General features: G+C 36.8%; 1 long non-coding RNA gene and 2 other non-coding genes across 3 annotated transcripts; 2 read left to right on the top strand and 1 right to left on the bottom strand.

Annotated features, from left to right (window-relative positions):
* Window positions 1–20,743: 20,743 nt before the first annotated feature.
* LOC128279815 (small nucleolar RNA R71) lies at window positions 20,744–20,850 on the top strand. Its single transcript, XR_008270010.1, has one exon. It is a non-coding gene; the product is annotated as a small nucleolar RNA R71 (small nucleolar RNA).
* A 6,549-nt stretch (window positions 20,851–27,399) lies between these two features.
* Window positions 27,400–27,506, bottom strand: LOC128280291 (small nucleolar RNA R71). Its single transcript, XR_008270471.1, has one exon. It is a non-coding gene; the product is annotated as a small nucleolar RNA R71 (small nucleolar RNA).
* Window positions 27,507–35,351: 7,845 nt separating this feature from the next.
* On the top strand, window positions 35,352–36,119 carry LOC128296433 (uncharacterized). Its single transcript, XR_008287051.1, has 2 exons — window positions 35,352–35,474; window positions 35,923–36,119. It is a non-coding gene; the product is annotated as an uncharacterized LOC128296433 (long non-coding RNA).
* The last annotated feature ends 22,893 nt before the right edge of the window (window positions 36,120–59,012 follow it).

Here is a 59,012-nt window from a genome sequence, read left to right as displayed (position 1 = left end):
CATGTGACATTGCCTGATCCGGCCATAACGTCTAGGCCGGGCTTAGGGTGTTACAGTGTGTCCCCTAGTGTTGAATTAAAAATCAAGTCAGTATGCTCCACACGGCTTAGCACACGGGCATGTGACTTGGTTGTGTGGCATAAGTCAATATACCCTACAAGTTCTGCACAGCTTGGCACACGGGGTCGAACACGGCTGTATGACCCTAGTCAGAGAGTTACATGGGGTCGAACACGAGCTGGGACACATCTATGTGATCTCATTTCAAATGTCCACATGGCCGGGCCACACGGGCGTTTGTCCCTTGTAGTTTGGAAAATTTTTCTAAGTTTTGTAAAAATTTCCTGAGTTATCAGTTTAGTCCCAGACCACCTCGAACGTATGTTTTGATCCCCGTAGGCTTGTATTAGGGACAATGTGAATAATGTTGAATGATGATTGTTTTAAATTAGAAAATATATGTGAAATGTATGTTATTTGCGTTATAAGTTTGGTAATGCTCAGTAACCCTATTCTGGCATTGAATACGGGTGAGGAGTGTTACAAAAGTGATCTTGATGTGCATATATAACAAAGGAAAAATTTGTGACCGTTTATAGCCCTTGGGATAGTTTCTAACAGTAGGAAGTATTGTAGATGGACTTGTATCAATATAACTCACAAGATGTTTGGGTAGAAGTGGACCTGAGTATCGGTAAAAGTCGAGAGGAATGCTTGGGGTACTCTCTGACTTGCTTCTATCTATATAACTTCCTCCAAGTATTGATACAACTTCCCAGACGTGTATAAAATGAGTTTAAAACACTTCAAGACATTTTAAATTTACTAAAAAATATTTAAATAAATTAAAATACATTTGGTATGAAATCCCAAGATTCTGGGTGGAAGAAACGCCTCCAGCAGTTGAGGCTATCATCGTAAGCGAGCAACGATCGTAAAATAGGGATTCTGGCTTTGAGTTTGGAGGGTATGGTATCTGCTTTTCAAGAGAAACTTCGAGGAGATCAATGAATTAGAGGAATGGGGAACTGAAGTAAGAACAGACTGAGAAGATTAAAGGTTATCCCTCCCTCAGAAGGCTTTTTCAGTGCATTGGAGTGGAAAAGATGAATGGGGAGGTTAAAGGACTTAAGAATTTTGGATTTTGTTTTTTAGGTTTTGTTTTCATTTCACTGTGATTTTGGCTTTTTTTTTTTGTTTTCCTTTTTTAATAATTTAGGTTAATGACATTATGGGTTCTCAAGGCACCACTCATTACAGCAACTGGTTTAATGACATCTGGTTGGTGTGGGTGAACGGTGCTGAACATGTTTTGTTTTTGTTGGTTTTTTTGTTTTAGCCTTTAATCTCCCATAATAAAAATTGCATTGGGATTTACTTTAAAAAAATTAAAATACATTTAAAACATGTTTTTGATTATTTTATAAGTCTTTGAAATGCTTTGAAAAGTTTGTTAATTATTTTACCAAACGACTTAGGAATTTAAATAAAATTTATTGTAAATGTTATTATATCAAAATTTTAAGACATCGAATTTATAAAAAGTATGAATATTCTGTTGTTCAAAATAAAAAGTAAAAAGTAAACTAAACCATAATAAAGAAATTCGTATATATCTTCGATACATTCTTAATTGCATGATTATGTATAAACATGAATGGTTCTTATTAATATAAAACTAATATATATATATATATATATATATTTATATATATATGTATAATGAATAAAAAACTACCAATGAAATCGCATGAATATGTATGCATTATATAAAATTTTGGTTTTAAGAAGTTAAGACACAACCATTTACATTTTAAAGATATATTTAATTATAATTATAATTATAAAAATTAAATGAACAAAATAAAAGAATGACCATAGTGGATACTTTTCTTCTCACCATATCTTTTTGGCCTTTCTTTTATTTGATTCCATTTCCTCTTGCATTAATTTCTTAAAGAAGATGGACTCTTCTTGTTCCTTGCTTGGTAAGCACCTTTTGCATGCTCATTTTCTCTGCTTACTCTTTTTTGTTCCTATGCATATAGAGCATTTATGAGCCCTGACAGAGAGATTGTTGTCAAGTCTCTCAAGTCTTCCAAGGATGAGATCTTGGACTCATACTTCTCTGGCAATGTTGTGATAACTTTTTCAACAACATTTTGATCGCTGAACCGATCACCAAGAAACTTTATGTTGTTGACAATGGATATGATCATGTCTGCATACTGCTTGATTGTTCATTCATTTTCAGGTTTTCAAAGTTTCTCCTCAAATTAAAAAAATGTTGATGTCTTGTCTTCTCAGCCCCTAGAGCTCTTCCTTTAACTTATCTCAGGCTTGTTTTAGAGTTTCACAAGCCATGATTCTTGTGAAAATAACATCAGACACACCATTTTGAATGTAAGACAAAGCCTTATACTTCTTAGTAGCCTTATTACTGTGCTGTCTAATTTGAGCTATAGTTTGATTAGCTCACAAAGGTGGTGGTTCTCTGTTTGAATCAAGAACTTCCCACAAGTCATATGCCTGTAGATATGTTTTCATCTTCACTATCCAAAAATGGTAATTCTCTCCAGCAAAGATAGAAGATAGAGGTGGTGTAAAACTTTTAGATGACATTGCAATACAAACAAGATACAATCAACACTCTTTTCAACAAGAAAAACACACACAACACCCTTAAAAACTTAGGCTCTGAAACCAATTATTGGTGTTTTAAGAAGATAAGAGAACAGAGCAATAAAAAATAGAGAGAAAATAAGGACAATACTTAGCAGTTATTGATGAATTGCTATCAAATTCTCATCATCCTTTCATTCCACATAAATTACAATATATACGTATAGTGGTTACAAATAATCAACAAATCCTATTAAGTCACCTTGAAAATGTAAAAATAAAACTTGCACACTAACTGATTAGGTAAATCAGTACCTAAAAAATCAAATTAATACTAACTCTGCTTGCTTTAACAAATAATCTAAAACAAGCAGGCTAAACAAAACATCAATATCAACATATTTGAACCCTTCTTGCATTTTAACTGAGGGTTCATCAAAAACCTTAATAGTTCACACTTTAATGTGCTCGCAACTTCAGTTGAGCTCACGTCTTTATGTGAGCTCACAACTTTAGATGAGCTCGTAGCTTCAAGTGAGCTCATGGCTCTACAAGTTAAGTTCGCCACAACATGAATGTCCATTTTGCAACACCAAAACCAGTCTCCAACTCTCACCTTTAAGTCCATCTTGATGCTAGTCTGATTATCAATTTTGAAAAAAGTTAGTAATGCCATTTAAGAACACTCTGCAAATAAGTACACATTCTTAGGTTGTTTCCAATCCAGTACAGCCTCAATCTTTCAAGGATCAACTTGAATCCCCTCAGCAAAAACTACGTACCTTAGAAAGATGACTTCACGAAGCTAGAACTCACATTTACTGAATTTAGCGTAGAGCTGTTTCTTATGCAGAATCTGAAGCACAACTCCAAGATGCTCATCATGCTCATCTTCAGTCTTAGAGTATACCAGAATGTCATCGATGAAGACTACGACGAACTGATCCAAATAAGGCTAAAATACTCGGTTCATCAGATCCATAAATGCGGCCAGTGCATTCATGAACCTAAAAGGAATAACTAGGACCTCGTAATGCCCATACCGAGTCCTAAATGTCGTCTTATGCACATCCATCTTCTTGACCCTCAACTGATGATACCTTGAATAGAGATCGATCTTAGAAAATACAGAAGCTCGTCAGAACTGATCGAATAAGTTATCGATCCTCGGAAAGGATACTTGTTCTTAATAGTCAGCTTATTCAACTGCCGACAATCTATGCACATCCATATGGTTCCATCCTTTTTCTTAACAAACAACACAGATGTTCCGCACGAAGACACACTGGGACGGATGAAACCACGGTCCAACAACTCTTGAAGTTGAGCCTTAAGCTCAGTAAACTCCTTCGGTGACATGCGATAGGAGGTGATAGACATCGGAGTTGTACTAGGAAGAAGCTCAATCCCAAATTCAACTTCTCGATTCGGAAGTAAACCTGGTAGCTCCTCAAGAAAGGCGTCCAGAAAATCCCTTACAGTTCTGATGTCCTTTACAATAGAGTCCCCAGAAACGGAAACACTAATATAGGCCAAGAACACCTCACATCCCTTACGAACCAGTTTCTCCGCTACCACTGCGGAGATTACATTAGCCAAATAATTTTGATGTTTTCCAATCATAACTACCTCATTATCCCTTTCATTTCTCAAGACGACCCTCTTAGTCGCACAGTCTAAATTAACACGGTGCTTCACCAACCAATCCATTCCCAGAATCAAGTTGAACTCCCGAAACGGAAGCTCCATCAGATTAGCTAGAAATACCAACCCTTGAACCTCTAGCGAAACATCTCTATACAGTTTGCTAAACCGAACCAATTGCCCCAGTGGACTCTATACTGTTACCTCACTAGAAGTACTCTCAACCAAAATCCCCAAGTTTCCAGACACAGCGCTAGCAACATAGGAATGTGTGGAACCTATGCATATAAAAGCAAAATATGGTACATTATAAATTAAGAATGTACTAGTAATAACATCTAGAACATCTCTGTCCTTTCGGCGACGAACAGGATAAACAATAGCAGGCTGTCTTGCCTTAGTCTGTCTAGCACCTCTGCCTGGTGCTCTTTGTCCACTACCCATACCGTTACCACCCTTGGCCTGACCACAGCCCTTCGGTAGCTGCTAAACTACCCTCTATGGTTGCAGAGTACCAGAACCCAGAACTTGCATCTGATCTGCTCTCAGCGGACCCTCCAGTACGTAGTGCTCTAATGACCCACACTTCAAACACGTCCTAATCCTTCTCCAACACTCGCCCTAATGGCATCTCCTACAGTCTCCACACAGCTGCAATCCAGTAGGAGCTATAGGGGACCCAACTCTAACCGACCCATCAGTCCTAGCCTTTTTCTTAGGCCTCGATACCAAACTCGAGGACTCTGAATCCCTCTTGTTCTTGCCCCTTTCACAATCTCTGTTTTGGTACTCAGCGTGCTTAACCTCCTCGGTGATCTTTGCCTTCTCTAACAGGACAGAGAACTCTCGCTCCCTCTGTGGAGTTATTATTACCCTCAAATTATCTCTAAAACCGTCTTCAAAACAGATGTATCTCTCATACTTGGACGCCACCATACCTCGTACATAACGGCTCAATCTTAAAAATTCGGCCTCATACTTGGCCACTGGTTGGTCTCCCTGGGTGAAGTTCAGAAACTCACGACTACGGGCATCAATATAACTTGCTCCTACATACTTCACTTGAAAGGCAGACTTAAAGAACTCCCAAGGTAGATGATCGGGCTGTATGCCCGCCTTAACAGTTAGCTAGCACTGATAGGCCTCATCGTGAAGCAACGAGACTGCACCCTTCAATTTTTGCTTAGGGGTACAGTCTAAATCATCCATTTTCCTCTCTGTAGCCTCCATCCAATACTCAGCCACCTTAGGGCGACTCTAGTGACACCCCTAAAAAGCTTAACTCCATTGGACCAAAGTCATTCCGTAATCAACCCTTAGCCCTCAGATTTAGTGTTAGGCCTAGCGACCCTCTCCAGTATCCTTAACATAGCCTGGGACAATGCGTTGTCCCCAGCCATGCGATCTTGAGACCCAGTCTCAGTAGTAGGTGACACCGGCGTCTCACTAGTGTCGAAGTTTAGAATGCTACCCAGAGAAAATAACTCAGCTCGAGCACTTCCACGGCCTTTACCTCGGCCTTTAGTATCACGTCCAAAGATACCTCGTGCACTCATGTCTATTCAGATTTATCTGTATTACGAATTTTATGAATCAGTTACAGTTTCTGTATTTATTAACAAATGCTTTATGTAAAGCAGTATCATAATTTCAGAGTTTATTTTTCGCAAGTCAGTCTCTATCAGTTTTAGTTTCAGTTTCAGTTTCACTTCAGTTTCAGTATACATTAACAATAGTGTTTTTCAAAACAAACTATCTATATTACAATAAAAATTTATCAGAATCCTTACAGGATCAGCACCAGAGACTTGGTGTACCACATTCTCAGTCAAATCATTTCAAATTATTTGAAAATCAATTCTTAAAATCTAAGTTTTAAAACCCAAAATCCACAGCCGAGTTTTGTAAGCTGGCTATGATGTCACTAAATGTAAAACCCTAAACCCGGCCTAGACGTTATGGCCGAATCTGGCAATGTCACATGGAATGGAATTTGAAAACGAACTTATCAAGTTAAAACTGTTTCCATTCATTAGCTTTTATTTATCTTTCATCAATTTCAAAATTATTTTCTCGTTAATTTGATTCGTTTAAAACCTATTCTGTAGTGAAAGCTTTTAAAAAAGTGATATTTAAAGAAAATCATTCGCGTTTAGGAAAAACATTTGTTTAATAAAATCGAGTTTTTGTTGTAGGGACCTCAAGTGCTACCTATTTATTGGTTATCTTTTGATTCATTCCTTCCTTCAGGCCTGGTTTTGAAGAAATCGAATAAGGGATAAGACTGTGAGGAAAAAAATCGGGGGAAAGGGGGTTCTCTTAAGAATGAATAAAGAAGAAAGAGTACAGAACCAAGACCGGAAAGTCACGCTTTGATCTCCTTTAGCAAGGAAAAAGCTTTCAAATGCGTATTCGCTGTTGCGAGCCGACTGATTTGATCTCTACTGCTTTCCTTTTATTATTCTTACTGCTACTCTTAGTCCTCCCATTAACTACAGCCAAGACTCCGCCTCTATCTCCTATGCCCCGTTCTTTTGTCATTTTGAATCGTTGATTGCTTGTGGTGATTGCGGTTCATTTGTTTGTGTTATACCGGTATCCTTTCCTTCAGGTGTGCTGGCAGGCAAGGGAGGACGAGGACTGGAGTCCAACCCGAAAGTACAACAAGGATTAAAGAACGTCTTAAAGCTCGCCTCTTTGCTTTCTAAAGTCTAAAGAGATTTCCCGCTGAGTACTCCCTCGTTAAGGAATGGTCGCTTATTGGTGCTGAGTAGGGTTACTGCAAAGTTTTCGTGTGATCGACTCCCTGGTTTCATATAATAGAAAGTCAAGGCTCCATCCTACTCGTTGCCCAGAGCCTTGACTTGAGCATTGTACAAGCGCTTAAGGCTCCTTCGGGCCATGGCCACAACTATTATATAAGGCAAGGCTTGGAAGCAAGCTACCAGCGCTTATCGGCGAGAACTAGGCTTGGCTTGGTTAGTAGTGCCCGCCCATTTTGTCTCGCCCGCCTTAGGCCTTAGCAATCAGATCAAGTTAATCTCAAGAGCAGACCCTCTCAAGTTTTTAATGAAAAGACCAATGTTATCAGGTCGATTGACCAAATGGTCTCTGTTATTCTCTTAATTGGAGAGAATATCTATTCAAGAAATCTGTGAAGGGAAGGGCTCTGGCAGATTTCCTAGAAGCTCATCCATACCAAAAAATCATAGGAAGCTTTTTTTCCCCACCATCGTCAATGTAAGCCAGTGTAGCAGTAGTTGCATTAGCACTTCTACTAGTTTCAATTCTTCCAGTATTCTAACCTCTTTGAGTAGATGTGGGTCACTTTTAGGGATTTCCTATTACCTTCGATCTATCTCCTTTTTCTTTTTATGTTATAGTTCCCGGTCTCCTTATGCTGTAACAAGTGTTGTTGCGGTGGATTACTCTTTAAAGCTTAGTAGGTAAGGCGCTGCTTATTGAAGGGGAAATCGCCTATGAATGGATCTTTCTTATAGTCATTCTATTAATAAGTTTCATTATTTTATATTGGGAAATAAATAAAAAAAAGAATTGGATTCTTTTGTTGCTAATCCATTTTTTGTTAGTGATTTTGGCTTTTATCTTACGCTCTGGTCAGTCTTGCCGTGAAAGAGGCATATTTGCCAATTTTACATCAGAGTGACTCTGGTTCACTATGCTCCGTTTATCGATGTCTGTTAGCCCTGCATTAGCATTAGGAATGACGCAGAAGCTTACATCGAAAGGATCAGCAGCCTTATTTATGGTCATCCATTACCAGATATCCTCGTGATGAATGGAATGATTGGCGCTCTTTACTAATAACATAGAAGGTAAGGCCCCCCTTAAACCAATCTTATTTATAAGAATATCAGCAAAAGTGGACCGTTACCATTAGACGGATAGAGTTTGACAATACAAGGTTCAGCTGAGTCTATTATTGAGATTGGATTTCCGTCTCTTAATTCAATAAGAAAAAACCAGCTCCAGCTGGACTAGGGTTGCCACTAACAGATCCATCAAGATGGATTTTTGGTCGATCTATCTACTCCAGCTTTAATCGTAGTTTTCTCTTATGGGGAAGGGCGGACGAAGCCACTTTGGCAAACAGGAACCAGCCAAGTCAAAAAGGTGATGGGAAATTTCCAATTAGATCGAGATTCTTCTTTCTTGTTATGGATAGAGGTGAAGACGAAGAATCAGGTAAGGTAGCAGCTAAGACTTCTCCAGGCTTTCTAGCCGAGGCTCGAAGACCAATTGCATTGTGGGATCTCCTTCTGCTCGTCCACTCGGGGATGACCCCTGACGTTGGCTACACTTCTTTGATTGCTTGATGGCTTGGCGGTAAGAGAAGAAGAAGAATCTGACGCCAAAAATTCCTATGTCTTTCTTGGTGTGATCGTATCAACTGTTTTGCTTTTAAATAGGTTGAAGTCAGTTAATCAGACTAGGTCTTCTTTGCAATCATAAGCTCTGGGACAGATGACTTGACTTTCTGGTGAGTTTAGATCGTCGAAAGTGAGAGATCGGATTTCGATCCCGGGGGAGCCGATTTCTCAAAACCTTCTTTTCTTGGTCGAGCTTCCATCTAGACTACTTGGATCTTGACATGTTGGTGGTTTTTAACCGTAGGCATCTTGCCAGGAAGTTGGTGGGCTTATCATGAATTAGGTCGGGGTGGCTGGTGGTTTCGGGATCCCGTAGAAAATGCTTCTTTTATGCCTCGGGTATTAGCCACAGCTCGTATTCATTCAGTAATTCTACCCCTTCTTCATTCTTGGACCTCGTTTCTTAATATTGTGACTTTTCCATGCTGTGTCTTAGGAACCTTTTCAATACGGTCCGGATTGCTAGCTCCCGTTCATAGTTTTGCTACAGATGATACACGAGGAATCTTTTTATGGCGGTTCTTCCTTCTAATGACCGGCATATCTATGATTCTTTTTCCCATTTCTCTTTAGGGGATTCCTCTCTATTCCTTGTGTGGGATGATCCCTTCTAGCCGCCCGTAGCCCTGCCTCCAACCTTGAGCAATTCTTGTGTGACTTATGAATTCCATTTCCTCCACTTAACAGTAGAGTAACTTCCTCATAAAACCGTTAAAAATCCCAAAATAAATGTAAACCGTCCAAAAGTCCCAAATTACATCCAAAATAACCCATAAAAATAGAGAGTAAAACCATTAATAAAGTTTAAGCAGTGCAATAAAAATGTGGTCACTGTTCAGTCCTCCGTCGTGGCGGTCCGTCTAAGTCTAGTGATTACCTGTACAGTTAAAACAGAAAGGGGTGAGTTTACTTAAACTCAGTGTGTAATCCCCACAAAAGACATGCATATAGTCGAGCAACTGTCATCAATTAAATGGAGTCTGAGCCTAAGCCTATTTCAGTTTCAGTGGCAGTTTTGGCATTAGCCCATTTCAGTTTCAGTATCAAATATGTATTAGGGCCTAAGCCCATCACAGTAACAGTACCAGATATACATTAATCAGTAAACAGAGTCCTACCCAACCAGCTTCTACACACTATCTCCATCCATCCCTACACTCCATGTGGGGTTTGAAACACTCACCCATCCCTACACTCCAAGTAGTACCGAGTGTGGCACATAATCAGTAAATTACAACTGAGCTGTCAAATAATATGCTTAAAAGCCTTTCAATACACTTACTCCAAATATCTACATCCTAACCCAATGCAATGCAACATACAGTATATGACATGCTAATACATGAATATCAGTTATACATACAGTTCAGTATTCTTTCATATAATCATCATGTTCGGTACATACATTATACTTACAATTCACACATTTAAGGGTCTAAGTAGTGCTTACCGACCCTATAGTTGGTTCACAGTTGACTTGGGCGACCTATGCAACCTTAGAACACATTTCAGTTAAATGGGCTCATACGCTCATGTGGGTTGCTTGTGTGGGCCCACACACTCGTGATGGATTTGATGCAAAAACAATATCGAGTCATACAGCACCTAAAGTAGAGTAATAAACCACTAAATTAGTTGCTTAAATTGACACAAACCCGAACTACCTCTGAATAACACCCTTTTAATCCAACCAAGTTCTTACCTTTGAACGAGTAAGAGAAATTTACACACCTAAAACGTCGATTGAAGTACTTCAATCCCTTGATTATCTCCTAAACACCAAACAAACCTCTTTAAATAACGATTCAACAACATAAAATAAAAATCACACTTACCCTACTTACCAGAACTCACAACGCACTAAAATATAAAAAGATAGCAATACGATAACAGACAAAAAAAAGGCAAAAACGCAAAAGGGGAGAGGGAAAAGAAAAAAATGGAAAAAAGACAGAGCACTCACGTCAGATTCTTTTGATGGGAGACAAAAATTTGAAAAATGAAAAATGAAAACCAAAAGATTACCCACATCCCTCATATCTCTCCCACTAACACAACTTCCACAGAATCTCAATTCAACTTAAACTCTCACCGTTAACAAAGAAAAAATAATCTCCCACGCTCGCGCAGGGATTCAAACACACGACCTCCAACACACCAACACATACTTTAACCACTAGACTAGTAGGCCCATTCTGTTATGGTTTTACAATTAATTTAATATAAGCCCTCTGAACAAGTCTAAAGCTTAAGTCAGAAAAATACCAAAATTTACCAAAGGTAAGGCTTGAACATGGGACCTCTCACACACACGCAGAACATTTAACCACTGAAACAGATGCATATTTGTGTCAAATTTTCACAAAATCTGAAACAAGAATTTTGGGGCGTTACACACTCGGTCGTGTAACATAACCATCTATCACACACGGCTGAGACACATGCCCGTGTCTCTGTCCATGTGGACAAAAATAGGCTATTTACCAAGCGATTTTTCCACCCAAATTTGTGTACACCTATACCAAACTAAATGGCACCAAAACAAGGCATAAATAGGTAATCAAACTAACTAAATCAAGACTAGTTCATGCTAGTTCTATACCATCATCCACAATACACATAAATAACAAAATAGACCATTCCATTTATACCAAATTCACATTCACATTTCAACTAAATGGACACTTTCAAATAGGCATCATTATGCCTAAACTCACAAGCATATAACTTCTCAAAAATCAACCATTCACCACAAGCATTAGCATAGCAATTATCAATACAAGGCAAAGGCCATTTATATATATATATATATATATATATATATATATATACACACACACACAACCAAATCAACCAAAATAAGCCAACTCTCATGGCTATGCACAAAACCAAACAATTAACATTTACAACCCATTTCAAATGACCAAATTCATTACCAAACTATATATCAAAATGACCATAATCCTATACATGCCATATATCCAAAAATATAGATTCAAAAGTACCAAAGTGATAGTTAGATAGTGTGATGAAGTCTCCGACGATTTTTGAATCCGAGCTAGCTTTGATATCACTATAAAACACAGAAAAATAAATAGTGTAAGCTATAAAGCTTAGTAAGCTTGTATGAAATAAACTCAATTAATCATAAATACACAATTCAAACAATTGAATATATCATCACATAATTCATATTAGCTAATAAACCTTCTACATAATCAATCACATGATTACTTGTGAAGTTCACAAGTTTTATCGATTCAATACTTATACGGCTCTTATACATACCTATATCATCTCTTAATAGTCCCATGCTTATCCATGTCTTTGACATACTAGTTGAACCATTTGGAATACTATTGGATACACGGGAAATTTGCACCCTAAGTGCCACATATATAGCTGAAGCTATCTCAATCTCGTATCACATATAATGCTTACTCTCGAGCTATCAATAGGTCTGCTCATACAAGCCGACAGTCATGACGAAGCTACACGGTACTGCTCACACAAGCTAACGAGTATCTGCAACACATTTCAAATAACCCAGCCACCGGTAGGACGTACGGACTAACACCCAAATCATATAACCCTTAATGACATGTCATTTGTATCCTAATCTATTCCTAAGGTTCAACCGGGATTTCAGACTTATCGAATCATCGTTGAACATGTCCGCATATTCATGGTTTATGCAATACCAAGGCATTTAAAACGATAGAACGGATCAACTAGTCTAAAACTTCATTTTTCCCCCGATCTAAATTCGAATTTCACTTTTCTTGATCTAAATGTAGTAAAAATTAACTTCTTTAATTATCATTCTATTCAATTTATCCCAAAATACACATTAAGATAACTTTACACTTTTGCCCCTAATATTTCAATTTCTTTACAACTTAGTCATTATCTTATAAAAATACAAATTCATGTAATTCAACTTATACCCATACTATCCAAACTTTAATTAAGTCCCTAGCAGCCCATATTTTTCATTTATTTCACAATTTAACCATGAATTTTACACATTTCACAATTTAATCCCTATTTAGACATTTTACTAAAAATTACTTAACAATTGTTGTTTATCTATCAACAAGCATGCATTTTCTACTGTTAAACATAAAAAAACATGCTCATTCATCAATGGAAAAACCCTAAACCTTTAACAATTTTGCAAATTAGTCATTGGGCTAGCTAGATTAAGCTACAACGATATCAAAAACATAGAAATCATTAAAAACGGGAAAAAAATCATACCTAATTGCAAGAATTGTTGATGGCCAAACGTGCTTTGAATACACAATTGGCGTTGTCTAATGATGGTTCGATAGTAGCCGAGTTGAAAGCGAGACTGTTATTTCTATAGTAAATTTGTGAGGCTCAAAAATTTGATAATGAACTGTAAGCAAAACGAGCTCAGTATGAGTCGACTTCTGATCGCGAGTTCAAACAGAGCCTGATGACTATTTGATGTTTCGTGATAGAATATGTGTACCAAGTAATTCTGAGCTTATTCAGAGTATTCTAAATGAAGCACATAGTAGTTGTTTATCAGTGCATCCGAAAAGCACGAAAAAATGTATAACGATTTGAAATAGTTTTATTGGTGGCATGGCATGAAACAAGATATCTCAAAAAAAATTTCAAAATGTTTGATTCGTCAGCAAGTCAAAGCTCAACATCAACTGCCGTCAGATTTATTATAGCCTATTATGGTTCCCGAGTGGAAGTGGGATAGAGTAACAATGGATTTTGTTTCGGGATTACCCTTATCTCTGAGAAAGAAATATGCAATTTAGGTTGTTGTTGACAGATTGATGAAATCGACTCATTTCATGCCTGTATGTATGGATTATTCACTTGTTAAATTGGCTGCGTTATATATTTCACATAGCGATTTTGAAAAAAATTGCAAGAAGCTTTGGGTACAAAGATGCATTTTAGCACGGCGTTTCACCCACAAACGGATGGTCTGTCCAAGCGAGTTATTCAAATACTTGAGGATATGTTACGTTGCTGCATTCCTGAGTTTAAAGGTAGCTGGGAGAAATATCTACCACTGATTGAATTTGCTTACAATAATAGCTTTCAATCGAGTATAAAGATGGTACCATACGAAGCTCTATACGATCGTAAATGTAGAACACCATTGTATTGGAGTGAGCTCAGGAAAAAAAAAATTCACGAGGTTGATCTGATCAGAGAGACTGTAGAAAAAGTGAAAGTAATTCGCGATAGACTGAAAGCAGCGTCAGATCGACAGAAATCATATACAAACTTAAAACGAAAAGATATTGATTTCCAGATCGAGGATAAAGTGTTTTTGAAAGTGTCATCTAGGAAAAAGATATTGCGGTTTGGTTGGAAAGGGAAATTGAGTCCACGATTCATCGAACCGTGTGAGATTATCGAGCAAATTAGACCAGTTGCTTATCGGCTATCTTTACCGTCTGAGATAGAGAAAATACATAATGTATTTTATGTGTTGGTGCTTCGATGATACTGATCCAACCCTTCACATGTCATTTCCCTAATAGACGTTGAAATTCAGTCTGATATGTCATATGCTGAAGAACCGATTCGAATTTTAGCTCGTGAGATCAAAGAGCTGAGAAACAAGAAAATTCATTTAGTGAAAGTATTATGGCATTGGCACGGGGTTGAAGATGTTACGTGGGAACCCAAAGATGCTATGAGAAAACAATACCTAAACCTATTCACTGGTAAGATTTTCAGGGACGAAAATCCCTAAAGGGGAGAGTTGTAACAGTCTGGTTTCAGCTAAATCGGAATAGTGATTTTGAAACCACAAATCCAATGTTAAAAAAATTATTTTACTATTATTTTTGGTGTTTACATCATAATAGCATGTATGTGTGAAAATTTCGTGAGCTAATTTTATTGTTTAATAGCTCAATTTGAGAAAAAAGGACTAAATCGCGTAAAATACAAAAAGTTGTATTCTATTTGTTAAAGGTGTCAATTAGCCTTGGCTTTTAAATATGATGGCCTTAAATGGAAATTATATCATTTTAGATGTTAATGGACATTAATGGACATCCATTATATGATTTTATATGTTTATTATTAAGGTTAATATAGTAATTCCTTAATAAAGGTTAATATAATAAAAACATAAGAAATTTTGTCCATATTTTCTTCCTATGACCGAATATTGAAGAATAAAAGAATCCATTGATGAACACTTAGGGTTTGGCACACATTAGGCTTGATTAAGGTATGATTTGAGCTCGATTTTTGATGATTTTTATGTTTTTGAGATCGTTGCTTTGTATTCTAGCTAGCCCATACCATAGATTTTGAAATTGTTAAAGGTTTAAAAAGTTTCATTGTTTATTTCTTGGGTAATTTGATGAATTATGATAGATTATGAAAGTTTGTTTATAGTTAAACTAGTTTTGTAAAGTAATTTTTTGACAAAAATGTCAAAAAGGGATTAAATTGTGAAAAGTGAAACTTGAGTGGTTGAAACGTGAAATAAATGAAATATGTGGGCTACTGGGGACACTAGTGAAATTTGGCTATGATGAAATTGGATTAAGTTGTTTGAATTTGTATTTTTGTGAAATAAGGACTAATTTGTAAAAGTTATGAAACATTAGGGGCAAATGTGTAAAAATGCCTAAATGTATATTTTTGGATTAAATTGAATGAGTAGATGAATAAATAAGTTAATTTTGAATTCATATAGATCAAGAAAGAAAGAATTCGAATTTAGATCAGGGGAAAAGTAAGGTTGTCGAATAGTCGATCCGATTCGTCGATTCTGAATACGAGGTAAGTTCGTATAATTGAACTTAAATGTGTATCTATCTATTTTGATGGATGAAATTGAATATTAATTATTCTATTGAATAAATGTTGAGATATTAAATGAAAAGTACGAATTGAGTAAGGCAAGTTACCGAATAAGACCATAGCCGAGCTATGGCAATCGAATAATAAGATTATAACCGGGTTATAGCATATGAATGAAAGACCACGGAAAGACCTTGGCAAAGTATATGTGTATGACCATAGTTGGACTATGGCATCGGAAAATTGATGAAGTTTTATTGTGAATTGGAATGGTTTTATAAGAGTATTAATGAAAAATAGAAATGTACCGGTAAAGGCATGCACGGACAACTATTCAAGTATTGAGTTGATAAAGTTGTGAACTTATGAATTGATATATGGATAAGTTTTATGTTAATTCATGAATTGATGCTTTAAATGTTAATGACATTGTCCAATTTGAGTTGTAAATGAATGTTGTAATTATTTCATGTTTATATACGAACTTACTAAGCTTATAGCTTACTTTGTTTAATTGTTCTTATGTTTTATGATTCTACGAAGCTAGCTCAGATCTAGGAATCGTTAGAGACTTCATCGCACCATCGAACATCTATTTTTTGTAGTTTTGAAGCTATGTATATATGGTATATGACATGTATGGGCTTGAGTCATTTTGGTATGTTTGATTTATATGTGTTTTGGACATTTGTGACGGCATAAGATGATAAACTTGATGATACTTTATGAATGTGCAAGGGTTTTACTTTTAATGTTTGGTAATAGACTTATAATGAATGAATAAGTGATTATGTATATTTGAATTAGTTTAGTTAGATGAATTATATATGTGAATTATGCTTAGTAAAGCAAGTTAAATTGTTTGGTATTTGATTGGGTAAATGGTATAGAGTTGGGTATTGAATTTAGTTGAAATGGATAATGTATGATTATGTGTTGGTTGGTGAACTTTGGCTGCATATTTGTGACTGAAAATGTTACCATATGAACTTGTGTATGTATGTGTAAAAGGGGTGGCAAATTGGCTTTGCAAATAGCCTATTTTTGTCCACATGGGTAGAGACACAGGCGTCTGTCTCAACTATGTGTGACACACAGTTAAGTTACACAGTCGTGTGTCCCCTGGTGTTGAAATCGAGTTGAAGTCAGTATGCTCCACACAGCCTCACACACGAGCGTGTGACTGGCCATGTGGCACAAGTCAGTATACCCCGTAATGGCACACAGCCTAGCACATGGGTGTGTGACTTGGCCGTGTTCCATATGTCAGTATACCCTACAAGATTGGCACGGCCTAGCAAACGGCCTGGCACACGGTCATGTGTGGCCACTTCAAAGGCCACACGAGTTAGACACACGAGCGTGTGGTCAGCCGTGTGACCCAATTCAATATGTATGCCCTGTTTCCACATGGCCTGTGACACAGGCATATCTACTAGCCGTGTGAGGCACACAGTCTGTTCACATAGGCGTGTGACCCTTGTATAGATGAAAAAATTTCTAAGTTTTTCATAAGTCTCGTATGATATCGGTTTAGTCCCGAACAACTCTTAAAGTATGTTTAAGACATTTTAGACCCTTATATGGGACAATGTGAATATGATTGAATGGCATTTGAGTATGAAAGCATAAATGTATGAATTATGTATGTTAAATTATGTGATTTATCGGTAATACCTCGTAACCCTATTCTAATCATGAATACGAGTGAGGGGTGTTATAGTGGAAGGAGGTAAGGTAAAAATTCAATATGCTCAAATATGCATACATCCTATTCACATATTTGATGCATGATATTCGTGACAGGTTTTAAAAATTTATAAATGAATCATTCTTGAGACTAACTTATTATCACGATTAAGGCAAGTGTACCTATCGAACAGTAGTATAGTTTAGCAAAACCGAATTGTCGAACCCAAAAGAACCATGAGTACTAGTATTTACTTCTTTTTTATTATCTAGCCTAAAAATCAAGAGGTTTGGTTATCTAAACTAATTACTAAACTAAGAATGCATAGAAAGAAAATTTGGAAAAATACTTTTTAGAAAATTCGACTGATTAAGACAATACCTAAGGAAAAATCCACCTAGACTTCACTTGTTATTTGACTCTGAATCAGACGATTTATTCATTTGACTTGATCCGTAGAAATCCCTAAGTTATATTATTATCTCTCTCTCGAGACTAATAACGTCTAACCCTAGGTTGAATAATTGAAATCTCTTTCTAATTAACACCCTAGAACTGTATTAACTCGATCTATAGATTCCCTTATTAGGTTTCACCCTAATATGGCAAAATCTTGTCACCCTATCTCTAGGCGCGCAATCAAATCCACTTAATTACGACAAATTTACTCTTAGACAGGGTCTATTCCTCCTCTGAATAAGAGCGTTAACTTGAATCAATATCCTGGAATATTAAACAAGAATTAAGAACACATAATTAAGAACAAATCAAATATTTATCATACAATTCAGATAATAATAACAAGATCCGTCTTAGGTTTCATTCCCCTTAGGTATTTAGGGGTTTTAGTTTATACTTATGAAGGAAAACATATTAAAAGCCTAAAGATACCAAAACATAAGAAAACCCAAAACTCCTGAAGGAACTTGAAGGGAGATCTCCAGTCTTGATGAGGAATCTGGCTTCTGAGATGGATCAATCGGCTTTCCTTGAGTAATTCCTTGCTTCCTACTCTGCGTCCCCCTCTTAAGTGCCTTCTCAGGTGTTTAAATAGGCTTTAGAATGCCTAAGATCCCCCAAAATTGGCCTTTTTCGAATAGAGTTATACTTGGGCTCGGCAAGGACACGACCATGTGCGATTACTCCAGCCCGTGGTCAAGACTATTGAACAGGTACGGGTGTGTAGTATACCCGTGTAACTCGTGTTTCAATTCTGCCAAAGGGGCACGCCCGTGTGCTCTTATCTCAGCCCGTGTGTTTCGTGGTTTTCGAAATTAGGCGCATTGGTGTACACGGCCATGTTGCATGGCCGTGTCGATCTTCATTTTCTTCTCCCACGCCCGTGTTATTTTGATAGGCTCGACCACGATCGGTGGGTACAGTCATGTCGATTGCCCGTGTTACTTTGGCAGGATTGCCCACAGCTACGTCGCACGGCTGTGGCAATTTTATCGGATCCCGTATTGAGGAAACGTTTTTGCTCTATTTTTACACGGCCGTATCGCACGGCCGTGTTGCATCCCGTGGTATGTGCACGGCCTACGGCACTCCCATGCTCCTGGTCGTGTGGTTCTGGAAATCATGTGTTCAGTGACTCGATTTGTGAATTAATTGTTAGAGTCTAAAATTTAAAGAAGTTAACATCGTTAGTGCTCGGGGGGCCTCCCATTATGCATTTTGAAACGATGTCCATTTACCTTAAAAGTACCTTGTGATGGATGGCTTACCTCTACTGTGCCATATGGGAAAATATTGATACCGTAAGAGGAATTTATTCATTAGGTTCAGGAGTGGTAATGGAGGATTTGCTGCATCTAGTAGTACTTTGTCTCCAACCTTAGGTTGATTTGGTGAGGTATTGAGCTTGTCCTGGCTCGGTTTTGGTTTATTAGGTGTTTTCAGTTTCTGTGTTCGCCATTCATCTAGATCCTCGATTTGTAGCCTTCGTTCTTCATAGATAGGTCCTTTGTTGTTGTTTAAACACGGCTCATATGTGTTCTTTGTAACTATTTCCTGCACAGAAGGTTTCACCACATGATCAGTACTAGTAGAATGATTTATACAACCACCTTCAATTTTTGATGTGTTACTCAAATTACGAGCTTGAAGGGTGATTGTTTCGTCTCCCACACGAAGTGAGTTCACCTGTACCAACATCAATAATGGTTTTAGCAGTCGCTAAAAAGGGTCATCCTAAAATTAAAAGTGCGTTACTATCCTCTTCCATGTCTAGAACAACAAAGTCTACTGGGTATATAAATTTATCGATCTTAACAAGAACATCTTCAATGATACACCTAGGAAATCTAATGGTTTTATCAGCCAATTGAATGCTCATCCTAGTTTGTTTAGGTTTCCCAAGACCTAGGTGTTTAAACATTTTATAGGGAATAACATTAATACTTGCCCTTAAGTCAGCCAATGCATTATGAACATCTAAATTACCAATTAAACAAGGAATCGTAAAAATCCCTGAATCTTTCAATTTGTTGGGTAGCTTATTCTGTAGAATGGCTGAGCAAACTGCATTCAACTCTACATGCGATGCCTTATCCAACTTTCGTTTATTTGTTAAAAGCTCATTTTAGAATTTGACTGTGTTTGGCATCTGCAAAAGAGCTTCAATAAACTGTAAGTTAATATGTAATTTTTTTAATAATTTAAGGAATTTACCGAATTATTCTTCTGTGCGATCTTTCCTTGTCGCGTTTGAGTATGGAAAAATGATGTTTGTATTCTTTACTTACCAGTTTTTGGTCATTTTGGTCCACCTCACCCTTACCTTTACTTACCCCAGTTTCTTGCCTCAGTTTTAGTTCAGGTGCAACTAACCCTTCCGCATCTTGAATGGTAATTACATTGATTTGCTCTCTTGGGTTAGATTCAGTGTTACTCGGCAGACTACCTTGTGGTCATTCAGAAATCAGTTTAGCGAGTTGGCCTATTTGAGTTTTGAGCCCTTAGATTTACGCTTGTTCATTCTTAAAAGCTGTCTTGGTATTCTAAAAACGAGTTTTTGACACCGAGATGAATTTTTTCAATATCTCCTCAAGGTTCAGCTTCTTTTCCTACTGGTAAGGTGGTTGTTGAAAACCTGGAGGATGTTGTGGCCTTTGATTTCCTTGACCGCCCCACCAGAAATTGGGATGGTTCCTCCAATACTGTACGGCTATTTTGGGGTCTAGATTTATTGTTACCCATATATGGGACTTGTTCCTCCTCGATGCTAGGGTTGAAGGGTTGATATTCTATGCATGCTCCTCCTTCATTTGAATCGCACCTCATCACTGGATGTACTTGAGTAGAACCACACAAACCGTTAATCTTTTTATTTAAGAGTTTTACTTGGTTGGATAGCATAGTAACCGCATCGAGGTTGAAAACACCGACTGCTTTCGTCGGCTTTGTCCTCATAACTTGCCACTAATAGTTATTCAGTGACATCTCCTCAATAAATTCGTAAGCCGCCTCAGGTGTCTTATTATTGATAGTTCCACCAGCGGCTGCGTCAATCATCTGCCGAGTCGAAGGGTTCAGGCCATTGTGAATTGTTTAGACCTGTAGCCAAAGTGGTAACCCATGGTGACGGCATCTTTGCAAAAGGTCCTTGTATCTCTCCCATGTATCGTAGAGTGTTTCTAACTCCATCTGCATAAAAGAAGAGATATCATTACGTAATTTGGCTGTTTTGGTCGGCGAAAAATATTTTAATAAAAATTTTCGGTCATCTGTTCCCAAGTAGTGATTGATCCTCGTGGCAAAGAGTTCAACCACTGTTTAGCCTTATTCCTCTGCGAAAAGGGAAACAACCGAAGGCGAATGGCGTCATCAGAAACGCCATTAATTTTAAAAGTGTCATAAAACTCTAAGAAATTTTCCAAGTGAGCGTTGTAATCCTTGTCCTGCAAACCATCAAACTGAACAAACTATTGGATCATTTGAATGGTGTTAGGTTTCAGTTCAAAATTATTTGCAGCAACAGTAGGCCTAACTATGCTCGATTCAATTCCTGTTAAATTAGTTTTAGCATAATCATACATAGTACGTGAAGCAGGATTCTGATTTACTAGTTCAGCAGCAATCACAGGAGGTAGAGGATTTTCTTGGTTTTTATCCATCTCCTCGGTTGTTGTTGAAGTGTCATCCCCTTGCTCGTCCTCTATGTATCTTAGGCTTCGCTTTCTTTCTCTTCAGTTTTTGCGTACTATGCGGTCGATCTCACCTTCAAAAAGTAGTGGTCCTAACGGGTTTCTTCTGGTCATAAACTAGAAAAACCTGTCAGAAGAAAATAAATGAAAAATTAGAAAAGAAAATAAAATTTAAATTGCAATAAAAGTAAAATGGCTAAAGTAATAAAAATCGAGTGCTCCTAATATCCTAGTTCCCTAGCAACGGCGCCAAAAACTTGATGCGTGATATTCGTGACAGGTTTTAAAAATTTATAAATGAATCGTTCTTGAGACTAACTTATTATCACGATTAAGGCAAGTGTACCTATCGGATAACTTAAAGTAAACCCCTAACATGTATAATTTCATGATTTATGAATGCATAATATTTGTAGTTATTGATGGTATGAAAATGTATGAAATGCATCTTTGATAATGAATTGTTGATAACCGTCTCGGTTGAGGTTAAAAAGGGAATTCGACGGATAAACCATGTTTTACATGTGAAATGAGATCCTGCATGTGTTGCAATAAAGATTTAGCCCGGACGGGTAATCCGTGATCTCAAGTAAACAGGAATCTAGCTTGGACGGGTGTTCCTTCAATGATCAAGCCTCCCAAAGAATATATGTGCATTGAAGATTTAGCCCGGACGGGTAATCCTATTAGGGTCTAAATTTAGCCTGGACTGTTAATTCAGATCCAATCTCATTAAGGGTGTTTGTCTCTATAAGAGATTTGGCCTGGACTGGTAATCCCGACATCACCTTATGAGTTTATGATATGGGGGATTTAGCCTGGACTGGTAATCCTACCATGAGATGTGAGGTTCGCGGGAGTGCATATATGGAATGATCATTCGTATGAATTGACGGATAATGGGTATTCCATCGAGATTTCCTAGAAACTCAACAAGATTAACATTGGATATATATATAAATATATGTGAATGAAATATTAAATGATGAGCTCATCTAGTTAAATTACATGATATATTAAAATGTAACTAACTCATTGATTGAGTGCATGTGATAGGAAATCATTTCATAATAGATGATTTCATGAATTAAGCATAGATGTATGCTAATTACTCGGTAAGTTTACTTTCCAGTTATTCGAGCTTACTAAGTATATAAATGCTTACCCCTCTCTTTTTCCCTGTTTCTCAGAGCTGGAGGACTAGAAAGGATTGGAGGACAACTAGAGAGTCAACACACTATCAACTAAATAAGCTTTGGTATCAAGACTTTGTTCTTTTTGTTATATGTGTCATTTGATTTGCCAAATGAAGGCATGTAGAAATATATTTATCTCTTTGTATATAGCCATGAAAATTGGTTTAATTTAAGTAGGCTATGACCTACGATTTTTATGCATGGTTTTATTCACAAACGATGGGTTGCTATAAATTGGCAATGAGTCTCTTGAACAAGCCAATTTCGGATGGATTAATGCAGCATGGGAACTATTAAGATTATTTACAAGTGTAAAATTGTGTTTTCTCTCAAACTTGGAAATTTCTAAGCATAAGAGGTAGAAAGGGGTGACTAAAGGATTGGAAAATAGCCTATTAAGGTCCACATGGTTAGACACACGGGCAAGTGTCTAAGCCGTGTGAGACACAAGGTCCATCCCCATGGGCGTGTGGTATGACCGTGTGTCCCCTGCACCTAAATATTTAAGCTAAATTAGTGCAGGGGTAGGGCACACAGGCGTGTGTCTTGGCCATGTTAATTTAACAGAATGCTCAAGTTTTAGACACGGGGTGAGCCCACAGGAGTGTGAGTCCACACGGCCCACCTACACGGGCGTGTGTCCCTTTATGTTAAGGAAAATTTTCTGAGTAGCCCAAGGTAAATCGAACGAGCCCGAATTTGTCCCACATTGCCTTCCGATATGTTATAGGTTTCGAAGGTCTATATAAGGGACGAGATGTTCATGATTGAAAGGTTTTCAATTTAAATGAAATTTTGTGACCTGAGTTCGTGTACCGAAAGTGTAAAGTCCCGGTAATGCCTCGAGCCCTGTCTGGAGTTGAATACGGGTTAGGGGTGTTACACCCTAAGTTATATTATTATCTCTCTTGAGACTAATAATGTCTAAACCTAAGTTGAATAATTGAAATCTCTTTCTAATTAACACCCTAGAACTGCATTAACTCGATCTATGGATTCCCTTATTAGGTTTCACCCTAATCTGACAAAATCTTGTCACCCTATCTCTAGGCGCGCAATCAAATTTGCTTAATTACGACAAATTTACTCTTAGACAGGGTCTATTCCTCCCCTGAATAAGAGCGTTAACTTGAATCAATATCCTGGAATATTAAAACAAGAATTAAGAACACATAATTAATAATAAATCAAATATTTATCATACAATTCAGATAATAATAACAAGATCCGTCTTAGGTTTCATTCCCCTTAGGTATTTAGGGGTTTTAGTTTATACTTATGAAGGAAAACATATTAAAAGCCTAAAGATACCAAAACATAAGAAAACCCAAAACTCCTGACTTGAAGGGAGATCTTCAGTCTTGATGATGAATCCGGCTTTTGAAATGGATCAATCAGCTTTTCTTGAGTAATTCCTTGCTTCCTACTCTGCGTCCCCCTCTTAAGTGCCTTCTCAGGTGTTTAAATAGGCTTTAGAATGCCTAAGAGTCCCCAAAATTGGCCTTTTTCGAATAAGGTTATACTTGGGCTCGGCAGGGACACATCCGTGTGCGATTACTCCAACCCGTGTCAAGGCTGTTGAACAGGCACGGACGTGTGGTATACCCGTGTAAGTCGTGCTTCAATCCTACCAAAGGAACACGCCCATGTGAGAAAGTCCAGGCCGTGTTGATTTCCCACGTGGGTCTATTTTTTTTGTTTTCGGCTCGTTTCTCGCTCTTTTTACTCTCCTATGCTCACCTAAGTATAAAACAAAAAATTAAAGGATTAGGAGCATCGAATTCACTAATTCTAAGGAGAAACCATCCATAAATGTGCTAAGCATGGGATAAAAATATGTATAAATTACGGTTTATCAATCTTCAAGCATGATCATATTGAAATCAATCAAACAATCCACAAATCATGCTTGAACATCCTAAGAATATGATCATGTTTAGAGATATTCTTAGGATTTTCAAGCATGGTTTGTGGATTGTTTGGTTGATTTCAATATTATCATGCTTGAATATGTGAATAGGATGTATGGACATTTGAGCATATTGAATTTTTACACATCCTAGAAGGAGCATACAAAGCTTAATATATTTGAGCAAGTGACTTTTGATAAAATGGTTTGAACATTTTGAGAACTTTCTTTGAGTTTGTTTAGATAAATAAATTTGGCGAACGTGCAATAATTTGAGTTTTAATGTTTTGAATGCAAGTTTATAGGATTCTTTGAGCTTAAATGGTCAACTTTTGATTTTAATGATTTATAGGCATGAAAACCATTTAGACACACTTTAAATGGGTTACAAAACTTCACTACAGAGCTTTGAAATGATATTTTAGCATAATTGTTCATTTTAAGTCCAATTTCAAGGAAATGTATACATTCAAGATTTGTTTTTCACAATTTTCTTGTTAATTAGGTTATTTGATTACTTGAACAAGTTTGTTTTATTGTTTGGAAGTTGTTGAAAAAGCTCAAGTTAATTAAAAATATGATTTTAAATTTTTGACAATTTGAATGGTCGTTTTCAAAGAAAAAATGAGTTCTAAAAATATTAAAGTTAAGTTATATATATTGAAAATATAATTTCTATATTTTTTTAGGGTAAATTACACTAACAGTCACTCAACTTTGGGGTGGTTGACAAAACAATCACTCAGGTTTCAATCCAATCACTTAATTTCTGAAAAATAACAAAACAATCACCACTAACCATTTATTGTTACAGAAGTAACGAAGCTACCATTTTCCATTACAGACTTAACAGAGTTGCCATTTTCCATCCCCCTATCATTGCTCTCCCATCCCTCACCCTCTTCCCCACCATCCCTCCCCCCACTCTGATTCCCTCTCTCCTCCCCCTCTTCCCCACCATCCCTCCTCCTACTCTGATTATTTCCCTCTCCCCCACCATCCCTCGCCCTACTCCAATTCTATCCTCCTCTTCCCTACTGATAAATGATAAAACTAACATATTTTAATCCCATTGTTAATACGTTTTTGGATGATTATTTATTAAAATTGGTGAATTTGATACTCTTAATTCTTTGAATTCATGTTATTATACTTAGGTGAGCATTTAGGAGCTGAAGGAACAAAAAACAATCAAAAATCGGAGAAAAAAAGCAGATTTCAAGAGCCACATGGGCTAGGCACATGCCCCTGTGCCAACCCGTGTCAATTTCGCACCTTGCTTCCCAAATGCGCTAAAAAATGTAACTTTTAGGCTTTCTAGGAATTCTAAAGTCTATAAATACCAATTAGAAGAAGAAAGGAGAGAGCGATAAAAAAAAGATCAAAGAAAAAACTCGAAGAACACCGTCGAAGCCAACTTGGAAGCAGATTTCCATCAAGATTGAAGACCTTCTTTTAATTTCTCCTGAATTTTTTATGAGTTTCTTTATATCTTGTGGTTATTCTGACTTTGAGATGTTTTATTTCATAATTATGTATTAATTCCCTAGATACCTAGGTAAGATGAAACCTATGACAAATTCTATTAATTGATTTCTATTTTACATTATAAATATTTGATTCTTGTTCTTAATTATGTGTGATAATTTTTTTGTTTTAATATTTCTGGGATATTAATTCACGTTTTATGTGCTTAATTCGGTGGAGAAAAAGTCCTTGTTTAAGAGTAGATCTAGCATAATTGAGTAGAGTTGCATGCAATCCTAGAAATAGGACGACATAAATTTACTAGATTAGAGTCAAATCTAATAGGGGAATCCATAGATCGAGTTAATGCGACGATAGGGGTTTTAACTACAAAGAGATTTCTATTAATTAACCTAGAGTTAGCTGTTCTTACTCTTGAAAGAGATATTAACATAATTTAGGAATTTCTACAGATCAAGACACCAAGTGAATATATCGTTTAATTCAGAGTCATAATAATAGATGAAGTCTAGGTGGATTCTTTCCTGGGTATTGTCTCTTTCATTGGTTACTATTCGATTATTTCCTTGACTCATTCACTATTGCATTATTAGTTAAATTAGTTTAGTAATTTTAGATTTATCACCTATCACTCTAAATTGTCGGTTAAATAATAAGAAAATGGTAACTAATAATACTTTTAGTCCTCGTGGATATGATATCTTTACTAACCGTAGCTATACTATTGTTCGATAGGTGCGCTTGCCTTTGTCTTAAATTTTAGTTAGCACGGAAAACACACATCAAGTTTTTGGCACCGTTGCCAGGGACTAAAATATTAGGAACACTTTATTGTTATTAATTTAGCCTTTTATTTTATTCTATTTTTTTAGTTTAATTTTTACATTCTAAATTTTATTTTATTTGCTTCTGGCAAGTTCTTTTAGTTTATGAAAAGAAGAAACCCGTTGGGACCATTACTGTTTGATAGCGAAATTGAAAGTACTGCTTAAAGAAACCATAAAGAAGTAAGGAAAAACCGATAAAGCATAGTAGACGAACAAGAGAAAATCATTATTATTGAGGAGATGGGTGATAATCAGAATATTCAACTACCTCCTGTAGCAGCTCCTGTTTCTGTTCCCCGTACTATGTACGATTATGCCAAGCCCACTCTAACTTGGCTGAATTAAGTATTGTGAGACCCACTATTGCTGCAAATAATTTTGAACTAAAGTCGAACACAATTCAGATGGTACAACAGTTTGTTCAATTTGATGGTTTGCAAGACGAAGATCCAAATACTCATCTAGCCAATTTCCTAGAAATTTGTAACACTTTCAAGATAAAGGGCACCATTGACGAAGCCATTTGCTTACGGTTATTCCCTTTCTTGTTGAGGAACAAAGCAAAACGGTGGTTAAACTTTTTACCATGAGGTTCCATCATTACATGGGCTCAAATGACTGAGAAATTTCTATTAAAGTACTTCTCACTGGCTAAGACAGCCGAGTTGAGGAATGATATCTCGTTCTTTCTTCAGATTGATTTAGAGACCTTATATGATGCATGAGAGAGATATAATGATTAATTGAGAATATGCCTTCACAATAGGTTGCCTCTATGGTTAGAAGTTCAAACCTTCTACAACAATTTGAATCCCTCAACTAGGCAATTAATCGACGTAGTAGCTGGTGGTGTAATAGGCCCATTTCGCCCGGGCTTATACCAGAACCAAAGCCAAAATAAAACAAAAAAAAACCCAAAAACAATAAAATGTTCACAGTCCGAAATACAAAACATTAACCGAGACCCAATTGAAACCCCAAAATAAAGCCTAAATTTATTGGCCTAGACCCTAACCCAAAATCCCATTACACCCAAAACCCCCCAACTTAATCCTAGCCCAATTTACAACAGCCCACTGCTAAAACAATCCCAAACGGCCCAAAGAGGCCCAACAGTTTGAAAGTATCAGAAACCCTAGAGGTTTCTGGAACATGCTAGCGGTGCAGCCAGCCAAGAGATCGTACTCCCACGAGTGGTTTCCCACGCACGACCTCCACGTCACCAGGGCTTCTTCCTCCGTACAACGCCCCCTGCGTCCATAGAACCTGCGAGAAGAATAAAATAATACAGCAAAACAATAACAGAAAAAGAAAATTAGTATTTACATTTTTTATTTTTATTAATTTTTTCCCTTTTCCCTTTTCTCTTGGTTCGGCTATAAAAAGGCCGATTGTATACTGTAAACGGGATTACGAACGCATATTGAATATAAAGAAAGCAGTCAAAATTTTTAGAAGGTGATTTCTAGTTCAAGTTTCTCTATATTTTTGAATTTCTTTCAGATTATTCCTTTCGCTATTGATTCTTGCATATAAAAAAAAAGAAAAAATGAAGGTCTTACCTTGCGAGTATGCCATGGATTTCCTTTTGCTTCGTTGAAATCGAAGCCAAAAGAGGATCTCAAGGCTGAAAAACCATCTTTCCAAGCTTGAATGCATCGATTGTTGTTTATGGAGGTAAATCGGTGGTTGAAGTAAAGGATTTAGGGTTTGCCAAATAAGAAAGAAGGAGGCTAGGGTTGATTCGGCCGAATTGATTTGTTTGGCTTGGATTTGAGCCTTTATAAAGGGGCAAAAATGGTGCCGTTTTAAGCCTATTTCAGTGTCTTCAGAACAGTACCTTATAGGCCATGCCCGATCCGCCCTGATCCAATCACCCAAAAGGATCCGCGCATTCTGCTTAAAGGGAACTGCGCAGTTGATCCCTCACTTTCACATGATCATTCAATTGAGTCATATTTGCTTTTCTTTGATTTTTTAAATTTGTCTCCATAATTTGGACATAAATCCAATTTGGTCCACGCCTAAACGCTGTGTTTTGAGATTTGGAATATTTCCAGTTTTGGTCCTTGTATATTCGCGCGAATTGCTCTTTGGTCATTATTTCGATCTCAATTATTTCATTTATTTATTATTCCTTTAATTTAATTTTATTTCAAATGTTTTTTCCTTTCCTTTCAATTTAGTTTAATTCATTTTTTAATTCACTTGACATTGATCTATTTAAATAGTTTTATATACATTTCAAATTATTTTGATAATTTACCTTTTTTATTTTTTTAAATTATAAAATTGTTATTTTAAAGTTACCTTGTATATCATATTGTTTTTAAAATTTTGTATAATATTAAATTTGAATTACTCTTAAATTAATATGTATATAGTTTATGTTAAAATTAGTTTATTCTATGTACATTATCAATTTCATGTTATTTTATGTGTATTATTTTAGAAAAAAATCATTTTAGGTATATATATACACGTATTTTAAAAAAAATCTATTATGTATATAGTTTATCCCTTAAGAACATATTTTAATATATATCTTTGTTATTTAGAAACCCTTCATATTTTATATGTTATTTAAATTATCTTTTATTGTATGTATATTGTCAACCTTAAATGGATATTTTATTTTTAAAATATTTTGTGCATTATTTACTCTAAATTTCTTCTTTCATAATATCTATTTTAAATCTCATTGATATATTGTTAGTTTTTTTATATATGTAAATTATTTCAATTTTTAGCATGCAGTATTCATTTGTAAATTTTTTTCCATATGGTTTTTAATTTGTTTTGTATTATATTGGCTCCTAGTTTCCATATTGTTTTGTATATGGTGTGTTTTTCATATGGCTTCATATATTACTGCTGCGTGTTGTTTATTCGTCCTTTGTATTATTATTTCAATTATCATTCATCTATGCTTGAAAATTGGTTATATTTTATTCTAATATGTTTCTTTGATTAGTTATATTTTAGTTTCCATTATTCGATTATTAATGTTTTTAAAATAGGATGTGTGCTCATGGCTCTTATATATTTGTTAATTTATTTTTTTCCTTTATACTATTTTCATTCACTAAGTATAGTACATTGTTCGTGTATATTGTTCCATGTTTATATTTTCGCCTTTTGTTCACAAGTGTTGCATTGTAATTCTCAACTTATTGTTCTAAAATTAATGATTCAATTTTATTTCAAGTCAAACTAATGCGTTTTGAGCTGGCTTTACAATGGTTTATTTGATAATTTCCCAAAACAAAGGCAATGTTTGACGTTTGGAAATTCGGAAAATCCTGCCCTAACGTGCTGGGTTTCGATTCTTTGTTTGTCCAAAATAATCAAATATCCCTTTAAAATTTCGTCCGTGTTTTCTACATTTTAAAATAAGGCAATGTTCTATGTTTGGAAATCCGAGAAATAGTGCCCTAACGTGTTGGGTTTCGGTTTTTCATTGGACCAAATAGTTGAATATCCTTTTACAATTTTCACATGTATGAGCTTTTGGAAATCAAAAATTGATCGTGGTTTCGAAGGTTTAAAGGATCGTATCCTAACGTGCTGGATGTGATACTATACTCCTTCGAAACAAGAGAAATTAACGTCTAATATGAGTCATTCAAATGTTTTAAAAGAAATCGTATTTCAAAATATTTGTTTTTAAATCTTAGACATAAGGATATTATTTAGTCAATTTGGTACCAATTTTGGGCGTAGCAAGGGTGCTAATCCTTACTCGTACGTAACCGGCTCCCGAACCCATTTTCTCAAATTTCGTAGGCCAAAATTGATTTAAATAAAACAAAATGTTTTATTAGGTGATCCAGTCACACCTAAACAGAAGGATTGGTGGCGACTCCACACTTTGTTTTAAAGTCGATCCCCATTTTTCAAAATAAAAAATGGTTTCGATAGGTGGCACATCGAACAAAACACCCGAAACGGCTTATGAATTTATAGAGGAGATGGCACTGAATAATTATCAATGGCAAGTCATGAGAAGAAAGTTGATGAAAGTAGCCGGTGTTTTTAATTTAGATGCAGTCACCATGTTATCAAACTAGGTACATTTGCTTAATAAGAAAATTAATGGTTTATATCTTTCTACGCAGGAATGATCAATCCAAAATGTTTGCCCTTCGGTCCTAGCACAGAGAACGAGCAATTCAATCATATGGGTAATAATTCTAGGCCTCAAAATAACCCTTATAGTAATAACTATAATGTAGGTTGGAGTCACCATCCCAATTTCTCTTGGGGTGGTCAAGGAAATCAAAAAGCACAACCCCCTCCAGGCTTTCAACAACCACCTTTTTAGCAAAAGAACAAGCCGAATTTTGAGGAGATGTTGACAAACTTTATCTCGGTGTCAAAAACTTGTTTCCAAAACACTAACGCAGCACTGAAAAATCAACAAGCATCGCTTCAAGGGCTCGAAAATCAAATTGATCAACTTGCTAAATTAATCTCGAAAAAACCACAGGTAGTTTGCCTAACAATACCAAAAATAACCCAAGAGAGCAACTTCATGAAATTACTGATCGAGATGCAGAAGGGTTAGTTGAATTTGAACAAGAACCGATACAAGAAATTGTGGTGAATAACAATAAGGTTGAGGTCAGCCAGAAAAATTAAAAGCCAGTTGCCAACAACTGTAAACCTCAAGTGACATATCCTAACTCGACGTAGAAAAACCACAAAAACAAACAATTTGGTAAATTTCTCAAGCTCTGAAAGAAATTACATGTTACCGTTTGTTAAAGCTCTTTCGTAGATGCCAAATTACATCAAATTTTTAAAAGAGCTTTTGGAAAACAAACAAAAGTTAGACTATTCGTCAACTCTGGAGCTCAATGTAATTTTCTCGACCATCTTACAAAGTAAACTACTCAACAAACAGAAAGATTCAGGGAGTTCTACTATTCCTTGTTTAATTGGTAGTTTAAATATTCATAATGCTTTGGCTGATTTAGGGGCTAGTACTCATGTCATGCCCTATAAAATGTTTAAACAATTAGGTTTTGGGAAACCCAAACAAATTAGGATGAGTAATCAATTAGTGGATAGAACCATTAGCTATCCTAGGGGTGTTATTGAGGATGTCCTTGTTAAAATCGATAAATTCATATTCCCCGTTGACTTTGTTGTATTGGACATGGATGAGTGTAGTGAGGTACCTTTAATTTTAGGAAAACCCTTTTTAGCAACTACTAGGACTATAATAGATGTTGGTACGAGTGAACTTGTACTTCGTGTAGGTGATGAGAAAATTATTCTCCAAGTACGTGATTCTGTAAGAACATCTAGTGATCAAGATGATTTTAAATATTCTATTCATGTGAGTAACCAAGTGGCTTAACCTTCTTTGCAGGAAATCCCTCGAGAAAACATAATGGAGCCATATTCTAATCAAAGTGACAAAAATCGAACAACATACGAAGAACGAATGCTATAAGTCGATGAACTAGATAATCATGTCAATGAGAAACTAAAAAAGCATGATAAAGAGTCAAGCCAATGCCATAATGAGCATCTGGATGGAATAAACCAATTTAAGGTTGGGACATGGACAAAACGAATCCATGAATCTCTCATTCCAAGCTTGAGTCAAATGGATCACCCATGTACGGTACTGAATGTCTTTCTATATGGTACAGTTGAAGTAACTCATTTTGAGTTCCGCACAATTAAGGTAAACAATTCTCAACTTAAACCTTATTTTGGTAATAACATTGTTAACGAGAAAGAGAAGTTTCGGCTCTGTGAACCACCATAATCATGCAAATACGAGGCAATTCAAGCTTAGACTTTAAATAAACGCTTCTCGAGAGGTAACCCGAGTGTTTAACTTCTGCTAATTATTTTTATTTTATTGTACGCTAATCTAAAATTAATTAAAAATAAAACAAAATGTTTTTTGACCCACACGGCTTGGACACACAAGCGTGTCTTAGGCCGTGTGTACAACAAAGGACTCTACAGTGAGTCACACGGCCTGGCGACATGGCCGTGTGACCCACACAGCCTAGACACATGGGCATGTCCCAAGTCATGTGCAAAAGAGAGCAATTGACAAATAGTTACATGGTGTAAAAATAAGGCCATGTGAGTCACATGGGTGTGTCATTGGTTGTGTAAGTCCTAAGACTTAATTTTTCCAAATTTTGATGGTTACATGATCTGAGGTGGTCCAAATGTCCTGGAGACACGGCCGTGTGAGTATTGAAGGTAATTTTTTAATTTTAATTCAAGTTAGAGAGTTACACGAGCAAGAGACACGATCGTGTATCACATATGGCCTCGCACACGAGCGTGGGAAAAGTGAAGGAGATCACACACAGTCTGGCATACGGTCGTGTCTGCCATACGACTTGGACTCATGAGCGTGTCTGAGGCTATGTGAAGACTGGGCTCACTTTTTTCAATTGTACATAGGCTGAGAATGTCACACACGGGTGTGTGACATGGCTGTGTGGCCCAACACGGGCCTTTATACAACCGTGTCACCCCTTTTAAAGTAAACTTTAATTTTTCCCCATTTTGTCTTCTTCCTCTCCAACCTAAGCCGCTGCCAAACTCCTACCCCTCATGACCCCGACACCGCCAACCTCTATTCATCCTTTTTCTTCCCCCTTCGATTTTCCTTCTTTCGTCATACCCCCACTTTGGCATCTTTCCTCCTAACTGAATCCCCTTCTCCTCACCCTTCGAGACATCACAACTTCGAGCCTCTCTCTCCCCTTGTACCCCGTCGCCTTAGCCCTCCCCATCTCTCACCCTCATCGCACCCCCTCCCTTCCTCAAACCACTACCATCGATCGCTTTTACAACCCTAACCCCCTTACCTTCCTTTTAGCGCCGAACCCATCCCTTCCCCCACGCAGCCCCTCACTGAACACCTTCTTTTCCACCCTTGAACCTCCTAGCCCATTTCCCTTTTCCCCAATTTCTCCTTTGTTGCACCCCCACATTCCCCCCACTGCACCAATTTTTCCCTCCTCTTTTCTCCCTCGCTATGACCTTTCATTTCCCTCTTCCTTTCTGGCCCCGCAACTAACCCCTCCCCATTACCATCTATTACTCGCATCGGCCAGTCAAATGCCAACTCCTACAGCACCCAGTCCTAACTCTAACCATCTCCACCGTCCACTCCGCCCCTCCGTCAATTTTTCCCTGTTTTACCCTTTTTAATTTAATTATTTATCATTTATTATTTCATTTTATTTCCATTCTAACTTTTTTACTTTTTGTCTTTCTTTTATTTTGTTTTTCATATTTATTTTTCTTATTTTTTATTATTTTTATTATATTTGTTTACTATTGTTTTATTTAATTTAGTTATTACATTGTTTCTCATTCCTCTTCTTTTGATTTTAAAATTTAGTACTACTATTGTTAGCATTCCACTGAGTTTATTCTTAGTATTCTTCTTATTATCGTTTTTCTTCTTTTTATGATTAGTTAGCATGCTTAATAGATTAAGTCACAAGTTTTGGCATGATTAGGTATTAGTATATACTATTTTAAGAGTAAATTATCTATCTAAGCCAGTAAGATGTTTATGTTCGTCATGAGAGGACTGTAGTGCCGTATTTGAATTTGCACATTGATTCGCCGATCTCTCTATTTGTTTAATTGGTGATGCTTCTTTTATTTTTTTTATTTTGGACTATTTTATTTTTTAGGCACACCATGACAAACATACAGGGCAAATCTAAGGTTGTCGTCCCCGCTTCGAAAAATGGAATACTTGGTGTGTTGTTGAAAGTACCAAAAATAACCTATCCCTAAGAAATAACAAAAATAATAGTATAAGGGAAGTAAGGTCAAATCTTCAAGGACTGGATTGCTACAGCTTCTTATTCCTCGAAATCCTAGGCACAATCGTGTCCAAGAAAGATATCTGACCTGAAAAAAATAACAGAATAGAATTAAAAATATGAAAGAATTGAAATTGCGATTGTAAAAAACATAGAGTTAAGGAAAATAAATTCTTCAATTTAAGGGATTCCAGCCTCTGGTTGTCTCGATCCTCCTTGGGTTTAATCTTAGGCTTTTAGGTGATTTTTCTCATAATAGAATAAGCCAATTATAGTGGAAAAGGATGCCTACGACCACTAGCTCCACTAAGATTTTAGACTTACAATTTAGAGGAACCTGACTTGTAACGACCCAAACTTTAAGGTTATTAGAAAAGTGTATTTTCGGGTCACCGATTCTGAAAAATGGATTAGATTATAAAAAAAAAGTAAAAATATTTATGAAGTTAAGTGAGTGATTAATTAAAGTTTAATTAAGTAAATTTAGCTTAATTAAGGATAATTGGATAAAAGATTAAATTGAATATAATGTGAAAGTTTAGTTTTAAAGTAATAGAAAATAAAAGGATCAAAATGGCAATTAAGCCATACCCATGAAATGAGGCGGTGAATAGAAGAAAAATCAAGATTTTTCTTGAATTATGTATATCATTAAATTATTAAATATATATGTATATATAAAAAAAGAAGAAAAACAAGTGTATAAAAATGATTGGTACAAGTGTTAAATAAATATTTGTTATTAAATAGATTTTTATTATAGTTATTATTGTCATTATATATATATATATAAAAGAAACAAAAGAATAAAAAGAGGAAAGAAACAGAATAGCACGGGACGAAACAGAGAAGGGAGAAAGGAAGAAAAGAAAAAGGGAAAAATAAGGTTTTAAAGGTTCCAAGTTAATTTGGTAAGTCAATTTAGCCCCTTTTTCTTATGATTTTTGAGTTTTTGGAATCCTAGAGATAAATACTACTTGTTTTAAGTAGAAATTTTGAAAGTCATTAGATTTCTAAGTATGGTTCATGTTGAATAAAATGATGGAATTGGGGGTTTATTTGATATAAATTTTGATTGGAATTGAATAAAGGATTGAATCGTAAACTAAGCTATAAGTTTTGAGTTTTAGGGATTAAATGGAAATAAATTCGAAATTATGAAAATATACTGGAAATTTAATAGTTAAGTATGAGTTTGGACAAAATTTGAATAGAAATGAAGTATGAATTGAGATAGAAAAAGTAAGTAAATCTAGTTAAGATTAAATTGAAATTAAAGTAGAAATTGAATAAAAATTGTATTAATTAGATATAAATTAGTAGTGAATTAACGAATATGAATTGTTTTAATTCCCGTAGCTAATGTTGTCTCGGGAAACCTCGGCTAAGCAAGGAAAAAAATGGCAAAGACAAAGGGAGTTAGCTCGAGAAAATACGGTTTGTATTTCTATAATCCGAACCTAGTTATTAATTGTTATATTTTTTTTATTCAATGCATTTAATAAATGTTGAAGTGAGAATTATTGTGTTTATAATGGAAATGGATTAATTTGGTATGTGATGAATTTATATTGATTGAATTAAATTGAATTATATATTATAAATATATATATATATGTGTGTGTGTGTGTGTGTGTGTGTGTGTGTGTGTGTGTGTGTGTGTGTGTGTGTGTGTGTGTGTGTGTGTGTGTGTGTGTGTGTGTGTGTGAATGAGATATTATGCAATTATGATAATTGAATTTTGGATAAATATTATGATAAATAATTAAGATGGGAATTATTTGTATTGTGTCTTTATAATTGAAATGAATTGATTTAGTGTGTGATAAATTTATATTGAATTGATTTATGAATATCATTTTATTGAATTTATATTGATTGAAATTATTTTGATTGAATTTATATTGATTGAATTATATAATATATATGATTTATGTAGAAATTTGAATATTGAATGAATGTTATATTGAAAAATATATTGAATGGAAATATGAGAAAATTGGTATGAATATATGAGATTGTGATATTTGAATATTTGATATTGAAAAATGAATTGAATTGTCTTGAATTATGAATTAATGTGAATAATTGAAATATATTGTTGAATTGAATGAAATTGTATGAATTGTGAAAATAGGTAAATATATGTAATTATCTGAATGAGATATTGATGAAAGAATTATTAAATTGAGAAAGTGAATGAAATACCCTATTAACTAGTCGGGCTAAGTCGGATATAATTGGCATGCCATAGGATCTGAAAGTGTACGGGATTTGCCGGCTTTATCGATCTGGCACTTTATGTGTCGTATTTCAGGCACCTCGTGTGTCGTTTTAGGCACTTTATGTGTCGATATCTTGATCGTGCATCTTGTGTCTTGTTTTAGGCACAATGTGCCGTACTGGTGTGTTTGGGTTGGAATCCGTGTATCCATCAAAGTCCGGGTTTGTTAATAGGGGTAAATAAGTGAAAAGATAAATCGAGTGAATTTGATTGATTGAACTATTGGAATGAAATGAGAAATTGAATTGAGAATTGAAATTGAGATATGAGATTGAAAACATGAATCAAAAGGTTCATGAAATGAGTGAAGTTCAAATGGATGATGATTGATGTTAGAATGAATTAAAATGGTATATTGTTAAGAAGTAAAGTGTGAATACAAGTGAATTGTGAATATATTGAAAGAATTTATACAGTAAGCAAATGAAAAGAATTGAGCAAATATGTTGTTGTGTTTGTTATATGGCTTGTATAGAATTTTTATGGTAAGTAAATGAAACTTATCTATAAAATAAATAAATGAATGGTTATATTTATCATTGTGATTTTAAGTTTAATTGTTATATTATCAAGTGTTCGGATTATAGAAATACCACTGAGTATACCATACTCAGTGCATGATTTGTTTCGTCATGCGAGTTAAGTAAAGATAGTACGTTGAATCAACATCCCGATCCGATCCCGAATTCATTAAGGTAAAGTGTGTTAATTATTGGTAATGGCATGTACCTAGGATGTCTTATGTGTATGTCATTTTGAAATTGTAAATGTCAGGATGAAATAAATAAATTTAGATTTGGCTATGGTATAAAATAGGATTTGACTAATTTGGTATGAATTTGAATTTTTGTGAGACAATGTCAGATTGATTTTGGAATTCCCTATTTTGAATTGGGAAAATCATTAAAAATTGTATAAAAATAATTACAGGCTATAATTTATATTCTTAGAATATTTAATGAGTCTATTTTCAAGAGAAATAAACGGGAACATCATCCAAGTCCTGTGCTATGAGATAATTAAATTTTAGTAAAGAAAGGTCGAAACTGTCAAACAGCAGATCAGGGGTAACTTTGAGGAATAAACTGTACTAATTGGCTAAACCAAAAATTCTGAAAATTTAATGGTAGAAAGGTATATGAGTCTAGTTTTAAGAAAAATTAACGGAAATTAATTTGGAGTTTCGTAACTCTAGATATAAATATTTAAGTGACTGTTACTCAAGAAGACAGTTTTGACATGAACATAAGACAGTAAATGAAATTGTGTGTAATTATTCTGTAAACTCCGGTAATGCTCCATAACTCTCTTCCGGGATGGTTTGGGGTTAGGGGGTGTTACATGACTCTAGCCAACCATCACATTTGTGGGATCGTCTAACAGTAGATCATCATTTCTCAATGGCGAATGCCACTTCATTTTGTCTCTTTGGGTCGACAACCACTGACACAGTAAGTTAGCGAACTGACTGGCAACCTTTCCAAAACATACAAAGCGATCGTCCCTTACACAAGATGAAAAGATCATTTTTGGAAGGACATGGACGGAAGCGTCAGTCCCATAATGCGGAGAAACGATGAAAACTCATTAAGAAAGCTAAGTGCAGGTTCTAAGACTTATGAACCTTTTTAGGGAATCTCAACAACCTTTGGCTAGATGAGTTTACTGGCTCATGCTTTCGGGAAAAGAAACACAAGTGTTATGGAATAAAATTTATTGAAAAGGGGAAAGAAACAAAAACGTTAGATCCTTAGAGAGAATGAGCTTTTTACAGAGAATGATGAATGAATATTCATGTCACTCCATCCCATGTTTATAGTACATAGAAAACCTAGTTTGTTCCTATTAAAACTCTAAAAGATAAATAAAGATATAATCTAAAATTAAATATATCATAATAATCCTAACAATAATCCTAAAAATAAAATTCAAATTTAAATAGAGTCTTTTGTTCATAAATCTCTTCTTTGAATTTTTGCCCCAAGTCTTTTGCACTTTGTATTTTCATCACCATTTTTTCCTTCTTTCATATGCTGGCCCATTTTGTCCTTAAATTCACTCTTTTTGCCCCAAAATTTCTTTTTCCCTTCAATTTAGTCCCTACAAGATAAAAAACCATAAAAAACTCAAATTAATAAGATCATTCTCAAAATATATATATAGGCAATTAACACATAAAAGTATGTCATTTTAGAGTATTATCATATTCTCTCCTACTTAGCCCATGCTTGCCCTCAAGTATAGTTCCTAGCCCACTGTGTAATTTAGATTTTACCATGAAAGAAGTATCACTCTAAAGTTTTATAAAAATTAGGCAAATGCACATGAAAATAAAGAAAACCTTTAGCTTGTTTTAAGTAAACTCGAAAAGTATTCCAACTTAAACACACAAAAGTTAAATTGACTTGAATTTTTTCATGAAAATCAAGCAATTTACTAAACTTACCAAAACATCCTATTTGTTCCACCTTTAGTCCCCAAATGAAATTCTTTTCTCTTTTTTTTTCTTAACTTTTTTTTTCTTAAGAATGTATTGGCCCTTTTGACGCAAAGAGGGATGATAACCCAAGCACCCTACCCTGGTTACTCAGCTTAACACGCTCTTATTTTATTATTATATTTTTTTGGTTCAGAATATTTTGGCCCTATTGACGTAAAGTGGAATGACAACCCAAGCACCCCACCCCGGTTACTCAGCCCAACACACTCTTAATTTTTTTGTTTAATTCTGATTAGTGAAGTTTTACGTAACACATCATGCAACCTTTTAACGCAAAGTAGGATGACAACCCAAGCACCCTACCCCAATTACTCAGTCAATCACGTTTTAAGCTGTGCTCATAACCACAGAATCATCATATTTTATTTTATTTTATTTTTTAACGAAATGGAACTTCAATTTTAGAGGACTAGGAAAAACAATCAAGTGTCAAAAATAAGTTTTGGCAATTACCTATCAGTCATGAAAATAAATTTAGCATACATTTGTATTAAGTGTTCTCTTTGCATTTAGACTTAATCAATTTTACTATAAGTAAGATAGGGTTGACTTCATTATATCATAATTATTTTAGCCTAACAGAAATAAAATAGCAGAAATGAAATCAATATAGCAAACTCATAACCAACTCAGTAGACAAAAATTATGCTCGCGGGTCAAACAGTTAGTCAAAATCTTGGGCATAAAAAGGGGGATGATATAATAAAAATAAATAAATGCGAGCAAAAACAAGCACAAGGTAGCAACAACAACACAGTAAGAGAAATAGCAAATAAAACAACAATAATAATGAGGAATGTCTCCCCCTACTTAAATCACGTTGTCCTCAATATGAAAAACAATATTAACAATTATGATGAAAAAGAAAGGGTTTAGAACACTCCCATGTCATTTTCGTCACTGTTTTTGCCACTAGTTTCCAAATTTAATTTTCGTTTCCTCGATTCTCTTGGATATAAAAAGAGAGATAAAATTTATTACCATGCAAGAAAATAAAGAAAATAAAAATAAAATTGGGTTGCCTCTCAACAAGCGCTTGTTTAGTTGTTAGCTTGACGCCCCAACTAGTATTAGGCTGTTCCAAGAAAATCTTATGTGTACATGTCAAGGGGCTAATTGTAACACCCCAAACCCGGCCTAGACGTTATGGCTAAATCTGCGATGTCACATTGGAGTGTGTTTTGAAAAAAAAGTAGTTTCATTGTAAAGTCCATTTTGTATTAAAAATCCGTTGTAATCTTTAAGAGTAGTTATCCTATATTGTTTATTGCTAAATCGTAGGTTGGTTTAGCAAAACATGTGTCATATTAAATTTTTATTATATTTTAAAAAAATAGTGTTTGACACGGAAGCTTTCAAAACAAGTTGCGTAGCGTGGTAGTTGAAAACATTTATCTTTTGGAAACTCGAGTCCTACTGCTAACGAAAATAAGCCAACATTAATAAATCCCCAAATAAAAATAAAAACTTAAAGCGGCATTATTACATAAAATTACCCAAGTAAACTACTTTTTCTTAAAATTCAAATACGGATGCGTAAACAGTGGTGTGGCCATCTCCGAGTCCTTCGCAGCACCGACCCGCCTAAGGATTACCTGCGCAGATAAGGAAAATGATGAGTTACGAAAACTCAGTATGTAATCCTTATATATCAAACAGTAAATCATGCAGCGCAAAACAGTTTGGCCCTAAGCCCATATCAGTGGCAATATCAGTGCGGGCCTTAGCCCATTTCAGTACAGAATCAGTGATGCAAACAGAGATCCTACCCATCCATCCTCTACACTCCACTTCGTCCAGCCCTACACTCCATGTGGGGATAAAATCAACCCACCCATCCCTACACTCCAGAATATAGCACCGGTTGCGGCACTAATCAGTATATGCAGCGGAGCTGCTAGTACAGTACACTTCCTCCAGTATATCAAACCCCACCCCCATGCAACATGTTGTGTCATCATATCATACGTGTATGCAAAATGTCATGCTCATATACAGTTAAACATATCGTAGAGGTAAATTAGTCAATTTACCTTTAGGGTATAACAGTCATTTCTCAGTAAGGGGTTCATAAGTACTTACCGACCCAACAGTAGATCCACAGTCATCTAAAACGACCCGTGCAACATTAATGGTCAAACAATATAAATGGGCCCAAGCCCGTAACTTGGCCCATGAGGGCCCACAGGCTCGTGTAGCCCAATAAGCCTAACCTGTGGCCTTGGCCGTACGAACCACACAGCCTACCCAATAATCTCGACACGACCATATGGTTTACCCTAACGGGGCCCACAAGCTTATGGGACCCATACAGCCCATTTCAGCCCAACATAGCCCAGAACGACCTAAGCCTATAATATCACTCATAGTGGTCCCTTTCATCGAACGCCAACACTTTATGCGTTCGGGTTACCATACGAGTGAGCGTAGCCTCGTATAGTGTCTACAGCCAAGTATTCCAGCTTTTGCTGAATATCAGTTTTATACAGTGTGATTACACACCTGTTATGGATTTGTACTTAGAACACTTTCGAAACCAAAACACCTATGATAACAACAACCCCATCATTAGTTCATATACACAGTTAATCCAAACCATAGTATTGGAGATACTTAACCCTATTCATCACTACTTACCAATCGAATAATCACAGAACCCCCTCTTGAACTAGAACCAACACAATATCCCCAACGTTTTAACCTTCACATAAAACAATTATCTGATTATTAATAATCTATACCCAACATAGACAAATCAAGAACTTTAAGCGCTTACCACGAGTGAAAGGATTACTTGTTGAAAGAGAACAATCGGCCTAATCCTTTGACTATAATGATCGAATCCCTTAGGCAACATTCAGTAGATCCACAGTGTTAAATGAGAACCATAGATACGGTAGAAGAGGGGAGGAATAAACAAAAACAAAATCAAATAAATAGTACTTACCACAAGGCCGATAGATAAGAACAAGAGAAAGAATTGGTTCACAGAGGGTCAATACAAAAGCAATATTCGGCCAATAAGATTTAAGTTGCACTGAAGAGAAGGAAATAAGAAACGAAAACTCGATCACCCCAGGCTAAAACCAAAATGGTCAGAGAGATAGGAAAGCAATAGATATTTAGCCAAAAGGAAAGTCGTTTGAGAAAAGATGTGAGAGAGAAGAAAAATCGTAGACAAAAAATTAGGTGAAAGCAGTAAAATCGTGGCAACTAAAACCAAATAGGTACTTTCCAATAGCACGGCTCCGCTTCAGAAGCAAAACAAAAGACCTCAAATTGTGTAAACCCAAGAGAATAGAAAGAAAAGAACCCCAAAAGAGTAGGTAAAACTGAAAGTCTTAGCGAAAAGTCACTCAGCCGAAAGTCCCTATCCACAACATCTTAAGTTCGACACAACTCCTCTAAACCTCAAACTCCCCTTTTTTCCTCCCCTTATCGCTCTCTTAAAATCTCTCCACCTTATTCTACTCAACCACCTATTCAAACTCTCACCAACTCTTCAATTTCGGTAAACCTAGGATACCTTCCTTACACTTGCGGCAAAAATAAAACACTCATTCCACCCTGCCAATACTCGAACCTCAGACCCCTAAGGAACACTCACGCCATTTACCACTGGACTAGCAACCCTTTTGGGAAAATTCTACCCACTACAATTTAAAATACTACCAACTACAGGCAACGGTTATTCTTAAAAAAAACCAAAGTTTTTGTAATTGCCCAGGCTTGAACTCAAGACTTCTCTGGCACTTCCCAAGACACTTAACCATCAAAACAAACATGCATTTGTGTTACACAACATACAGAAAATGAGCATCTACATTTTGAGGCGTTACACTAATCACTTTTAAGTCTGCAATGGTCTCATCATTATCCAAAAATACGCATTTAAGATATTCAAGAAGTGGTTTTAATTCCAGATTTGGTGCCTGTACAAAAGAAAGTAGAAGTTTTGTGTTCTTATGAGTCGATAATTCATTAACAGATTTACAAATGCATCTTGAATTGAAATTATCATCAAACAATGTTTCAAGTTTATCTTCATAAGGTGACTCAAAAGTTTCTTCTATTAATGAGTCAATTATGTTGACGCGGTTTACATTCAAGATTTCACTCGAGTGACTAATAGTGTTATAATTGTTAAACTTCACAATCTCTCCGTCAAACTCCATTGCAAAGGTTCCACTATGCACGTCAATCTTAGTACTTGTGGTACTAAGGAAAGGTCGCCCCAACAAGATGTCCGAAAAACCAGGAGCGTAATCTTCTTCTATTTTCACCAGATAAAAGTCCGCAGGAAAGATAAGTCCATTTATTTTCACTAATATGTCCTCAAAGACTCCTTCGAGATGCATAATAGACTTGTCTACTAATTGAATGATAACACCTGTTTACATAAAAAAATCACAAGTGATTTATAAATCGAAAAAGGCATTACATTTTTGGAGGCCCCTAAATCACACATAGTTTTTTTTTATTCCTAAGTGGCCTATTTTGCATGGTATTGCAAACATGCCCCTGTCTTTTCATTTTGCTGGCATCTTTTGCTGCAACATCATAGATACATTTTCATCAACACTTACTCTTTCATTTTCAGTTAATTTTTGCTTGTTGGTGCAAAGCACCTTAAGGAACTTGGCATATTGCAGAATTTGTTTAATGGCATCCAACAATGGTATGTTGATCTCAACATTTCTAAATGTTTCAACAATTTCTTTATCCTCTTTACCTTTCCGATGTTTGTTCAATCGTCCTGGAAACGGAGGTTGAATTGTGGCCAATAGAGGTTTCGTTCGGACCTGTAACAACCTGTTTTAAGTGAAATCAGAAAAGTGGTTTCGGGACCACAAATTGGAAGTTAGAAAAAAAATTATTATTATTTTATGGTCTACAGTATGATAGAAATACCGTATAAAAAGTTTTTTTAAGAAATTTTATCGTTTACATGCTTAATTTGATAAAAAGTGACTAAATTGCGTAAAGTGTAAAAGTTGAGTTCTAATAGCTAAAGGTATTAAATAGCTATAGAATTTTAAATTGGAAGTCCTCATAAAGTAATTAGCCATTAAAGTTGTTAGTGGATAAGCATGAATAGTCATAATTGGAAATTGAATGAATTATTAAGGTTAATTTTGGAAATTAGCAGTTAAAGTTATGATAAATAAAATAAAATAAAATATTATCATCATATTCCACCAAATTTTTTTTAAAAAAAAAACCTAACCATGGAAGCTTGAAGTTTAGGCAAGCTTATTTTGCTCAATTAGGTATGTATTTTTGTTCTGGTTTTGATGATTTCTATGTTTTCGGGATCGTTGTAGCTTAATCTAGCTAGCCCAAGGGTTAATTTGCAAAACTGTTAAGTATTAGGGTTTTGCTATTGATGAACATACTTGAGTTTTGAAGTTTGATGATAGAAAATGAATGGTTGTTGTTAAATAAACAACTTTTGTAAAGAGATTTTTGGTGAAATCATCAATTAGTGGCTAAATTGAAAAAGGTGATAAATTTATGGTAAAATTTGTGAAATTGTGAAATATATGGGCTACTATTAATATGTATAAAAATCGACTAGGCTTGAGTAAGGATTAAATTGTATGAATTTCATTTTTCGAGCGTAAGGACTAAATTACAAAGGTATTAAAAGTATAAAGCAAAATGATAATTTTTCCAAAATTCCATGTTGGATTAAATTAAATGAGAATTATATTAAAATGAGTTAAATTTATTCGTATAGATCCTGTCAGACCTCATACAAAGTTAGATCGAGGCAAAGAGAAAATATCAGATTACTTGTCTCCGTATTACGTACACTTATCGAGGTAAGTTTGTGTAATTAAATTGAGTATTCATATGTTTTAATTGAGTCATATGTATGTGATTTGTATAATTTCTATGCATAAATACCGATCGCATATCTGACGATTACAGAGTCCCGTTTGAACCTTAGGAATTTGTAGGATACAAATGAAATGTCCTTAGGGTTATCGATTTAGTTGGGGTCCTATATGTGTTACGGACACACCACAGCTTGTATGAGCTTCCCGACTCGCAGCTCATATTAGCTTACCAATTTGTAACTCGTATGAGTTTACTGATTCTCATCTCGTATGAGCTTACTAATTCATAACTCGTGAAAGCATGCCGATTCATAGCTTGCATGAGCATATATGTACATGAATTGACGGAATACAGTTCAGTACACCTCGTGTGTACTACCCGTGTATCCAAAGATATTTTAAACGGTTCAATAGGCAATGTTCTGTTATGAGATTATATGAGTTCGATACGAACTATTATAGGTATATACATGAAATACATGGAAATGATATTACATGATATATTGAAACATGAAATGGATGATACATGTATATGAAACTTGCTTAGTGATTATGTCCATCCATGTTTATTGGCTATTATATGTGTTTTACATGGCTAACATGTTGAGGATATGCCATTAGGCTTTTGGCCAAATTGAGTTGGATATGTGTTGTATGCTTTCCTTAAATATGATTAAATGGTAAGTTAATTTCCTTGTTATACGAACTTACTAAGCTTAAATGCTTACTCCGTGTTATTTTTCGTGTTTTATAGTAATTCGGAACCTCATTCAGGTTGGAAGTTTGTCAGAGTTATTTCACACTATCCATCGGCTCTTTTGGTACTTTCAGATATTTAAATTTGCTTATAATGGTATATATTGGTTAATTTAGCCAATGTTGGCATATAAGTGTTTTATTGAGATTAGCCACTTTAATGGCTTGTGTTTGGTATATTTTGATCAATATATATATGTGGTCTTATCATATTGATGTTTGTTAAAACCGTATATTTGGTACCACATATATGTATTTGGTTATTTAGGTAAGTTTGGATACTTGGTTGTCATGTTTTTAAGTTATCACTTGAGGTACCTAAGGGCATATTAGTTGAATGTGGTGATAATACATGGTTAAGACTTGATTTTAGCTTGTTTTGAATGTCTTGCTATGACTTATGTAACATCCTGATTTTCGGCTTTTTCGCGATTCTTGATATTTTAAGTAAGTTTCTAAAATTTGGTATGTGATTAGGAAATTCATAATTTGAGTATGTAAATGGGCTTATGGAAGGCCCATGTGTTGGCCAAAACCCGGTAGAATTTTCAAAATTTGGACTTAAGAGTTAGGGGTTCTGGCTAGGTGACCTTATGTAAAGTTGTGGGAGAAATGTATCAGAAAAAGAGTTGTAGTAAAGTGGCAACGGTGATGCCACTAAGCTCCTAAAAAGGTGGCATGTGAAGCTTAAGGGAAGACATGGGATCGATTCCCTGTGTTGGCAAATGAGGTTATTTATTTTTATGAGCAGGAAGGGTAAGTAATGGAACCCAGGTGGATTCTGTTGGAGGAGTTTGAATTAGTCAAGTGCATGGATTAAGGAGGGATAAAGGGAGAGATTTTAGGGATTTGATATGGAGGTAGAGTTGGCCGAATAAGGGAGATTATAGAAGGGATTTTCGGTAGAGGGGTTTTGTTAGGGATTTTCGGCACTTAGGTACTTGTGTGCCGTTTTCTCCCTTTAGGTTAGTCTTTTCTCTCTTTTTTTTCTTTTTGCAGCTGAATCTACTATCTCTCCATTCACCTTTTCTTCCTTCCCCTTCTTTCAAACCAGCCGACTATTTTCCCTCCATTCATCCATTGTTTCTTTCTTTTATCTCTACTTACTTAGAAATACCTAAAGTCGTAATCGGTGAAGTTAGGGGGTGTCGAATCTTTGTTGACCAACAAATCTCTTTTCCTTTTCATTGTTGGTGTTCAATCCCCTTATCTTTTAGGCATAACGAATTCAAGAGGAGAAAGACTGTGGTAAGTGCTCGAACTCTAAACGATTCCTAGAGTAACTATTGGCCAAAAGCCGAAACCCCTCTAGTTTAGGGAGGTGGTCGAATATGGGTATAGGCTTTATGGGGTTCTTCTTTTAATATTTTTATGGTTTCTATAGTGGAGGAGCAGCAAGGCGTAGTGTCGATTTGGATTAGCTTGGATCACCGGAGTGGCTAGATCTCGTCATAAATCTCGGCAAAGGTAAGGTGCCTAAGGCCATTATGGATGGTGGCCGAATGTATAAGTGTTAATATTAGATGGTTCTTGGTTTGGTTCAATTATTGTGAGTTGATTTATTAACGGTTGATTATAGGAGAAATCGTGTAGGAGAGCTCGTCAAGGAATATCGCAAAACAGGTGTGTAACGAACCCTTTTCATAGCTTAAAGCGATAAATGCGAAAAGTAAAATCTAGAAATTCGGCATTTCGAGGACTTGTGAGCAAGCGAATGCTCATTAGTTATTTAGATTCATTGAGATGATGATTGGGAACATTGGAAACGATAAGAGAGCAATTTTTGGCGTTTACGATAAGTTGGGCTTCGAGGGGCCGAAGTGGGGCCCAATGGGCTTTCGGGTCCATTTGTAAAAAAATTGGTAGAAAAGGAGAACCTGTTAAATTGCGCATCGAGACTGATAAAACCATTATGGAATATAGGCTAAATGGGTCTAGATGACGAAATTGGCTAAGTAGGGCCCATTAGGGGTTTGTTGGCCCAATAACTCGATTTCGCTAAAAATGGGCCAGAATCACTGTTTGCACCCATGAATTGTTAGTAACCGTTAATGAACATGGAAACCCTAATTTTGGTAAAATTACGGGATTACCCTTATAATATAAAAATGACCGTTTTGCCTCTAGGTAAAAATGACCATTATACCCCTAGGGTTTATATATGAATTTAATGCATGGGATTTTGATAAACATGGTATGTATGATATGCACATGACATGTATGATATGCACATGATATGTATGATATGCACATGAGGTATTCATAAATGCATTGGGTTGGGTTTTTATATAGATGGAGGAAGTGCAAAAGGGCTTATGCCCCAGTTATCAAAAGGGCTTATGCTCCAGTTATTGAAAGGGCTTATGCCCCAGTTATTAAAAGGGTTTATGCCCCAGTTATTAAAAGGGCTTTGCCCTAGTTATTAAAGAGGCTAGGCCTCCAGATATATGATAAAGCAGCGATGCTGCCAGTGGTGTGTTGGTTGGGTGGGTTGAGTTATTCCCCACATGGTGTGTTAGTTGGTACGGATGGAGAGTAGCGGATGGTGGGTCGAGTAGTCTCCCCAAATGGGTTTGCATTCATTTGTTTTTTTCATTGATGATACATGTGATATTGAAATGGGCCTATGGGCCATACGATTTACAGTAAAAGGCTTCGGCCCAGTTATATGATTTATGAAAAAGCTACGGCCCAGTATATACATATTGAGATTGGACTTGGGCTAAAGCCCAGCAGGCTGATATTGTTTTGAGCTTTGAAAGGAGCTGGTTGCACATTGAGTTTCCAAACTCACCCCCTTTCCTTAACCTTGCAGGTGAGCCTTAATGTGGGGACTTGGAGCCGGAGGGGATTCAGAGTGGCCGCAGTGATCGCCTTTTGGGCTTTTAAATGAGCATTGGTTTTCTTTAAATTTCCTTTAATTATTGTTTATTCTTGGGTTGTAATAAGGCCATTTTAACTTTTCTTTTATTTCTTTTTGGGATTATTTTATTTTTAATAACTTTAAAACTGGTTGATAATTATACAAATGGGCTAGAATTAGGACGTGTTTTCCAAACGATACTTGATTTCAAAATATCACAACACCACGATTATTCGATTTATCAAAGACGTCCACTTAAACAAATTTAACCTCAATATAACAAAGTGTGGCAATGGTCGTGGGCATATCTAAGATTGGATTCAATCGAAGAGCTTGGTACTTAAACAGCCTTCATGGCTTACCTCCTCTGTCTCGGATACCTACCTGGTGCCCAGCTCCCATTCACTTTGTTAACTCAACAAAATATATGGTTTTTAAAACGCTAAAACGGAATATGGGTTTTCAACTCCAATGTAGCACGTCAGATTCGGCCATAATATCTGGGCCAGGTTTGGGGTGTTACATTTAGTGGTATCAGAGCCTAGGTTGCAACAACTCGGCTGTGGATCGGGTCCGAAAATTTTTCGAAAACTTAGGCCTAAAAAGGGTATTTTTGGAAATGGTTTTTGAAAATTCTTTTCAAAGATGTTTTACAGAGTATACATGTTAAAATGGTCCAAGTTTTTCTGTTTTAAATCAAAAGTTCAAAATAAAAGGTGTTTTCAAATCAAAGTTTTTAAATTTCTATTTTCGGTGATCAAAAACATGGTTTTCGAGTTTTAAATGGATTGAGAAAGAAGTGGAGCCTGAATCCCCGGCACCAAGTCTGTAAGTATATTTTCCTTACGATATATGGTAATGATATGATGCTATGAATAGAATTGAGACCCTACTATGATACTTTAGATAGAGTAGAGCTGTAAAACGGTAGGAATAAGACTGTAGCTAGGCTATAATGATACGAAAACAATCCTTGAACTGCTATATTTCCATAAGACATTTTCATAAAAAATAGAGGAACATTATACTAATATCATAAAACTCGTAATCAGATAATTCGATATGAGTACAAGAGGAGCTCATGGACGAGGCCGCGGACGTGGTCGCGGAAGGATGCAAGCTGAATCTTCATCCTCAGGGCATAGGCCAGCTGAGAAGGCATCTGTGCCACAAGTAACGGAGACTAGGTCTTATGATCGGGCTGCGGGGGATGACGCTTTGTCTCAAGCCATGTTAAGGGTTTTGGAAAGGGTTGCTGGAGCTAGTACTAGGACAGTGAATAGGGGGTCCATATCGGAGCGACTCAGGCCAACGGAGCAGAAGTATATGGGGTGTATCTGGAGTAGCCCAAATGTGGCAGAATATTGGCTAGAGGCAATAGAACGGATCATGGACGATCTAGACTGCTCAGTTGAGCAGAAGCCGAAAGGAGCCGTGTCATTGCTACGTGACGAGGCATACCGATAGTGGATCACCGTAAGAGAGAGTAACCCAATTGAGCAAGTAATCTGGGAATTGTTCAAAACTGCTTTTAAGGGGAGGTATGTTGGAGCTAGTTATGTGGATGCTCGTCGGAAGGAATTTTTTAATCTAACACAGGGTAATAAGACTGTAGCAGAGTATGAGGCAGAATTTTTGAAGCTAAGTCGATATGCCAGTAGGATAGTGGCAACTGAATATGAGCGCAGTGTTCGATTTGAGGATGGCCTCCGCGATGAGCTTAGGATATTGATAGCTCCATAGAGGGAGCGTGGTTTTGCTACATTGGTAGAGAAGGCTAAGATAGCCGAGGAGGTGAAGCTAACTGAGCGGCAGAATCGTGAGAAGGATTGACCAGGTTTAAGAGAGATTTTAGACCCTCAAGTGCCACAAATCGAAATGTTAAAAGAGCAAGGATGGAGAAACTGGTTCGAGCAGTTCCAGTACATACTTATAGACCATGAGCTTGCGGGCTTGCGAGGGGCGTGGTAAGATGCATATGGGAAGTCTTTGAAGCGAAGCTGGAGCATGTTTTCGATGTGGGTCTAAGGAGCATAAGTTCAGGGAGTGTCCTCGGAGGACAGCCCATGAGTTAGCTGCAGAGCAAAGGGATGTCCAACCACGGCGAGGAGGACCACCACTGCAGAGCGGTTATGGGCAAGGTAGAGGTGGCAATGGTAATGGTAATGGACAAGGACGTGGGACACCTGGCAGGGGTGTTGGCCACATTGAAGCTCGACAATCGGCGTTGGTTTATGCTACACAACATCGAGAGGAGGGTGACGCTCCTGATGTTATAACCGGTACGTTCCTCATTCATAGCACGCCTTACACTGCTTTGATTGATGTGGGTTCCACTCACTCGTATGTTGCTTGTGATGTATCTGGGGCTTTGGATGTGCTTCCTGGGGAGACTGTGAGTGGGGTATCGGTGATAAGCCATTTGGGACATTCGGTTAAGGTAGATAAACTTTTTAGGGCAGTGCCTTTAATGGCACAAGGTAAAACTTTTGAAGGAGATTTGATGGAGCTGCCATTTGGGGATTTTGATCTTATCTTGGGAATGGACTGGCTAACTAAACACAAGGCGACATTGGATTGTGCTGCAAAGAGGATGGTACTAAGAACTACCGAAGATGAGGAGATAATGGTCAATAGAGGAACGAAGGGATTATTTGTCCAGTGTTGTTTCGGCTTTAAGAGCCGAGAAGTTGATTCGGAAAGGTTGTGAGGATTACTTGGTCTTTGTAAGTCAAATCAGACTTGAGGAGATAACGGTGGAGTCGGTTAGGATCATTAAGGAATTTCAGGATGTATTCCCAGATGAACTTCCTGGATTACCCCCGAACAGAGAAGTCGAGTTTGGAATCGACTTATTACCTGGAACAGCTCCTGTGTCCATTACGCCTTATAGGATGGCACCAAAGGAGTTGGTAGAATTGAAAGCTCAGATACAGGAACTGTTGGATAGAAGGTTTATAAGACCAAGTGTTTCCCCGTGGGGCGCACCGGTACTATTTGTAAAGAAGAAAGATAGGACTATGCGTATGTGTATTGACTATCGGTAATTGAATAAACTGACTATCAAGAACAAGTATCTGTTACCAAGAATCGACGATCTGTTTGACCAATTAAAAGGAGCCTCAGTATTTTCTAAGATCAACTTTCAGTCAGGATATCATCAATTAAGAGTTAAAAAAGTGGATATTTATAAGACGGTGTTTAGGACTCGATACGGTCATTACGAGTTTTTGGTAATACCTTTTGGATTGACTAATGCACCAACAGCATTCATGGATTTGATGAATCGAGTGTTCCAGCCATACTTGGATCGGTTCATAGTCGTGTTTATTGATGACATCTTGGTGTATTCAGAAACGGAAGAGAAGCATGATGAGCATCTTCGTGTAGTGCTGCAAGTGTTAAGGGAAAAGCAACTTTATGCAAAATTTAGTAAGTGTGAGTTTTGGCTGAAAGAAGTTACCTTCTTGGGGCATGTTGTGTCTGCTGAGGGGATCAAGGTGGACCCTCGAAAGATTGAGGCAATTTTGGAATGGAAGCCACCAAAGTCGGTAATAGAGATCTGAAGTTTTCTGGGGTTGGCAGGTTATTATCGGAGATTCGTGGAAGGATTTTCTGTGTTGGCAGCACCGTTAACGAAACTTATAAGGAAGGGAGCACCTTTTGTTTTGACAAATAAGCAGCAGGAGGCTTTTGAGAAATTGAAGAAGATTTTGATCGAAGTGCCAGTGTTGATTCAGCCAGAGTCTGGTAAGGATTTTACTGTGTATAGCGATGCGTCACATGTAAGTTTGGGTTGCGTGTTGATGCAATAGGGTAAAGTGGTCGCTTATGCTTCACGACAGCTTAAGCCGCACAAGGTGAACTACCCTACGCATGACTTGGAATTGGCAGCGATAATCTTTGCACTTAAAATATGGAGGCATTACCTGTATGGGGAGAAATGCATCATCTATACAGATCACAAGAGTCTTAAGTACTTACTGACTCAAAAGGAGCTGAATCTTAGGCAACGAATGTGGATAGAGTTGTTAAAGGACTATGACTGTTCGATTGAGTACCATCCAAGTAAGGCAAATGTCGTGGCTGATGCGCTAAGTCGAAGGGCTGTGGTGGAGTTTAAGGCGATGTTTGCTCGTCTAAGTTTGTATGATGACGGAAGTTTATTGGTGAGTTACAAGTGAGACCGACTTGGGTAGAACAGATTAAAAGCAGCAGTTGGAAGGCAGTCGTTGGATCCTCGGTTTCAGCAAGTTGAGAAGGGGGAGAATCCAGACTTTGGGTTAAATAGTGAGGGAGTTCTTTATTTTCGAGGGAGAATTTGTATGCAGAAGAACTCTGATTTGAGATTGATGATTTTGAAAGAGGCATATAATGGACCTTGTGCTATGCATCCAGGAGGGAGTAAGTTGTATCGAGACTTACGAGAGCTATATTGGTGGCTGGGCTTAGCGAAGTGACCGAATTTGTAGGAGATGTCGACATGTCAACAAGTGAAAGCCAAGCATCAAGCGCCTTCGGGATTGTTGCAGCCGGTAAAGATACCACTTTGGAAGTGGGAAAGGGTAACTATGGACTTTGTAAGTGGGTTGCCGTTGACACCTTCTAAGAAGGATTCGGTTTGGGTGATTGTGGATAGGCTCACAAAATCTGCTCATTTCATACCTGTCTGAACCGATTACTCACTTCAGAAGTTGGCCAAGTTGTATGTGGCGGAGATAGTGCGGTTGTATGGTGTGCCAGTATCGATAATTTCGAACCGCGACTCAAGGTTTACATCTCAGTTTTGGTAAAAATTGCATGAGGCATTGGGAACGCAATTGGATTTCAATACGGCTTTTCACCCTCAGTCGGATGGGCAGTCAGAGAGGGTTATTCAGATTTTAGAAGATATGTTGAGGGGTTGTGCTATTGAGTTTAGGGGCAGCTGGGAGGACCATTTGCCATTAGTAGAGTTCACGTATAACAACAACTACCAAGCAAGTATTCAGATGGCTCCTTATGAGGCACTGTATGGGCGAAGGTGTCGTTCGCCCACTTGTTGGGCAGAAGTGGGGGAAAGGCAAATACTTGGGCCAGAGTTGGTAGCAGATACTGAAAACAAGATTAAGGTGATCCGGAATCTGTTAAAGGAGGCAGCGGATCGACAAAAGTCTTATGCCGATCTGAAACGTAAGGATATTGAATATGCTGTAGGGGACATGGTCTTTTTGAAAGTTTCGCCTTGGAAGAAGATATTGAGATTTGTTAATAAGGGTAAGTTGAGCCCACGGTTTATTGGGCCTTACCGAGTTATTAAGCGGATAGGGCCGGTGGCTTATCAGTTAGAGTTACCTCCAGAGCTGGATCGTATTCACGACGTTTTCCATGTGTCCATGCTTAGGCGATATCGTTTTGACCCAACTCAAATCGTGCCAGTAGCAGAAATCGAAGTACAGTCGGATTTGACTTTCGAAGAGGAACCTGTGCAAATACTTGATCGCAATGTCAAGGTGTTGAAAAGGAGGTCAGTCACATTAGTGAAGGTACTTTGGAGGAACCATGGCAAGGAAGAAGCTACTTAGGAGACCGAAGAGGCAATGCGTCAATAATACCCTCAACTATTTGGATCAGGTAAATTTCGAGGCCGAAATTTCTTTAAGGAGGGTAGAGTTGTAACATCCTGATTTTCGGGTTTTTCACGATTCTTGATATTTTAAGTAAGTTTCTAAAATTTGGTATGTGATTAGGAAATTCATAATTTGAGTATGTAAATGGGCTTATGGAAGGCCCATGTGTTGGCCAAAACCTGGTAGAATTTTCAAAATTTGGACTTAAGAGTTAGGGGTTCTAGCTAGGTGACCTTATGTAAAGTTTTGGGAGAAATGTATCAGAAAAAGAGTTGTAGTAAAGTGGCAAGGATGACGCCACTAAGCTCCTAAAAAGGTGGCGTGTGGAGCTTAAGGGAAGACATGGGATCGATTCCCTGTGTTGGCAAATGAGGTTATTTATTTTTATGAGCAGGAAGGGTAAGTGATGGAACCCAGGTGGATTCTGTTGGAGGAGTTTGAATTAGTCAAGTGCATGGATTAAGGAGGGATAAGGGGAGAGATTTTAGGGATTTGATATGGAGATAGAGTTGGCCGAATAAGGGAGATTGGAGAAGGGATTTTCGGTAGAGGGGTTTTGTTAGGGATTTTCGGCACTTAGGTACTTGTGTGCCGTTTTCTCCTTTTAGGTTAGTCTTTTCTCTCTTTTTTTTTTTCTTTTTGCAGCTGAATCTACTATCTCTCCATTCACCTTTTCTTACTTCCCCTTCTTTCAAACCAGCCCACTATTTTCCCTCCATTCATCCATTGTTTCTTTCTTTTATCTCTACTTCTGTCGAAATACCGCAAAGTCGTAATCAGTGAAGTTAGGGGGGTGCTGAATCTTTGTTGACCAGCAACTCTCTTTTCCTTTTCATTGTTGGTGTTCAATCCTCTTATCTTTTAGGCATAACGAATTCAAGAGGAGAAAGACTGTGGCAAGTGCTCGAACTCTAAACGATTCCTAGAGTAACTATTGGCCAAAAGCCGAAACCCCTCTAGTTTAGGAAGGTGGCCGAATATGGGTATAGGCTTTATGGGGTTCTTTTTTTAATATTTTTATGGGTTCTATAGTGGAGGAGCAGTAAGGCGTAGTGTCGATTTGGAATAGCTTGGATCACCGGAGTGGCTAGATCTCGTCATAAATCTCGGCAAAGGTAAGGTGCCTAAGGCCATTATGGATGGTGGTCGAATATGTAAGTGTTAATATTAGATGGTTCTTGGTTTGGTTCAATTATTGTGAGCTGATTTATTAACAGTTGATTATAGGAGAAATCATGTAGGAGATCTCGTCGAGGAATATTGCAAAACAGGTGTGTAACGAACCCTTTTCATAGCTTAAAGCGATAAATGCCGAAAAGCCGAAATGCCGAAATTCTGGCATTTCGAGGACTTGTGAGCAAGCGAATGCTCATTAGTTAGTTAGATTCGTTGAGGTGATGATTGGGAACATTGGAAATGGTAAGAGCGCAATTTTTGGCGTTTACGGTAAGTTGGGCTTCGTGGGGCCGAAGTGGGGCCCAATGGGCTTTCGGGTCCATTTGTAAAAAAATTGGTAGAAAAGGAGAACCTGTTAAATTGCGCATCGAGACTAATAAAACCATTATGGAATATAGGCTAAATGGGTCTAGATGACGAAATTGGCTAAGTAGGGCCCATTAGGGGTTTGTTGGCCCAATAACTCGATTTCGCTAAAAATGGGCCAGAATCACTGTTTACACCCATGAATTGTTAGTAACCGTTAATGAACATGGAAACCCTAATTTTGGTAAAATTACGGGATTACCCTTATAATATGAAAATGACTGTTTTTCCCCTAGGTAAAAATGACCAGTATACCCCTAGGGTTTATATATGAATTTAATGCATGGGATTTTGATAAACATGGTATGTATGATATGCACATGACATGTATGATATGCACATGATATGTATGATATGCACATGAGGTATTCATAAATGCATTGGGTTGGGTTTTTATATGGATGGACGAAGTGCAAAAGAGCTTATGCCCCAGTTATCAAAAGGGCTTATGCCCCAGTTATTGAAAGGGCTTATGCCCCAGTTATCAAAAGGGCTTATGCCCCAGTTATTGAAAGGGCTTATGCCCTAGTTATTAAAAGGGCTTATGCCCCAGTTATTAAAAGGGCTTTGCCCTAGTTATTAAAGAGGCTAGGCCTCCAGATATATGATAAAGCAGCTATGCTGCCAGTGGTGTGTTGGTTGGGTGGGTTGAGTTATTCCCCACATGGTGTTTTGGTTGGTACGGGTGGAGAGTAGCGGATGGTGGGTCAAGTAGTCTCCCCAAATGGGTTTGCATTCATTTGTTTTTTTTCATTGACGATAAATGTGATATTGAAATAGGCCTATGGGCCATACCGTTTACAGTAAAAGGTTTCGGCCCAGTTATATGATTTATGAAAAGGCTACGGCCCAGTATATACATATTGAGATTGGACTTGGCCTAAACCCCAGCAGGCTGATATTGTTTTGGGCTCTGAAAGGAGCTGGTTGCACACGGAGTTTCCAAACTCACCCCCTTTCCTTAACCTTGCAGGTGAGCCTTGATGTGGGGACTTGGAGCCGGAGGGGATTCAAAGTGGCCGCAGTGATCACCTTTGGGCTTTTAAATGAGCATTGGTTTTCTTTAAATTTCCTTTAATTATTGTTTATTCTTGGGTTGTAATAAGGCCATTTTAACTTTTCTTTTATTTCTTTTCGGGATTATTTTATTTTTAATAACTTTAAAACTGGTTGATAATTATACAAATGGGCTAGACTTAGGACGTGTTTTCCAAACGATACTTGATTTCAAAATATCACAACACCACGATTATTCGATTTATCAAAGACGTCCACTTAAACAAATTTAAACTCGGTATAACAAAGTGTGGTAATGGTCACGGGCATGTCTAGGATTGGATTCAATCGAAGAGCTTCGTACTTAAGCAGCCTTCATGGCTCACCTCCTCTGTCTCGGATACCTACCTAGTGCCCAGCTCCCATTCACTTTGTTAACTCAACAAAATATATGGTTTTTAAAACGCTAAAACGGAATATGGGTTTTCAACTCTAATGTGGCACGTCAGATTCGGCCATAACGTCTGGGCCGGGTTTGGAGTGTTACAACTTAGTTATATACAAATTGTTGAGTTTAGCTTGGTACCAAATTGGGTGGGAAATGTGGCTTAGAAAGTAGCCTATTTTAATCCACATAGGTAGAGACATGGGCGTGTGTCTCAGCTGTGTGTCCCTTGTATCTTCTCAAGAATGCAAGTCAGTATGCTCACACGACCTAGCGTACGGTCGTTTGACTGGCCATGTGACCCAAGTCAGAGAGTTACACGGACGCATACACAAACCGAGACATGGCCTTGTGCCCCTATTTCGAATATCCACACAGCTTAAGACACGTATGTGTCTTTTGGCCGTGTGAATCACAAAGTCTGGCCTCAGGGCTGTATAACCCTTGCAACATTGAAAATTTTCAATGTTTTCTAAAAAAATTCTTTGAGTACTCGATCTAGTCCTGACTTGTTTCTAACGCGTATTTTGGGCTCTGAGGGCTCGTATAAGGGACAATATGTTTGATTTTTATTGGTTTCTAACATGAATGTTATATGATATGAAATGTCTGTTTATTTGATCTGTAAACTACGGTAATACTCTATAACCCTGTCCTGACGACGGATACGGGTTAGGGGTGTTACAAGACCTGTTCATCGGTCTCCTGCTTTGGTTCTAGTACTATTTCACTTTGCAACGTCACTATATTTGCGTGTTGTCTTGGGTTAAGTTTTGTTTGTGACAGTAACTTTCCTTGTGAGTTCATTTTCTCAATTGATTTGGTCAACTCTCTTATAGACGCCTTATTTTCTGTTGAAAATCCTCTATTTTCTTTTGGAAATCAACAATTTGTCGTTATATTTGTTGTTGGAAATCAATAGTTTGCCATTGTATTTGCTGTTGGAAATTAAGCACATTAGTTTCTAATTTATTGACCATGGTTTCTAGAGAGGTACCTAAATCTCGATTTTGTTGTGAAAATCAGTTCTGGTATGGCTGGTTATGCAATAGGTTAGCCCCATAACTCAAGTTAGGATGGTCTTTCCATCTTGGGTTATATGTACTTGCATAAGGGTCATATTGCCTTTGGGGCGGTCTAGAAAAGTCCTCCATAATATCCAAATGGGTCATAATATCGTCACACAAACTAGGGCATACATTTGTTGTATGCTCAGGTGTTTCACAAATTCTACATAGTCGAGCTGGTCTTACTTTCTCTGCAACAAGAAAATTCATGATATTAGTACTCAATCAACTTTATCTTCTAAAGTTGAATTATTTAGCTGGGGAACCCTTCTAGTGGGTTCAGGATTGGCTCGGAATTGCTGGGTATTTGCAGCCATCGTGGAGATCAAGCCCCTTACCTATTGGGTGGTCATGTTGACTAAAGCCCCTCCTCTGGCGGCATCTATCATATTCATTCAATGGGCTTCAAGCCTTCATAGAAGTATTGGAGCAGAGACTGTTCTATTATCCTATGTTGTGGGCCTCTTGCACAAAACTTCTTAAATCGCTCCCAATAGTCATAAAAAGACTTCACATCTTTTTGTCTTATCCTAACAATCTCTCT

Source organism: Gossypium arboreum, chromosome 8 (assembly GCF_025698485.1).
Source record: "Gossypium arboreum isolate Shixiya-1 chromosome 8, ASM2569848v2, whole genome shotgun sequence".
NCBI lineage: Eukaryota > Viridiplantae > Streptophyta > Magnoliopsida > Malvales > Malvaceae > Gossypium > Gossypium arboreum.
This window is presented reverse-complemented; position numbering and strand designations above follow the sequence as displayed.